This window comes from Hemitrygon akajei, unplaced genomic scaffold, assembly GCF_048418815.1.
Source record: "Hemitrygon akajei unplaced genomic scaffold, sHemAka1.3 Scf000046, whole genome shotgun sequence".
Classification (NCBI taxonomy): Eukaryota; Metazoa; Chordata; class Chondrichthyes; order Myliobatiformes; family Dasyatidae; genus Hemitrygon; species Hemitrygon akajei.
The window spans coordinates 1,579,241-1,651,329 of NW_027331932.1; the positions used below are offsets into that span (position 1 = coordinate 1,579,241).

Consider the following 72,089-nt stretch of genomic DNA (forward strand, 5'->3'; position numbering starts at 1 on the left):
TCAAGTTCCCTCTCATTGGTGAACACCGAAGAACAGTATTAATTGAGGACCTCTCTCACTTCCACAGCGTCCAGGCATACCTTCCTTCCTTTATCTCTAAGCAGCGTATGACAGTCCTGCCATTCCGGGAATTAACCTTGTGAACCTACGCTGCACTCCCTCAATAGCAAGAATGTCCTTCCTCAAATTTGGAGACCAAAACTGCACGCAATACTCCAGGTGGGGTCTCACCTGGACGCTGTACAGCTGCAGAAGGACCTCTTTACTCCTATACTCAATTCCTCTTGTTATAAAAGCTAGCATGCCATTAACTTTCTTCACTGCCTGCTGTATCTGCATGCTTGCTTTCATTCATTGATTTACAAGAACATCTAGATCTCGTTGTACTTCCCCTTTTCCTAACTTGACTCCATTTAGACAGTAATCTGCCTTCCTGTTCTTGGCACCAAAGTGGATAACCTCACATTTATCAACATTAAACTGCATCTGCCATACACGTGCCCACTCACCCAACCTCTCCAAGTCACCATGCATTCTCATAACATCCTCCTGACATTTCACACTGCCACCCAGTTTTATGTCATCAGCAAATTTGCTAATGTTACTTTTAATACCTTCATCTAAATCATTAATGTATATAGTAAACAGCTGCGGTCCCAGCACCGAAACTTGCGGTACCCCAATGGTCAGAGCCTGCCATTCGGCAAGGGACCTGTTAACCACTACTATGTGTTTCCTGTCAGCCGGCCAATTTTTAATCCATGTCAGTACGCTGCCCCCAATACAATGTGCCCTAATTTTGCCAACTAATCTCCTATGTGGGACTTTATCAAATGCCTTCTGGCTCTCCCTTGTTCATTTTCATAGTTACATCCTTAAAAAACTCCAGAAGATTAGTCAAGCATGATTTTCCTTTCGGAAATCCATGCTGACTCGGACTGATCCTTCTACTGCTATCCAAATGTGTCGTAATTTCCTCTTTTATAATTGACTCCAGCATCTTTCCCACCACTGACCTCAGGCTAACCGGTCTATAATTCCCTGTTTTCTTTCTCCCACCTTTCTTGAAAAGTGGGACAACATTAGCCACCCTCCAATCAGCAGGAACCTTTCCTGAATCTATAAAACATTGGAAAATGATTACCAATGCGACCACGATTTCTAGACCCACTACTTTAAGTACCCTGGGATGCAGACCATCAGGTCTCGGGGACTTATCAGGCTTCAGACATAATATAAATTTCCTTCAGTTCATCCTTTACCCTAGTACCTTTGGTCACTATTACAGCTGGGAGATTGTTTGTTTCTTCCCTAGTGAAGACAGATCCAAAGTACCTGTTCAACTCATCTGCAATTTCCTTGTTCGCCATAATAAATTCACCTGTTTCTGTCTTCAATGGCCCAATGTTGGTCTTAACTATTTTTTTGCTATTCACATACCTAAAGAAGCTTATACTATCCTCCTTTATATTCATGGCTGTTTTACCTTCGTACCTCATTTTTTCTTGTCGTATTGCCTTTTTTGTTATCTTCTGTTGCTCTTTAAAAGCTTCCCAGTCCTCCGACTTCCCTCTCATGATTGCTATGTTATACTTCTACTCTTTTATTTTTATACTGCACTTTACTTCCCTCGTCAGCCACGGCCGCCCCTTACTCCCCTTAGGATCTTTCTTCCTCTTTGGAATGAACCGATCCTGCACCTTCTGCATTATTCCCAGAAATACCTGCCATTGCTGTTCCACTGTCTTCCCTGCTAGTGTATTGTTCCATTGAACTTTGGCCAGCTCCTCCCTCATAGCTCCATAGTTCCCTTTGTTCAACTGTAATACTGATAACAATTGTGACAAATCAATATTGACAAGTCAACAATTGTTCCTTCACCTACCATTTTTTTTATCTTCCTCAGAGGAACAAATGTATCTCTAACATCCTGCAAGAGATCAGTTAAAATCGACCACTTGTCCATAGTACATTTCCCTGCAAAAACATCATCACAATTCACACCCGCAAATTCTAGTCTCATAGTCCTTTAATTCGCCCTTCCACAGTTAAAAATGTTCCTATCCTCTCTGATTCTATCCTTTACCATGACAATGCCAAATGCAAGGGAGCGGTGGTCACTGTCCCTCAATTGCTTACCCTCTGAGCGATCTGACCCGAATCGTTACCTAATACTTGATCTACTACGGCATTCCTCCCTAGTTGGCCTGTCAACGTAATGTGACAGGAATCCGTCCTGGATACACGTAACAAACTCTGGCCCGCCTAATCCATTGGATCTAACTATGTACCAATCAATATTAGGAAAGTTAAAGTCACCCATGATAAAAACCCGTTATTTTTACACCTTTCCAAATCTGCATTCCAGTCTACTCAATGGGATCTCTAATGCTACCAGGATGCCCATAGAATACTCCCAATAGAGTAACTGCTCCCTTCCAGTTCCTGACTTCCACCCATACTGACATAAAAGAGGATCCTGCGACATTACCCACCTTCTGTAGCTGTACTAGTATCCCAGATCAGTAATGCCACCCCTCCTCCCCTTGCCCCCCTATCCCTTTTAAGCACTGAAATCCAGGAATATTCAGAATCCATTCCTGCCCTGGTGCCGGCCAAGTCTCTGTTATGGCATCTACATCATAATTCCATGTATGTACCGAAGCTGTCACTTCATCACCTTTGTTGCTGATGCTTTTTACATTGAAGTACACGCACTTTAGTCCTTCTACCTTACTACCTTTATAGCATTTATTCTGCTACTCTTTTCTCAAACACTCTCGATATGTTACATCTGACTTTACTCCATGCACTTCTTTCACTGATCTATCGCTCCGGATCCCATTCCCTTTGCAATTTAGTTTAAAACCTCCCGGAACATGCTAGCTAACCTACCTGCAAAGGATACTGTTCCCCCTCGAGTTCAGGTGCAACCCATCCAATTGGTACAGGCCCCACCTTCACCAGAAGAGATCCAAAGGGACAAAAAATCTAAAACCCTGTCCCTGGCACCAACTCCTCAGCAACGCATTCAACTGCAATCTCCTCAAATTTTTACTATCAATATCATGTCGCACTGGCCACAATACTGAGAACGCCACTCTGAGGTCCTGGTCTTCCTGATAGATCGTTGGTACCAACATGTTTGACGACTTCTGTTTGCTTTCCGTTTCGTACCAGAATGTCGTGCACCCGGTCAGAGACATCCCGGAACCTGGCACCCGGGAATCAACAAAGCATGCGGGTGTTCTTCTCACGTCCACAAAATATCCTGCCTGCTCCCCTGAGTATAGAGGCTCCAATGACGACAGCTGTCCTCTTCTCCGTCACACAGTTCTTCACCATAGGTTAAGAGTCAGTGTCGGAGGTCCTGCCACCATTGCTCACGATTGTTTGGGCGTCCTCGCCAACAGTATCCAGGACGGTGCATTTTTCCTCAGGGGAATGCCTACAGGGGTGGTCTGCACCAGCTGTCTACCCACCGTCGCTTTCGCTCCTCTGACGGTCACACAACGACCTGCTCCGCAGTCTAGGTATGACTACCTCCCTGTAGCTCTCATCTATGTCTGCCTCATTCTCCATCATGAGTCGAAGGTCATCCAGCTATTGCTAAGATTCCTTCCACTGTCTGACATATCGGCCAGCCGCTAGCACTTCTGGCAGATGTGACTGCGGGAGAGGGGAGATCCCCCAGTACTGACACATCTCATATGAGAGGCACATCACCGTCTCAGGAAGCATTATCAAGCTTAACTTGGAGCAAGCTCGTCTTCAGCTCGCCACAACCTCTGGTGTCAGTGAGTCAAACCTCCACTCATTCACTGGCTTACTGACTTACTGGCCGCTCCGTTTGAGCAATCCCTCTATTCATTCAGCACCATAGAACCATAGGACATTACAGCACAGAAACAGGCCTTTTGGCCCTTCTTGGCTACGCCGAAACAGTTTTCTGCCTAGTCCCACTGACCTGTACCTGGACCGAATTCCTCCATACACCTCTCATCCATGTACCAGACCGAATGTTTTGTTAAATATTAAAAGCGAACCCACATTTACCACTTCATCTGGAGGCTCATTCCACACTCACACCACTTTCCGTGTGAAAAGGCCCTCCCCTCCCAATGTTCCCTTTAAAATTTCCCCCCATCAATCTTAACCTCTGTCTTCTGTTTGTATTTTTTTTCTGACCTAGGCTCAGTGGAAAACGCCTGCTTTCATTCACTTTACCTGCACCTATCGTAATTGTACATAACTCTATCAAATATCCCCTCAGTCCTCTACGCTCCAGAGAATAAAGTCCTAACCTACTCAACTTTTCACTGTAACTCAGTTTCTCAAGTCCCGGCAACATCCTATTAAACGTTCTCTGCAACTTTTTCAACCTTATTATTATCCTTCCTGTAATTCCGTGACCAAATCTGAAAACGATACTCCAAAATCGGCCTCACCAGTGCCTTATGCAACCTCATCATAACATTCCAACTTTTACACTCAATACTTTGATTTATAAAAGCTCTCTTTACGAGCCTGCGTTCCTATGAAGCCACGTTAACGGATCTTTTTTTTTTATTCCCTGATCCCTCTGTTCTACTGCTCAGTGCCATACCATTTACCTTATATGTTCTACCTTGATTTTTCCTTCCAAAGAGCAATAATTCACACTTGCCTGTATTAAACTCCAACTGCCAACTTTCAGCCCATTTCATCAGCTTGTTCAAATCCCCCTGCGAGCTTTGAAAAACTTCCTCACTGTCCACTACACATCCAATCTTTATATCATCAGCAAATTTGCTGATCCAATTTACCACATTATCATCCAGATCATTGATAGAGATGACAAATAACGATGGACCCAGCACTGATCCCTGTGGCACACAACTAGTCACAGGCCTCCACTCAGCGAAGCAATCCTCCACTACCACTCTCTGGCTTCTTCCACTGAGCCAATGTCTAATCCAATTTACTACCACACCATGTATACCTAGCGACTGAATCTTCCTAACTAACCTCACATGTGGGACGTTGTTAAAGGCCTTACTGAAGTTCATGTAGACAACATCAACCGCCATCCCTTCATGCACTTTCTTGTAACCTCCCCGAGAAAACTCGAATAGATTTGTTACACATGACGTACCCCGCACAAAGACGTGTTGACCCTCCCTAATAAGTCCCTGTCTATCTAAATACCTATAGATCCTATCTCTTAGTACTCCTTCCAATAATTTACATACTACCGACGTCGAACTTACCGACCTATAATTTCCCGGATTACTTTTAGTGCCTTCTTTAAACAATGGAACAACAAGAGTTATCCACCAATCTTCCGGCACCTCAGCCGTAGATACCGATATTTTCAATATATCTGCCAGAGCCCTTGCAATTTCAACACAAATCTCCTTCAACGTCCGAGGAAATGCCCTGTCAGGTCCTGGGGTTTTATCTACTCTGATTTGCCTCAACATAGCAAGCAGCTCCACCTCTTCAATCTTCATAGGTTCCATGACCACCTTACTTGTTTGTCTTATTTCCATTGACTCCATTCCAGTTTCATTAGTAAATACAGATGCAAAAAAAAAACCATTTAATATCACTCCCATTTCTTTTGTTTCCATACACAGCCGACCACTCTGATCTTCAAAAGGACAAATTTTATCCCTCACTATCCTTTTGCTCTTAATATACCTGTAGAATCTCTTTGGATTGTTCTTCACCTTGACTGCCAAAGCTACCTCATGTCTTCTTTTAGCCCTCCTGTATTCTTTCTTAAGTTGTTTTCTTTTTCACTTTTATAGTCCTCAAGTAACTTCCTCCGTTTCCTATACTTGTCATACATCTTTCTCATCTTTATGAGTTCCAATATCCCTAAAGAACCAAGTTTCCATATTCTAATTCATTTTCCCTTTAATCCTGGCTCGAACATGCAAGTCTGTTCTCTCAAAATTTCTCCTTGGAAGGCCTCCCACCTACAAACATTCTTGCCAGAGAACAATCTGTCCCAATCCACCCTGTTTAGTTTTTTTGTTTCCCTCATGTCTTCAAGTTAGCCCTTTTTCCAGTTTAGTACCTCAACCCGAAGACCTGATCTATCTTTATTCATGACCGTTGAAAATAATGGTGTTATGATCACTAGACCCAAAGTGTTCCCCTACACACACTCCCGTCACTTGTCATAACTCGTTTCCTGATAGGTGATCTAATATTCCTTAATCTCCAGTCGATACTTCTACATATTGATGTAGAAAACTTTCTTGAACATATTTTACAAATTCAGACCTGTCTACACATTTAACAGTATGGGAGCCCCAATCAATATGTGGAAAATTAAATCCCCTGCGATCACAACTTTATGTTTCCTGCAATTGTTTGCTATCTCTCTTCAGATTTGCTCCTCCAATGCTCGCTGACTGTTGTTTGGTCTATAATACAACCCTATTGAGAGAGAGAGTGAGTGTTGCAGACGAAAGTAGGAGGGAGAGGGCAAAAAGAAATGAGGAACGATGTGCTGCAAGGGAAGGTGGAGGGTTCGGTGGAATAGTAAGGAAGGGAGGGATGGATAGAGGGCGACAATGGGGGAGGGCGGGTAAACGGAAGAAGGGAGAGATTCTGACAGACGGCTAGAAGTCCCGGGCTGAACGCTACCAAATTCCCAAAAACCAACTCCACTCCCCGAAAATGCGGAATGGAGGGGGATAATGCAAGGGTGCTCGGGGGGCAAACTGTGGATGGGCGGGTAGGGGTATCTCCAGTTTGGGGTGACACGGGTGTTGGTGGTGGAGAGGAGAAAGAGAGCGCGGCAGGCAAATGAGGGAGTGGGTTGAGATAATGGGGAAGAGTTGAGAGTGGGGGAAGGTGGGAGAGAAGCGAAGAATGGTTGAGGCAAAGTGGGTGAGAGAGAAGGGACGGAGAGGCAGAAAGAGAGACAGAGAGGAGATAGAGAGTGTGGGCATGCATGTGTGCGTGCGTGTGTGTGTGAGAGAGAGAGAGAGAGAGAGAGAGAGAGAGAGAGAGAGAGAGAGAGAGAGAGAGGGAGAGCGAGAGGGAGCGCGCGCCATTGAATAAATAGTGGAATTTGAGTGTGCAACTGGAAGAGAGAGACGAGGAAACAATGTGAAGGACACGAGTGGAAGGGAGCTGTTCACGTTAATCCGTGGGAGGGGTAGCTCACTAACCTCGGTGGTGTTTGGGTGTTTGTCCTGGGGCCGTGGTTTCTCGCAGACAGAGCGTCTGAAGCCCCGGCCATGAGCAGGTGTAGTGGGAACGTCCTTCGCGCAAACCAGGTACAAACTGGGGGATGAAAATCTCCAGAACAACAGGGACTCTGTTTGAGGGAAACAAATCACTCAGGCATTCCTTCCACCCGCCCTCCTTCTCTACCTCCATCCTTCCATTCCTTTTGTCTCTATCCCCATTCGACTACTCTCTCTCATCGTCGACATTCCATTTTCCTCATCCCTCACTTTCCTGAACACTTTCATCTCTGTAACACCCTCTTTCTCCTTCCTATCCTCCTCCCCACTCCTCTCATTCCATCTCTCTCCTTCTCTCCCTCCCGTTTACACGCCCCACATTTCTCCCCCTCTCTCCCAAACGCCTCCCTCTATTTCTCTCCCCATCTACTTCCGTTTTCTCATGTCCATCGCTCTTATCTTCCCTTCACTCCCACCTCTGTCCCATCACTTCGCTCTACTGCTCCATCCACTCAATACACTGTCACCCACATTTCTCTCCGCCGGCACCCTATCTCACTCTCCCCTTTCTCCTCACTCTCACTAATCTGTGCACTTAATCTCTTATCTCTGTGGGCCACCCTCTTGCACACTCTCAGTCCCTCTACACGGCAGCCCCCCGCCCACCCCCTGCTCTTGATTCCTCTTTAACAGCCGCTCATCTCGTTTTTCCCGGTGTCGGTCTAACTCCCTTGTCAAAACAGGCTTCCTCTGACTACGGTCGCTTCTCCTTCCTGAGCTCAGAGACGCAGAGGATCCTCGACAGGATGGACGACAGCGAGATTTACGTGAATGTCAAATTCACAAAAACGGGCTCCGAGACTCCTTCCCGAGGTGAGTGGGGCACAGAAATGGAGGGAAGGATTTTCACTCTGTGTCTGACCCCAGGAGTGTGTGATGGGACGATGCGGAGGGAGCCCACTAAAATATATTTCTAATCCTCTCTCGCCCTTTCGCTCTCCTCTCCCTACTCTCACTCTGCAAAAGCCTTATCACTTCTCCCTTCTCTCTCCCTTTCCCTCTCACGCTCATTCGTCTGTTTCCCCTCTGTTCTCCCCTCTATCCCTCTTTTCTTATCTCATCCACTCTCCCCTCTCTTGTCCTCACTCTGCCCCTGGTCACTCATCACCCTCTTTCTTTTCCTTCTCCCCATGCTGTTCTCTTTTCTCGCTCCCCTCTCACGCCCCCTCCTCTCTCTCCCTCCTTCAACCACAGACTCCTCCCTACACCCTCTCCCCCTGCCGTCTCTCACGCTATCTTTCCCTCTACTCACTCTCTCCCACACTCTCTCCCTTTCCCTCCCACTTTTCCTCCTCACTTTCCTCCCTCTCGCGCGCCCAATCTGCCCGCTAGCTAACTATCATCCAGCCTCTCTCTGCATCTTCTACACCGAGCTGAACATTAGGAACAAATCGATAGATTCTGGCATTGCACCGGATGACAGGAAAATTGCAAATGATATTCCGCTATTTAGGAAGGGTGAACGCAGCAGAAAGGAAACCACAGACCAGCAGAGGTTGGTAAGTTGTTAGAATCCATTGTTATAGATGGTATTAGGGAATACCTGGAGGCAAATGATAAGATAGGCGAAAGCCAGCATGGTTTCCTGAAAGGAAAATCCTGCCTGAACTACCTACTGCAATGTTTTGAGGAAACTACAAGCAGGGTAGTCTAACAGGGTGCAGTAGAGATGGTGAACTTATATTTTCAGAAGGCCTTTGGCAAAGTGCCGCACGTGAGGTTGCTTTGGAAGATAAGAGACCATAAAAGTATTCGGGGGGAGGATACTAGAGTGTGTGGAGCATTGACTGATCGGCCGGAAAGGGAGACTGGGAATAAAGGGATCCTATTCTGTCTGGCTACCGGTTACCAGTGGAGTTCCACAGTGTTCGGTGCTGGAATCGCTGCTTGTTGCGATGGATGCCAATGATTTCCTGATGACACAAATATAGGTGGAGTTGCGAGTCGTGTTGAGGAAACAGAGTTCCTGCAGAAAGTCTTAGATAGTTTAAGGGAATGGACAACGAAGTGGCAAATGCTGACATTCATTTCTAGAGATATTGATTATAAGAGCAGATATGTGATGTTGAGGCGCAATAAGACACTCGCCAGACTACACCAGGAGTATAGTGTGCAGTTTTGGGCTTCGTATTATAGAAAATATATACCGACATTGGAGATGTTTCAGAGAAGATTCACGAGAATGATTCCAGGAATGAAAAGGGTACCGTACGAGGAACTTCCGGCAACTCTTGGACTATATTCCCTGGAATTCAGGAAATAAGGGTGAATCTCATGGAAACAATCCGAATGCAAAAAGGCCTGAGAGAATTTCATATGGCAAAGTTATTTCCCATGGTAGGGGAGTCTAGGACAAGAGTGCACTTTTCAGGATTGAAGGACGGACTTTTAGTACTGAGATATGGAGTGATTACTTTAGTCAAGAGGTTGGATAATCTGTGGGATTTTTTGCCATCAACGGCTGCGGAGGCCAAGTCATTGGGGGCATTTAAGGCAGTAACAGAGAGGTTCTTGTTTAGCCAAGTTATCAAAGGGTATGGGGAGAAGAAGGGGACTGGGGATTGCTGGAGAATTGGATCACCCCATGATTTAATGGCGAAGCAGACTCGATGAGACAAATGGCCTACTTCTGTTCCTATATCTTATGGTCTTATGATTTTAGCAGCCACCAATCTCCATCTTCATTCAGATCAATCATTCACATCACAAAAAAACGAACACCGGCTTTTTATATGTAAATGATAATCATCTTTTTAAAAAATATTGAGATTTGTTTAACTCGGGTTTCCAGTGCTATGAACCACCACGTTACCTACAGCTCTTCCTCTTGAAAGGAGCACAGTGGACCGCGAAAAGCCCCACAACATGTTAATCCCAACAGGCCCGTCATATTTCCAATGTGTGAAAAAAGAACAGCGGTTGCAAACAATAATACAACTACGAATAAAATAATAAAACCTTACCCCTCTCTTTTCACCCTCTCTCACCAATTGCCTCTCTCTTTCTGTCCCTCTCTCTCCATCTGCCAGTTTTTTCTCCCCTCACTCTACCCCTCTCTCCCTGACTCTTTCGATAAAGCTCTCACACTTCTCACTCCCACTTCACTCACAACCTCGATCCCTCTTCTCCATTCCCACTGTCTGTCGAATTTCACTCTTCGTTTTGTCTCCCATTCTCTCCAATTTTCCCGGCCATCTCCTTCATCTCTCACCCTATTTCACCTCTCCATTCATCCCGCTATCTGCTGCTCAATCTACACGTCACTCTCCACTCACTTCCTCATCTCCCTCATATTGTATCCCTGACTCTCACTCTGCCCGCCCCACCATTATCTACCCTTCCCTTGCCCTTCAATTTGTCTCTCTCTCACATTCTCCTCCATTCTCTCCCAGATGGTCTGGACCCCATATACTCACAGGTGAACCTTCGCCGAAATGAACTTCTCATCTCATCTATTGCGTCGGGACCAGTAGACCAGTAGAAATGCCAGTGACTGCACGGGCAGGTCAAAGTTCACATTGATGATGGCATTATGAATAAGTCACGTGACATACGCTCACGTGTACAAGTGTTAATTCATCAGCATCGACCATTTCCTCTGTCAGTTTGTTCCATAGGCGGAGCACCGTCTGCTTAAAAAATTGTCATTTTGGTCCTCAGTTAGATCTCTTACTGCCGTCACCTCAGAACTGTGCGCTCTGATCCTCGATTCTCAAAGTCTATAGAAAATGACTCTGCGCATTCACCTTGCCTTGCCCCACGTGGTTTTATAAACCTCTGTCAGTCACCCATGAACTCCAAGGTATAAAATCCTAACCTGCCAGACTTACCTCCATAACTCAGTCGCTCGGCTCTCGGCAGTATCCCTGTAAAGCTCCCTGTGCAATATTTGCTGCTCAGTGGCACTTCTCCTAGAGCAGGTGGACAAAAACTGTACACTATACTCCAGGGTCGGCCTACCCTACGTCCTGTCCAAATCCTGTCGACTCCTGTACTCAGAGCCTTGATTGATGAAGATGCAATCTTCACTGCACTATCTACCCTTAGCCAGAGGTTCCGGGAAACGTTTTCCTGTAGCCCTGAGTCCATCATTGCTCCACTACCAGAAAGTGATCGGTATCTCTGGATGTAACTGACACCTTTCCTGTCTGTAATGTATGTTAATTACCCGGATGACAGTTTAGATGAGTGGTTTGGTAGGTTTGCAGATGATACGGAGATGGGCGTTGTTGTGAATCGTGTAGAAAGCTGTGAAGAATCCAGTGGGATATGGATCAGTTACAGATATGGGTTGGAGAAATGTCAGATGGAGTTTCATACGGACAAACGTGACATGTTGCACCTTGTTAGGTCAAATGTCAAGGGACAGCGCACCCTTAAAACCAAGACCCGAAAGAGTATTGATTTGCAGAGGAAGATTGGGGTCCAATGTCATTATCCGTGGTTAAGCAGTCATATACACACTTGACTTTATCACTAGGGGCACTGGCTTCAAACGCCAGGAAGTTGTGTTGCAACTTAATAAAAAATTCTGATTAGGCTGCATCCGGCTTATTGTATACAATTCTGGTCACCACATCTTAGGAAGGATTAGAAGGCCTTGGAACGCCTCCGGAGATGTTGAACGCCAGATCCGACAGAGGTTTCTCAGATCACAACAGACATTGACTGAGCAGAGAGACAGCACTTTTTTTAATCAAAGTTAAAATGTCTAATACCAGAGGGATTGCATTCGGGACAACATTGTAGGCCTGTTTCTGTACTCCGCTGGGTGGTCACTGTTCCTCAGGGTCCCTCTCTTCTGCAACACTCTCCACCGTTCCTGACTACCCGTGACTTCAGTTTCAGGGAACCGTGTGCCTGTAGCCCTGGTTCCCTCCGTTATTTAACATATCCCAAGTTTCCTCCCGTTGACCGTGTAAGTCCTACCCGATTGTTTGTCTTCCTGAAATACGATAGTTCAAACTAAATTGCATCTGCTCCTGTTCGGCCGACTTCCCCGGCAAAACGAGATCCCACTGTAAGAGATAACTGTCTTCACTGTTTAAAACGCCATCAACGTTAATGTCATCTGCAAGCTTAACTTCTGCGTATTGTATATTCTCCATGAAATGGTAGATATAGTTGACAAAGATCACTGGTCCCAGCACCAACCACCCGTGAACACCTCTAGTGACGGGCTTCCGGTCTGAGAAATGATCTGCAATCCTAAACCTTGTCTCCTATCGCCGAGCCGCACACCATCTCGCAGGGTGGTATACAATCTTGGGCCTTGTTAAATACTATGTACATTACATTCAGCACATCTACCTAATCGGTCCTCCGCAGTCAAATTGGTCAGACAGTTCTCCTCGGATTCCGCACCATTTCCAGACCAGTCTACTATCTGAACCCTAGTTTATAGCCTTGCTCAAGCCTCTGTCTGGTGCATCTACTACCAATTCCTGGTCTGTCCTACACAGTCAAATCCGCCCGACAAATCTCATTGGGTCTCAAACCATCTGTCAAATTCTTCCCCCTTCTCTTTTCTACTCTTCCTATCTTTCCCTCTCCCGCCCAGTCTCACCGCTCCATTCCTTCTCGGTCTCTCTCTACATTCCTCTCTCCCATCTTCCAGAGTGATCTACCATCTGGGATCTTGATACGGGACTTGTGCATTATAGCTATCAATCCGGACATATCAGTCAGTCAAATTCCCCTGGGTCCCATACCATCACACAGAGTAGTCTACCAAGGAAAGAAAAATACATGTTTTATCGCCTTCCCTGTTCAGCATATCTACTACCCTGTTCGCATGAAACGTCCTGGTTCCTAACTAAAAATATAATCATTGCTTCGCAAGAAACTGCAGAGCGTTGTGGTAAGAGCTGGGCCCAGCGCCGAAACCAGCCTCCCCTCCATTAACTCTTTCTACATGTACTGCTGCTCCGATAATGCACTCGGTGTCATCAAATAAGATGTACTGTTGACCTCAATTCATCCTCTTCGTGGCTCTTCAAACTTATAGTCTCCCTGCACTGTAATTTCTCTATAATTTTGATACTTCATTCTGCATTCTGTGATTGAATATCCTTGTCTACTCCAATGAAGTGACCTGCATCTGTGGATGTGGGTGGGGTCTCTCCTGTCTGTGATGTATATCTGGAGTACATCTAATTATCTGGATAGACAGGGTCTGATTAGGAACAGTCAACATGGATTTGTGCGTGGAATTTTTTGAAGAGGTTACTTGGAAAGTTGACAAGGGAAAAGCAGTGGATGTTGTCTATATCGACTTCAGTAAGCCTTGACAAGGTTCCACAGGGAAGGTTAGTTAGGAAGGTTCAATCTTTAGGTATTAATATTGAAGTAGTAAAATGGATTCAACAGTGTCTAGATGGAAGATGCCAAAGAGTAATGGTGCATAACTGTTTGTCAGGTTGGAGGCCGGTGACTAGTGCTGTGCCTCAGGGATCGGAACTGGGTCCAATGTTGTTTGTCATATACATTAATGATCGGGATGATCTGGTGGTAAATTGGATTAGTAAGTATGCAAATGATACCAAGATAGGTGGCGTTGTGGGTAATGAAGTAGGTTTTCAAAGATTGCAGAGAAACATATGCCAGTCAGAAGAGAGGGCTGCAAGTTGGCAGATGGAGTTTAATGCTGATAAGTGTGAGGTGCTACATTTTGGTAGGAATAATCAAAATAGGACATACATGGTAAATGGTAAGACATTCAGGAATGCAGTAGAACAGAGTGATCTAGGAATAATGGTTTTTAGTTCCCTGAAGGTGCAATCTCATGTGGATAGGGTGGTGAAGAAAGCTTTTAGTATGCTGTCCTTTATAAATTAGAGCATTGAGTAAAGGAGTTGGGATGCAATGTTAAATTTACACAAGGCATTGGTGAGTCCAATTTGGTGAATTGTGTGCAGTTGTCAAGGCCATTGCTGGCATCCGCAGTGGTTTAACAGAATGCTGCCTGAGTTAATGGTATGGACACGTGGGCTTTTTCCCCTGGTGCTGTTGAAGATGAGGATCCTAAGATCATAAGAGTTATAGACAGTATCATCCCCAAATGTGAAATGTCTAACACCAGAGGGAATGCATCCTGTACAGCATTGTCGTCAGAAGGTTCTTGTCCTGTACTGATATGGCTGGTCTACGATGCGGGATCTTCGAAACATACAAAGCCTTGTTAAAACTCCAGGTTCGCACAAGTCTTGGCCGCAGACAGCAGAATTCCCAGTGCGGATCCGTGGGTAATACCACCAGTCACAGACGTCTGCCACCCTCTGGGTTCTGTGGACAAGCCAGTACGGAAACTCATTTCCGAATTCACAATGAATCCCAGTCATCACAATCTTGTGAATGGATCTCCCATGAGAGAGACTTTGTCAAAGGCCCGTCTACAGTCAACTCTTTAACTCTCCATTGAACCGCGTGATCAACCCGAGATCCCTTTCCCTGTCGACATTAAGGGTTCTGCCGTTAACTGTCTCCTGTCCCTTCACATTCAACGCCCCAAAGGAAAAAACCTCACACTTACCTGAGCTACTTTTCCGTTTGTCATTTTCCACCCAGATCTACAATTGGTGCATACCCTGCCGAAACTATTGGCGATCTTCCGCACTGTCCACAACACCTCCAATCTTTGTGTTTTCTGTGATTTTACAACCATCCATCTCTATTTTCATCCAGGTCCATCATACCCATCACAAACACCGGATGGTCCGGTTGTATATGTATACCATTTCCCACGAACTTTTTCCATTTTTCTCAAAATATATTTTGTTTTATTTTTCATTGAAAAACAGTTCGGAATATACTCTTCCGGCCATTCAGGTCGCGCTGCCCAACAATTCTCCGATTTATTCATTTTTCTAATGACTGTTCAATTTACAATAACCAATTAACCAACCTACCCGTATTTCTTTGGACTGTGGGAGGAAACTAGAGCGCCAGGAGGAAATTCACTCGCTTGTGGAGAGAAATTGGAAACTCCTTGCAGGCAGAGGTGGGAATTGAACCCGGTTCGCTGGTACTGTAAAGCGCTGCGCTAACCATCAGGTGCCCGTGCCGCCCTTCTCCTTGCCAGCAGCCACAAAACAAAGAAACACAATGGAGTCCGCGAAGATCCCCACAGCACGATAATCCACACAAGACCGTCATTTATCCCATGTGTGAAAAAGGAACAAAGCGGGCAAACAACAATACAGCTACGGAAGATAATAAACCCGTGACACTCTCTCATTCCGCTCTTTCGCACCACCCGCTCGAGCTTATTTTGTCTCTTTCCACTCTCTCTCCTGCTTTTTCTCCCCTCACTCCCCCTCTCTTTCCCACTCTTTCGCTGTCTCTCTCACACATCCCACTCAACATTTACTCAAAACTTCGCTTCCTCTCATCACGCGGCCTCTCTCTCTCCCCTTTTTCTTCTCATTTTCTCTTCCTCATTCTCTCACATTTTCCCACCATTCGCCCCCCTTCCACCATCTCCTTTCTTCTCCTTCTGTTTATTTGAATGGTCTCGTCACAGGTCCGCATAAACAGGAGCCGAACGAGAACATCGGAAATAGACCGGACCGTAAGATCTGGCTGCTCTGCCTAGTTACGCTCATCCTCTTCGTGACAGTGGTCGGGCTGTCGATCCATGGTGAGTCGAACGGACTCCGGTTGGAGTCAGACCGTGAACTAACAGTGTGGAATGAAACGTGAGTGTAAAACCTCACAATGACACGTACCTCAACATGGCACTGACACGTACCACGCCGTGACACTGTCACGCCCTTCACAGTGAAACTGACAATACCCTCACCTTGACAGAGACACAACTCCCACCGTGACGCCGCTCGCATATCACTGTAACGCAGAAAAATAATAAACTCTGAATACAGACAGCCAATTCCCCATGAATCCCATTTATCATAATCCTCCGGATAAGCTTCCCCTGAGGGACCTAGTCAAAAGCCCACGCCTCCAAATTAATCGATCACATTCGGGAGAGGTGACAACGTCTCTGGAATCAGAGAGACGCTGGTCAGCCCTGGAAAGACAAGGGATTTGGACTCTCAGCGATGAGGCTCAATTTAACTGAGATTGAGAGAGAGAGGGAGGGGTGATCGTAGTGGAAGGAGAGACCGCGGCTGGTGGGTGGAAGGGAGTCCCAGTGGGGGACACGGCTGAATTCACCCACACACTGAAAGAGAACATTGGAAATAGATCGAACAGTAGGATCTGCTAAGTCTGTCTCGTTACTTCCGCCGATATCGTAATTGTTTCCGGGCTGTCAACCAGTGGTGGGGCGAACGGGCTCCAAATGGAGGCAGGTTGTAAAAAGTTGTTACTGTAAAACACCACAGGGACACCGACACGCCCTGCACCGTGACACTGAGAGGCCACTCACTGTGACACCTACACGTGCCTCAACGTGTCCCGTCCAGCTCCGCACCGTGACGAAGACTCACGCGTCACTGTAACATGCTTTACTGAGACGGTATCGCCCCTCAACATAACGCCGATGCACCGCTCACTGAGGCAATTACCCTCACCTCACCCTGACACAGGTAAACCCTTCACCGCGATAGTGACTTCGAAATTGACAGCAAACCCTATGGAGTACACTCCGTGACGTCGACGCATACCTCAGCGTGACACTGTCACACCTACCGTCGCCATGATAGGCCTCTCACCGTGACATAGCCACACCCCTCTCTTTGAGAACAGCACATCCCAGACCATAACACAGATACTCAACCCACCGTGATGTCAACACGCCCCTCACTCAGATATTTCCCTCGCCGTGACATTGAGATACACTTCATTGTGACCCGGCACTACTCTCGGTGGGGCACGAAACATCTATCACAGTGACTCCGACTCGTCCCTCTCAGCAAATCGGAAATGCCCCGCGCTGAGACAGGGAATCAATCATCATCACTATAGTGACACAGATCCCACTCTAACAACAACGACGAAAAAAAAACATCACCGGGACATTAATATAACCTTCTACGTGATACAGACACGCCCCTCAAGGTGGCGCCGACGCCTCTCACTGTGAAAACCATCACCATGACACTGACACAACACTCTCTGTGACTCGTTCGGTAGCGTGACGCTGACTAACGTGTCACTGTAAACGCTAAACATCCTTCACCATCTCTCTCAGTATCACAGATTCCTCAGTCTATGTTCACCTCAGACCGAAACTGCCATGAGGTAAACTCAACCTGTCAATCCACGATATCCAAGAATTCCCACATGGATCTCTCCCAGAGAACCTGTCTCAATAATCTTTCTGCGCTCAACTCTAATCTGTCCAATGTTAAACGAATGCACAGCGATCTCCGTCACCAGTTCAGGGAGATGGAAACGAAGTACAGATCTGTCAACGAAACCAAGGCTCAAATCTGTGAATTGTTGACCAGCAGAAGAGGTGAGGCATCATCCCCTTCTTTCAGCCGCTCCTCATCACAGGGCAGGCATGGAGAGAGGAAGCGTCACTCTGTGCTTGACATCGGGACTGTGTGAAGAGATGGTATGGAGGGTGATTCATTCTGTGTTTGACACGGTGAGTGTGTGATCGGACAGTTTGGAGGGAGCTTCTTTCTGTTTCTGACAACAGGAATGTGTGATGGGACGGTGTAGATAGAGATTCACTCTGTGTCTGACTCCGGGAGTGTGTGATTGGATGGTGTGGAGGGAGCTACACTCTGTTTCTGACAACTGGATTGTGTGTTGAGATAGTCTGGTGGGAGCATCACTCGGTGTCCAAGCCCAGGAGTGTGTGATTGGACGATGTGGATGGAAATTCACTCTGTGTCCGACCTCGGGAGTGTGTGATGAGACGGTGTGGAGGGAGATTCACTCTGTGTCTGACCCCGGGATTGTGTGATGGGACGATGTGGAGTGATCCTCACTCTATGTCTGACCCCTGAAGTGTGTGATGGGACGGTGGGTAGGGATCCCTATTTTATGTCTGTGTTCCGGCGGATGTAGGGCATTCACTGTTACTTGTTCGGAGTTTTCAATGGACCAATGAGGAGGGTGTTTCATTCTGTTTTTGACCAGTTGTGTATAATGGGTCGGTGAGGAGCGATCCTCTTTCTGTGTCTGACACACCGCGGGTGTAATGGATAGTACGCAGAGAGATTCACTATTCCTTGTTCCTAATTTGCAGAGCAACCGTTTTCCCAGGAATGGATCAGAAATGAAGACGGGTGTTATTTTATATCCACTTTTAACTATTCCTACAATGAGGCGAAACAGTATTGTTTGAACTCTGATTCTAAACTTCTTGAAATAAGTTCAGCACAAGAGCAGGTACGTGTCAGGTCGACGGAAGATATATCGACACCGGAGTGAAGCTCCCTCCACACCGTTTGATCTCACTCTTCCGGGGTCAGACACAGAGTGAATCTCCCTCCTTTTAGTCCCAGCACGCACTCCCGGTGTCAGAAACGGAGTGAATCTCCTCCACACCGTCCCATCACACATTTCCTGGGTCAGACACAGAGTTAAGCTCCCTCCACGCCGTCACAGCATACACTCCTGTGGTCGTACGCAGAGAGCTTCCTCCATACCGTCTGAACACACACTCCCGGGTCTGACAAAGAGTGAGGCTCCGTCCACACCGTGCTTTCACATTCTCCTGTGGTGAGAGACAGAATTAAGCTCCTTCAACAACATCCCATCTCACTCTCCTGGGGTCAGACATAAAGGGACGCTCCTTAATTTTTGCTCGAATTCAATAATTAATGATAGCAATTTAATTTCACAGATTTTTTTTAGCAAAACTATCCGCGACCAAGGCATTTCATATTGGATTGGAAAATGCAAAGACGGGTGAGATTTGGGATCTTGCATGTTTCTGAGAAGAAAGTGGGTCGTCGGATTGATACAGGCTGCGAGAAGCGAGTGGGCAGTGGATTTATTTTGGGGACTGGCACAGGCTGCGGGAAGGTTGTGTGCAGTGGGATCAGTTTGTAGTCACACACGAGTTGCTAAAGAGAATGGGCGTTGGTAAGAGTTTGCGGACAAACAAGGGCTGTGGGGAGACATTGAGTAATGGGACATTTTTGAGACAGAGAAAGTTCTGCGGTGAGAGAATGGGCAATTGGATTGGTTTGGGGTTCGACACGGGCTGTTGGTAGAGAGCGTGCAGTAAAATTAATATAACCATATAACCATATAACAATTACAGCACGGAAACAGACCATCTCGACACTTCTAGTCCGTGCCGAAAGTTTACTCTCACCTAGTCACAGCTACCCGCACTCAGCCCATAACCATCCATTCCATTCCTGTCCAAATACCTATCAATTTTTAAAGTCAAAAACAAACCTGCATCTGCTGCTTGTACTGGAAACTCGATCCAGACAGCTACCACTCTCTGAGAAAAGAAGTTCCCCCTCCTGTTGCCCCTAAACTTTTGCCTATTAACTCTCAACTCATGTCGTCTTTTTTGAATCTCCCCTACTCTCAGTGGAAAAAAAAAAGCCTATCTGCTTCAAATCTATCTATTCCCCTCATCATCTTAAATAACTCTCTCAATTCCCCCCTCAAACTTCTACGCACCAAAGAATAAAGACCTAACTTGCTCACCCTTTCTCTGGAACATAGGCGCTGAAACCCAGATAACATTCTAATAAATCTCCTCTGTACTTTATTAATTTGCTGACATCTTCTCTATAATTCGGTGTCAGAACTGTAGACAAAACTCCAAATTTGGCCTCACAAATGCCTTGAACAATTTTGAAATTTCAACCCCACTCCCATACTCATTGCTCTGATTTATAAAGGCCTGCATAACTAAAGCTTTCTTCACCACCCTATCCACATGAGATTCCACCTTCAGGGAAATATGCACCATTATTCCTAGATCACTCTGTTCTACTGCATTCTTCAATGCCCTACCATTTACCATGTATGTCCTATTTGGATTATTCCTACCAAAATGTAGCACCTCACACATCAGCATTAAACTCCATCTGCCATCTTCCAGCACACTCATCCAGCTGGCCTAAATCAGTCTGCAAACTTTGAAAACCTTCATCATTATCCACAACGGCACCTATTTAAGCATCACCTGCATATTTACTAATCCAATTTACCACCCCAGCATCCCTGACGGACACCACTAGTCACCGGCCTCCAACCTGACAAACAGTTATCCACCACTGCTCTCTGGCATCTCCCATCCAACCACTGTTGAATCAATTTTACTACTTCAATTGAACCTTCCTAACTAACGTTCCATGCGGAACCTTGTCAAAGGCCTTACTGATGTTCATATAGACAATATCCACTGCTTTACCCTCGTCAATTTCGTAGTAACCTCTTCAAAAAACTCAATAAGAATTGTCAAACATGACCTTACACGCACAAATCCATGTTGACTGCTCTTAATCAGACCCTGTCTATCCAAATAATATATACCATCTCGAAGACTACTTTCCATTAGTTTACAAACTATCAACGTCAAACCTGCACGCTGATAATTGCTCGGTTTACTCTTAAGTTCCTTTTAAACAATAGAACCACATGAGTCTAACGCCAATCGCCCGGCACCATCCTCGTTTCTAATGACATTTGAAATATTTCTGTCAGAGCCCCTGCTATTTCTACACTAACTTCCCTCAAGGTCCGAGAGAAAATCTTATCAGGACTCGGAGAATTATCCACATTTCTATTCTTTCAAAGCGCTAGTCCTTCCGCTTCTTTAATCATCATAGTTTCCGTAACTACCCTACTTGTTTGCCTTAACTTAAACAATTCAATACCCTTCTCCTTAGTGAATACCGATGAAAGAAAATTGTTCAAATTCTCCCCCATCTCTTTTGGCTCCACAAATAGCTGTCCACTCTGATTCTGTAAGGGACCAATTTTATCCTTCACTATCCTTTTGCTATTAATATAACTGTAGAAACCCCTCGGATTTATTTTCAGCTTACTTGCCAAAGCAATCTCATATCTTCTTTTTGCTTTTCTAATTAGCTTACTAATTTCTTTCTTAAGATTCTTTTTACTTTATTTGTGCTCCTCGAGTACCTCATTTACTCTATCCTGCCTATATTTATTGTAGATCTCTCTCTTTTTCCGAACTAATTTTCCAAGATCCCTTGAAATCCACGGCTCTCTCAAATGTTTAACATTTCCTTTCAACATAACAGGAACATAAATCTTCTGTACCCTCAAATTTCAACTTCAAATGACCTCCAGTTCTCTATTACATCCTTCCAATAAAATAAATTGTCCCAATCTACTCCTAAATCCTTTCGCATCTCCTCAAAGTAAGCCTTTTCCAATCAAAAATCTCAACTCTGGGTCCAGTCCTATCCTTCTGCATAATTAAATTTAAACTCATGGTATTGTGATTTCTGTACCCGAAGTGATCCCCAAATCATAGATCCGTCACCTGACCTATCTGATCCCCAACAGCAGATCCAACACTGCCCCTTCTCTGGTTGGTACATCTAGGTATTGCTGCAAAAAAAAATATTCTGCATACATTCTACAACTCCAATCCACCCAACCCTTTTACAGAAAGGGCTTCCCAGTCTATGTGTGGAAAATTAAAAATCTCCTCCAAACACAACCTTGTGCTTACTACAAGTATCTGGTATCTCCTAACAAATTTGCTCCTCTAATTCTCGCTCCCCATTATGTGGACTATAATTGTTACTAACCCTTTCCTATTCCTCAGATTCACCCAGATAGTCTCCCTGGACGAGCCCTCTAATCTATCCTGCCTAACCACCACTGTAATATTTTCTCTGACAATCAATGCAACACCTCCGATTCAATCACACCTGAAGCAACGAAATCCACGATTATTTAGTTGCCAATCACACCCCTCCTGCAACAATGTTTCACTAATAGCTACAACATCATATTTACAGGTATCAATCCATGCTCTACGCTCATCCACCTTTCCTACAATGCTCCTAGCATTAAAATGGATGCATTTAAAAATCTCTTCACCTCTTCCTCTCTGTTTATCCCCAACGGTGCAAACAACATTATTATCTTTTTTTTCTTCTCCCCTACATCTTCGGTCTGAGCTCAACCTGTCTCTATCACCTGCCTATTGTCCCTCACACAGTGTCTACTAGCTTTCACTATTTGTGAAACTCCTCTCTCCTAGTCTCTTTAAATTGATTCGCACCCGCAACCATTCTAGTTTAAAAACTCACCAGTTACCTCAGCAAATCTCCACGCCAGGAATTTGCCCTCCGAAGATTCAAGTGTAACCCGTCCTTTTTGTACAGGTCACACCTGCGCCCAAAAAGTTCCCAATGATTCAGAATGCTCAATCCCTGCCCCCTGTTCCAATCCTTCAACCATACATTTATCCTCCACCTCATTCCATTCCTACTCTCACTGTCGCGTGGCACAGGCAGTAATCCCGAGATTACTACCTTTGCGGTCCATCTTCTCAAGTCCCTTCCTAGCTCCCTATATTCTCCGTGCAGGAACTCTTCCCTTTTCCTACCTATGTCATTGCTACTTATATGTACCACGACATCTGGCTCCTCACACTCCCAATTCTGCATATCATGGACGCGATCAGAAACATCCCCGACCCTGGCGTCAGGGAGGCAAACTAACATCCCGGTCTCTTGACTGCGTCCACAGAATCGCCTGTCTGAACCCTTAACCATCGAGGCCCCTATTACTGCTACCTTCCTCTTCCTTTCCCTAACCTTCAGAGCTACAGAGCCCTAATATTTGGGCAGGTGGCACTACAGAGCCGTACTCTTCGTGCCGTACTCTTTCCTCCAGGTAGGTTGCCCCCCCAACAGTACTCAAACTGGAGTACTTATTGTCAAGGGGTACAGCCACTGGGGTGCTCTCTAGTACCTGACTCCTCACCTTCTCTCTCCAAACCATGGCCCACCTGTCTGCCTCCCGTGGCTCTGGAGTGATCACCTGCCTGTAACTCCTCTCAATCATCTCCTCCCTCTCCCTGACCAGACGAAGGTTATGAAGCAGCGGTTCCAGTTCCCTAACACGGACCCTTAGGATCTCCAGCTCTGCGCACCTGCCGCAGATGTACACGTCAGCGAGGCTGGGAGACTCCAGGACCTCCCACATCAGACACCGAGAACAATGAGCTGTCCCACACTCATAATTCCTCCTTTCCTCATATAACAGGAAAAATTAAAAGTTAAACCTACCTTGCCCTGCCCTTTTCCACCTAGACCCGTTGAGCCAAAGCCCTTAAGCCTTCACTTTGCTCCCGCCTCACTCCGCTGCCCGCAAAACGACGCTGCCCGCTGTATAAAGCTGTGTTCCTTTCAAATCTTCCCCGCCTCACTGCCCAACGTCACACGCCTGCGCAGTCCCGCCTCTCTTAACTCCGATGAGAAGAAAAAAATCAAAATTGCTCCCGGTGCACTCCCGTTCTGATCCTCAGACTTCCTTCGCCAAATGTGGGAACTGACATGGGCTGTGGGAAGAGAGGGCGATGTGAGAGTCTTTTGGTGGTTGACACAGATCTTTAGGAAGAAGGCTAGGCATTGGGATTATTTTGGGGACTCGCACGGGAACTTGAGGTGAGAGTGGGAAGTGCAAGTATTTTGGGGACTAGCACGGGGCCGTGGGGAGAGAGTGGAGCTATGGAGCTCTTTTGGGACCTGACCCAGGTTGTGGGAGAGAGTGAGGCAGTGGGAGCACTTTGGGGCCTGGCACATTTCTGTGGGTAGAGAATGAGGGAGGGGTGTACTCTGGGGACAAACACAGACATGTGGGGAGAGAATGGTTCAGTGGGAGTACTCTGGGGACTGAGACACGTACGTGGGGAGAGCATGGGAAGCGGGAGATGTTTTGGTGATTGGCACAGGTCTCTAAGAAGAGGGATGAAAAGTGGGATTAATTCAGGGACCGGCACGGGTCTGTGGGGAGAGAGTCAGGCAGTGGATATAGTTTGGACTGACACTGATCTGTGGGGTGGGAGTGGTGAGTGTGAGTACTTAGGCAGAAAACACAGGACTGTGGGGAGACATTAAAGAAGTGGGAGCATTTTGAGGACTGACATGGGGCCTTGGGAGACACTGATGCTGTGGGAATATTTTGGGGCCTGACATTGACTTGTGAGGGGAAGGTTGGGTACTGTTATTATTCTGGACACTGACACCGATCTGTGGGTAGAGAGTGGGGCAAGAGATTACTTTTGTTACTGACACAGGGCTGCAGGGAGAGACTGGGCCAGTGGGAGTAATATGGAGACTGACACAGGGCTGTGCTGGGAAAGCGGGGTTGTGTGAGATGTTGGGGTGCCACAGGGCAATGCCGAGGGAGGATATCAGTGGTTTTGGGGACTGTCTGCTGGAGGTGCGTTGAAATGTTTTACCCCTCTTTGATAGGAAAGAGGCTTCGAATGTCTTGGGCCGGAATAACGGTGGAGACTTCGAATGCGGTGTGTGTGGACCGTATACTGAGAACAAACCTTGCGATGAGGTTCGTACGCGCTTCGTCTGTGAGAAGTCTGCAGCTTTGTGCCCAGATATTTCTGACAAGATCCAGGATCTCTGTGAACAACAAGTGGGACCGACTTGAATATAATGATAAAACCCTCTTTCTCCCCTATTTCTCTTAACCAGTCACAATACCACTTCCGCGCCGCTGCCCCTCACCATTACCCTATTCTCCTCTTTCCTTCTATCGCAGTCTTACTCACCATCTTGCCCTCTCTGTACCCTCGTCCCTTTAAAGTCTCTCTCATCCCTCTCCGCTCCCGCCTCTGTTTCATACCCATTTCCTTCATCCCGCTTTCTTACCTCCCTTTCCCCCAATTCCCCCTTCGGCTCCCGGTCTCTCCTTCGATTCCCTGCTCTGTCTCTACCCATTCTCCCCATCGCACTGTATCACTTTATTCCAACCCAACTCGCTCCCCTCTTCTGTCTTTAGCTACCGTCACCTCAATCATGTGAATTAATGTTCTCGATACCCCAGTCCTGGGGAAATAGAGTGAATGCATTCGCTTGATCTGTGTCACTCGTGGTTTTGTACACCTCTGTAAGGTCACCGAAAAAACTCTCAGAATTCCCAAGCTCGCTCCATAACTCAGTCCCTCCTGTCCCGGCAGCATCCTCGGAAATCACCCTCTGCAATCTTTCCAGTTCGTTGAGATTTCTCTTAGAGCAAGGCAAGCAGAACTGAACTCCATACTCCAAGTGCGGCCTGACCGACGTCATCTGCAACTGCAACGTGACCTCCGACCCCCGTACTCAGTGTCCTGACTGATGAAGGCCAGCGTGTCAAATGTCCTGTCCACCTGTATCACATCTTTTCTACCGGGTTCACGGTCTGTTTTATTATCTGTCACTTAGACCACCTGAGATTTGTTCTTTTGAAGAATCAGTAGGGCGCAAATATGTAAAATTAATGTCAAATGCAAAAAGCTAATAAATGCAGCAAAAATGTGGCGGTGGTGCTGATGCGTTCAAGAATATGCTGGCGGAGGGGTAGAGGGTGTTCCTGGTTCATTGAGTTTTCAGTCTTCTGTTCTTCGTCAACCCTCCTTCCCAGCCGACCATCCTCGTCATCGTCATCCACGACTTCCCCTACAGCCCTTCCCGTTTCCGCCACCGCCATCTTTTTCTGCATACCCTGTCTCGATTACCCCTCCTTCCCCTACACACCGTGCCCTCTCCGTTATCTCTTCCTTCCCCAACTCCTCTCCCCGTCTTCCTATACCGCTGCATCCCCTAAAGGTCCTCCCGGTACCATTAACCCTCTCCCTTATCTACACGCCTCCCTCTCTCTCTGTTTATATGGAAAGGGGGAGAGGTAATGTATGTTTTTACACCAGCCAGCCCCCTTCCACCGGATATCGATTTCTCGGTTGTGAGCCTCTGCCCTGTTCTGTGTGAACAGGCCGATCGTTTGTTTCGATAACACTTCAACCCTGTGACTAATATTTCACCACCAATTCCGTGCTCCCACCAAAACAAGCCCCTCTTCCAATTCTCTCCTGTTCACTGCACATCCACTGAACAGAAACACACGCACATTCTCCGAGCCGGCACACAATTCAAGACTTCAGGAACGGCGGAGTTTTGCGGATTCGTGAGAGGGAAGGAGCCTCGGAACATCGGAGTTTCTGAACGGACCCGGGGGAGTAAGCTTCAGTTTGTGTCTGAACCCGGGTGTGTGCGATAGGACGGTCCGGAGAAAGCGTCACCCAGTATCTAACTTCAGGAGTGCGTGACGGGACGGTGTGGAGAGATTTTCACTCAGTGTTTGAATGTGTGTGTGTGTGTGTGTGTGTGTGTGTGTGTGTGTGTGTGTGTGTGTGTTTGTGTGTGTGTGTGTGTGTGTGTGTGTGTGTGTGTGTGTGTGTGTGTGTGTGTGTGTGAGAGATGAGCCGGACTCGAGGGAAAGATTGGGGGAATTGGATTTGAGTGGAAATCAGAGAGTTTATCTTTTTGAATCTTCAAAGCGGAGAGTCTTGGATGAGAGAAGGCACATAAGTGTTGGTTGACTTGTTTTCAGTTTAATTATTGTTTTTTTATCTTTATAATCGCAAATTCAGAACAGTATCATTGTCTGGCAGGAGAGTTGAATACTCCTTTACGAGATGTGGGAAGGCATGGGGAACTCCAGAGTCCGCTTACCTCGGAGTAAAGCGGTGGGCAACCGCAGCAGAATTTATTAGAGTAAGCAGCATTTTAGTGAAAGGTAGAGGGCTTATCAATTTGATGCTGTAAGGAGGAGAGTCTTGGGTGAGAGAAGGCACAAAACTGTTGTAAGATTTGTTTTCATTTTATTTATTCCTTCGTTTATAATTGCAATTATAAAGAGCAGTAAGCATGCCTGGCAGGAGAGTTGACTGCTTGCTTTGCGGGTTGTGGGAAGGCAGGGAGACCTCCAGAGTTCCTGACAACTTCACCTGTAAGAAGGTCATCCAGGTGCACCTTCAAACACTCTGCGTTACAGAGTTGGAACTGGAACTGGATGAACTCGGGATCATTCGGTAATCCAAGGGAAGATAAGGAGGACATATAGAGAGGTATTTACATACAATGTACAGGACACAGGAAACTGGGTGACAGACAGGAAGGTGAAAGGTGTTAATCAGCCCGACCCAGTGCAAAGACCCCTTGTGGACAACCCGCTCAATAACAGGTAGACCACTTTGGATACTTCTGGATGGGAGGAGAGAGGTGCAAATGACCAAGCAGGGGAAAGTCTCACCGGTCAGGTCTCTGGCACTGACTATGGTTCTGTGGCTGCGCAGGAAATGGGGTAAAATGTGGCCAGCTGTATCGATAGGGTTCTCATTGTTAGTGGAACGGAAAAAAATGGTACTGTGGACGAGAACGAGATTCTTCGATGGTATGCAGTCGTTATCATCGCCAGTATTTAGGTAAGAAAAGGGAGCGGGTTCCTCAAACTTATGTACGTGTTGGTGTGGCCAAACTTAGAAAGAACATTCAGATTTAAATGTGGCTAAAGAGTTAGGGTTGGAACGAGGACTTCAGATATGTGCATCACTGGGCTCTCTTCCTCGGAAAGTGCGGCCTCTACAGACGAGACAGTTTTATTTCATTTCAAGGCAATTCAATTTAAGTTTAATTTCAATTCCACCACACCTGAATGCCCATGAATACAACCAGGACCAAGCTGCAAAATACAACACTAACTGTCACACGAGGCACAGAGCACACTCGTGTGTAAAATTTGAAGATAGCAAGCATATGTAGGATACCAGTAAAACAACGCATTATGTACACACGCGCGCGCGCACACACACACACACACACACACACACTCACACACACAGGGATACACGCGTGCACGCGTCAGCGCGTACGCGTATATATAAGCAGCTTGAGGTTCTAGGCACTATGAATGCAACCGAAAACTACGAACTACAACAACTGAGCTTGTCTTCTGCAGAGCGAACACCGGGGGCAGTACAGAGTCCGGCCGGGAGGCCGCGCCACACCGCCCCACGTTGTGCAGCTCCTTCATTTTCTCCGCCATCGAGCAACTCTCTCAGCTTGCACCTGAACCGAAGTGGAACTAATGCCCCAGCGAGAAGGCTTGCCATTAAAAAAGGAGTCGTTGTGGTTTTTTACGATAGAGTTGCAGGGGGATGATAACCAGAATGTTTGAACAGATAGTGGAGTCTTTGTTGGGGTAGATGTTGTCAAGACCTCAGACAAAGTCAGCAAGCAAACGATTGAGCCTGCTGGGACTCATGTTCTGAGTTGCGTACGTTTCAATGCAGGAAGTATTGTACGAAGGCCGGATGTGCTCAGGGCCGTGGCCAACGACCGGAAGCATGATAGTTTAGCCATTAGTAAGATTTGGTTGCAGGAGGGGCAGTTCTGTTAGCTCAACCTCCCAGTTTTCCGCTGTTTTATTCGTGCTAATGAATATATAATTTAGGCTGAGGAGAGACTTTAAAGGTGGAAGTGGGGAATAAGAAAGGTATGAACTCGTTCATGGGGCTACATTATCGACCACCGAACAGTCCTGGGGATTTAAAGGAACAGATCGGTGGAGGGTTCGGAGTCTGTTTTAAGAGACATCAGTTTGTGACATTGGGTGATTTTAACATTCTTGGTATTGACTGTGAGCCTCAGACTGTGAAAGGACCGCTAGGATAGTCTTCTTAATCAGTAAAGAAAGTTTCCTGAATGAATGTTAAAATCACCCAATGTCACAAACTGATGTCTCTTAAAACAGACACCGAACTCTCCACCGATCTGTTCCTATAAATCCACAGGACTGTTCGGTGGTCGATAATGTAGCCCCATGAACGAGTTCATACCTTTCTTATTCCCCACTTCCACCTTTAAAGCCTCTCCTCAGCCTAAATTGTATATGCATTAGCACGAATAAAACAGCGGAAAACTGGAAGGTTGAGCTAACAGAACATCCCCTCCTGCAACCAAATCTTACTAATGGCTAAACTATCATGCTTCCGGTCGTTGGCCACGACCCTGAGCACATCTGCCTTTCGTACAATACTTCCTGCATTGAAACGTACGCAACTCAGAACATGAATCCCAGCAGGCTCAAACTTTTGCTTGCTGACTTTGTCTGAGGTCTTGGCAACATCTGCCCCAACAAGGATTCCACTATCTGTTCAAACATTCTGGTTATCATTCCCCTGCAACTCTAGCTTAAACAACCACAACAATGGCAAGCCTTCCCGCTGGGGCATTAGTTCTGGTGTCAACTGAGAGAGTTGCTCGATGGCGGAGAAAATGAAGGAGCTGCACAACGTGGGGTGATGTGGCGCAGCCTCCCGGCAGGACTCTGTGCAATCCCCGGTTTTAGCCTGGCAGAAGACAAGCTCAGTGGTTGTAGTTTGTAGATTTCGGTTGCTTTTATAGTGCTAGGACCTCAAGCTGCTTATATTTACGCGTACCCGCGCGCGCGCGTGTGTACATAATGCTTTGAAGTGTTTTACTGGTATCCTACTATCTTTAAATTTTATACATATTATAAAAAATGTATAATATTGTCCGTATTTGTACATATTGTCCGTATATAATTTTTACATATTATAATATGTAAAAATGTCCCTGCCTCGTGTGACAGTTGGTGTTGTATTTTGCAGCTTGGTCCTGGCTGTATTCATGGGCATTCATGTGTGATGGAATTGAAATTAAACTTAAATTCAATTGCCTTGAAATGAAATAAAACCGTCTCGTCTGTAGAGGCCGCACTTTCCGAGGAAGAGAGCCCCGTGATACACTTATCTGAAGTCCTCGTTCCAACCCTAACTTTTTAGCCACATTTTAACTTGAATATTCTTTCTAAGTTTGGCCACACTTGCACATACATAAGTTTGAAGAACCTGCTCCCATTTCTTACCTAAATACTGGCGACGATAACGACCGCACACCATCGAGGAATCTCGTTCTCGTCCACAGTACCATTTTTTCCCGTTCCCCTAACAAAGAGAACCCTATCGATACAGCTGGCCACATTTTCTGCTCAGCCACAGAACCATAGTCTGTTCGAGAGACCTGACCGGTGAGACATTCCCCTGCTTGGTTATTTGCACCTCTCTCCTCCCATCCAGAAGTATCCAAAGTGGTCTACCTGTTATTCAGCGGGTTCGCCACAAGGGGTCTCTGCACTGGGTCGGGCTGATTAACACCTTTCACCTTCCTGTCTGTCACCCAGTTTCCTGTGTCCTGCACATTGCATGTAAATGCCTCTCTATATGTCCTCCTTATCTCCCCTTGGCTTCCCGAATGATCCGGAGTTCATCCATTCATTTCATAGGTGTGATAGAGTAGGAGGGGCCAGAGGAGGAGGTGTTGCATTGCTTGTCCGAGAAAATCTTATGGCGGTGCTTTGGAAGGATAGATTACAGAGCTCCTCTAGGGAGGCTATTTGGGTGGAATTGAGAGGAATGGGAAAGGTGTAGTAACACTGATAGGAGTGTATTATAGGCCACCTAATGGGGAGCGTGAGTTGGAAGAGCAAATGTGTAAGGAGATAGCAGATATTTGTAGTAAACACAAGGTGGTGATTGTGGGAGATTTTAATTTTCCACACATAGATTGGGAAGCTCATTCTGTAAAAGGGCTGGATGGTTTAGAGTTTGTGAAATGTGTGCAGGATAGTTTTTTGCAACAATACATAGAAGTACCGACTAGAGATGGGGCAGTGTTGGATCTCCTGTTAGGGAATGCGATAGGTCAGCTGACAGGTGGATGTGTTGGGGAGCACTTCGGGTCCAGTGATCACAATAGCATTAGCTTCAATATAATTATGGAGAAGGACAGGGCTGGACCTAAAGTTGAGATTTTTGATTGGAGAAAGGCTAACTTTGAGGAGATGCGCAGGGATTTAGAGAGAGTGGATTGGGTCAAGTTGTTTTATGGGAAGGATGTAATAGAGAAATGGAGGTCATTTAAGGGTGAAATTATGAGGGTACAGAATCTTTATGTTCCTGTTCGGATGAAAGGAAACGTTAAAGGTTTGAAAGCGCCATGGTTTTCAAGGGATATTAGAAACTTGGTTCGAAAAAAGAGGGATGTCTACAATAGATATAGGCAGCATGGAGTAAAGGAATTGCTCGAGGAATATAAAGAATGTAAAAGGAAAATTAAGAAAGAGATTAGAAAAGCTAAAAGAAGTTACGAGTTTGGTTTGGCAAATAAGGTGGAAGTAAATCCGAAAGGCTTCTACAGTTATATTAAAAGCAAGAGGATAGTGAGGGATAAAATTGGTCCCTTAGAGAATCAGGGTGGTCAGCTATGTGTGGAGCCGAGGGAGATGGGAGAGATTTTGAACGATTTCTTCTCTTCGGTATTCACTAAGGAGAAGGATATTGAATGGTGTAAAGTGTGGGAAACAAGTAAGGAAGTTATGGAACCTATGACAATTAAAGAGGAGGAAGTACTGGCGCTTTTAAGAAATTTAAAAGTGGATAAATCTCCGGGTCCTGACCGGATATTCCCCAGGACCTTCGGGGAAGTTTGTGTAGAGATAGCAGGAGCTCTGACGGAGATCTTTCAGATGTCATTAGAAACGGGGAGTGTGCCGGAGGATTGGGGTATTGCTCATGTGGTTCCATTGTTTAAAAAGGGTTCTAGAAGTAAGCCTGGCAATTATAGACCTGGCAGTTTGACATCAGTGGTGGGTAGATTAATGGAAAGTATTCTTAGAGATAGTATTTATAATTATCTGGATAGACAGGATCTGATTAGGAGTAGCCAGCATGGATTTGTGCGTGGAAGGTCATGTTTGACAAACCTTATTGAATGTTTTGAAGTAGTTACGAGGAATGTTGACGAGGGTAAGGCAGTGGATGTAGTCTATATGGACTTCAGCAAGGCCTTTGACAAAGTTCCACATGGAAGGTTAGTTAAGAAGGTTCAGTCGTTAGGTATTAATGCTGGAGTAATAAAATGGATTCAACTGTGGCTAGATGGGAGATGCCAGAGAGTAGTGGTGGATAATTGTTTATCGGGATGGAGGCCGGTGACTAGCGGGGTGCCTCAGGGATCTGTTTTGGGCCCAATGTGGTTTGTAATATACATAAATGATCTGGATGATGGGGTGGTAAATTGGATTAGTAAGTATGCTGATGATACTAAGGTAGGAGGTGTTGTGGATAATGAGGTGGGTTTTCAAAGCTTGCAGGGAGATTTATGCCGGTTAGAAGAATGGGCTGAACGTTGGCAGATGGAGTTTACTGCTGAGAAGTGTGAGGTTCTACATTTTGGCAGGAATAATCCAAATAGAACATACAGGGTAAATGGTAGGGCATTGAGGAATGCAGTGGAACAGAGAGATCTAGGAATAACAGTGCATAGTTCCCTGAAGGTGGAGTCTCATGTAGATAGGGTGGTGAAGAAGGCTTTTGGAACGCTGGCCTTTATAAATCAGAGCATTGAGTACAGAAGTTGGGATGTAATGTTAAAATTGTACAAGGCATTGGTAAGGCCAAATTTGGAATATTGTGTACAGTTCTGGTCACCGAATTATAGGAAAGATATCAATAAATTAGAGAGAGTGTAGAGACGATTTACTAGAATGTTACCTGGGTTTCAGCATTTAAGTTACAGAGAAAGGTTGAACAAGTTAGGTCTCTATTCATTTGGAGCGTAGAAGGTTGAGGGGGGATTTGATCGAGGTATTTAAAATGTTGAGAGGGATAGATAGAGTTGACGTGAATAGGCTGTTTCCATTGAGAGTAGGGGAGATTCAAACGAGAGGACATGATTTGAGAGTTAGGGGGCAAAAGTTTAAGGGAAACACAAGGGGGTATTTCTTTACTCAGAGAGTGATAGCTGTGTGGAATGAGCTTCCTGCAGAAGTAGTAGAGGCCAGTTCAGTTGTGTCATTTAAGGTAAAATTGGATAGGTATATGGACAGGAAAGGAGTGGAGGGTTATGCGCTGAGTGCGGGAAGGTGGGACTAGGTGAGATTAAGAGTTCGGCACGGACTAGGAGGGCCGGAATGGCCTGTTTCCGTGCTGTGATTGTTATATGGTTATATGGTTATTTCCAGTTCCAACTCTCTAACGCAGAGTGATAGAAGGTGCAGCTGGATGACCTTCTGACAGGTGAAGTTCTCAGCGGTTCTGGAGGTCCCCATGCCTTCACACATCTCGTAAAGGAGTATTTAACGCTCCTGCCAGACAATGCTACTGTTCTGACTTTGCGATTATAATGATAAAAAAAACCAATAATTAAACTGAAAACAAGTCAACCAACACTTATGTGCCTTCCCTCACCCAAGGGTCTCCTCTTTGAAGATTCAAAGACATAAACTCTCTGATTTCCACTCAAATCCAATTCCCGTCAATCTTTCCCTCGAGTCCGGCTCATCACAATGACACACACACGCACACACAGATTCAAACACTGAGTGAAAATCTCTCCACACCGTCCCGTCACGCACTGCTGAATTTAGACACTGGGTGACGCTTTCTCCGGACCGTCCTATCGCACACACCCGGGTTCAGACACAAACTGAAGCTTACTCCCCCGGGTCCGTTCAGAAACTCCGATGTTCCGAAGCTCGTTCCTTCTCACCAATCCCCAGAATTTCGCCTTTAGAGAAGTCTTGAATTGTGTGCCGGCTCGGAGAATGTGCGAGTGTTTCTGTTCAGGGGATGTGCAGGGAACAGGCGAGAATTGGAAGAGGGGCTTGTTTTGGTGGGAGCACGGAATTGGTGGTGAAATATTAGTCACTCGGATGAAGTGTTATCGAAACAAACGATCGGCCTGTTCACAGAGAACAAGGCAGAAGATCAGAACCGATAGATCGATATCCGGTGGAAGGAGGCTGGTTGGTGTAAAAACATACGTTACCTCTTGCCCTTTCCATATAAACAGAGAGAGAGGGAGACGTGTAGAGGAGGGAGAGGGTTAATGGTACCGTGGAGGACCTTTAGTGGATGGAGCGGTACAGGAAGACGGGGAGAGGAGTTGGGGAAGGACGAGATAACGGAGAAGGCACGGAGTGTAGGGGAAGGAGAGGTGATGGAGACAGGGTATGTAGAAGAAGATGACACTGGCGGAAACGGGAAGGGCTATAGGGGAAGTCATGGATGACGGTGACGAGGATGGTCGGCTGGGAAGTAGGGTTGATGACGAACAGGAGACTGAAAACTCAATGAACCAGGAACACCTACGTCCCCTCCGCCAGCATATTCTTGAACGCATCAGCAACACCGGCACATTTTTGCTGCATTTATTAACTTTTTGCATTTGACATTAATTTTACATATTTGCGCCCTACTGCTTCTTCAAAAGAACAAATATCCGGTGGTCTAAGTCACAGATAATGAAACAGACCGTGAATCCGGTAGAAAAGATGCGATACAGGTGGACAGGACATTTGACACGCTGGCCTTCATCAGTCAGGACACTGAGTACGGGAGTCGGAGGTCACGTTGCAGTTGCAGATGACGTCGGTCAGGCCGCACCTGGAGTATGGAGTTCAGTTCTGCTTGCCTTGCTCTAAGAGAAAACTCAACGAACTGGAAAGATTACAGAGGGAGATTTCCGAGGATGCTGCCGGGACAGGAGGGACTGAGTTATGGAGCGAGGTTGGGAATTCTGAGACTTTTTTCGGTGACCTTACAGAGGTGTACAAAACCACGAGGGACACAGATCAGGCGAATGCGTGCACTCTATTTCCCCAGGACTGGGGAATCGAGAACATTAACGCACATGATTGAGGTGAGAGTAGCTAAAGACAGAAGCGGGAAGCGAGTTGGGTTAGATAAAATGGAGACAGTGGAATGGAGAGAGTGGGTAGAAGCAGAGTAGAGAATCGAGGGAGAGACCGGGCACAGAAGGGGGAATTGGGGGAGAGGGAGGCAAGAAAGCGCGGTAAGAAAAATAGGCATGAAACAGAGGAGGTGGGAGTGGAGAGGGATGAGAGAGAGACTTTATAGGGACGAGGGTACAGAGAGGGCAAGATGGTGAGTAAGATTGTGATAGAAGGAAAGAGGAGAATAGGGTAAGAGTGAGGGGCAGCGGCGCGGAAGGGGTAGTGTGAGTGGTTAAGGGAAATATGGAGAAAGAGGGTTTTATCATTATATTCAGGTCGGTCCCACTGGTTGTTGACAGAGATCCTGGATCTTTTCAGAAATATCCGGGCACAAAGGTGCAGACTTCTCACAGATGAAGCGCGTACGAACATCATGGCAATGTTTAAGCTCACTGTAATATGTACATACAGCGCATTCGGGCTCCCCACCGCTCATCCGGTACAGGACATTCGAAGCCACTTTCCTATCAAAGAGGGGCAAACAATTTCAACGCACCTCTGGCAGTCAGTCTCCAAAGCCACTGATACCCTCCCTCGCCATTTACCTGTGGCACCCCAACATCTCCCACAACCCCACTTTCCCAGCACATCCCTGTGTCAGTCTCCAGAATACTCCCACTGACCCACTCTCTCCATGCAACCCTGTGTCAGTCACCAAAGTAATCCCTTGCCCCACCCTCTACCTGCAGATCGGTGTCAGAGACCAGAATAATAACAGTATCCAACCTTCTCCTCACAGGCCCGTGTCAGTCCCCAAAATATTCCCACAGCGCCAGTGTCTCCCAAAGCCCCATGTCAGTCCTCAAAATGCTCCCACTTCTTTTCTGTCTCCCCACAGGCCTGTGTTTTCTGCCTAAGTACTCACACTCACCACTCCCAACCCACAGATCAGTGTCAGTCCAAACTACACCCACTGCCTGACTCTCTCCCCACAGCCCCGTGCCGGTCGCCGAAATCATCCCACTGCCCAACCCTCTTCTTAGAGACCTGTGTCAATCACCAAAACATCTCCCGCTTCCCATGCTCTTCCCACGGACGTGTCTCAGTCCCCAGAGTACTCCCACTGAACCATTCTCTCCCCACAGATCTGTGTCTGTCACCAAAGTACACCCCTCCCTCATTCTCCGCTCACAGACATGTGCTAGGCCCCAAAGTGCTCCCACTGCCTCACTCTCTCCCACAAACTGGGTCAGTTCCCAAAAGAGCTTCGACTTCGCACTCTCTTCCCAGAGCCCATGTCAGTTCCCACATTTGCAGAAGGAAGTCTGAGGATCAGAACGTGAGTGCAGCGGGAGCCATTTTGATTTTATTTTCTTCTGGTCGGAGTCAAGAGAAGCAGGTGTGTGTCGTTGGGCAGTGAAGGGGGGAAGATTTAAAAGGATCACAGCCGTATACAGCGGGCAGCGTCGATTTGCAGACAGCGGAGTGAGCCAGGAGCAGAGTGACGGCTTAAGGGCTTTGCCTCAAAGGCCTTAGGTGGAAACGGGCGAGGCAAGGTAGGTTTAGCTTTTAATTTTTCCTGTTATTTGAGGAAAGGGGGAAATTACGAACGTGAATGCGGTTTGTTGTTCTCGGTGTCGGATATGGGAGGTCCTGGAGTCTCCTAGCCTCCCGGATGTGTACACTGCGCCATGTGCGCAGAGCTGCAGCTCCTAAGGGACCGTGTTAGGGAACTGGAGCTGCAGCTCGATGACCTCCGTCTGGTCAGGGAGAGGGAGAAGATGATAGAGATGAGTTACAGGCAGGAGGTCACATCAGGGCCACGGAGGCAGCCAGGTGGGTCACAGTTAGAGGAGGGAACGGAAAGAGTCTGGTAATAGAGAATACCCCAGTAGCTGTACCCCTTGACAATATGTACTCCTGTTTGAGTACTGTTGGGATGGGGGGGGGGTCAACCTACCTAGGGGAAACGACAGTGGCCGCGCCACCGGCACAAAGTCTGGCCCTGTAGCTCAGAAGTGTCGGGAAAGGAAGAGGAAGGCAGCAGTAATAGGGGACTGTAGTTACGGGGTTAGATAGGCGATTCTGGTTGACGCAGTTAGGAGAAACCCGGATGGTAGTTTGACTCCCTGGTGCCAGGGTCCGGGATGTTTCTGATCGTGACCAGGATATCCTGAAGTGGGAGTGTGAGGAGCCAGAGACCGTGGTATATATGGGTATCAATGACATAGGTAGGAAAAGGGAAGTGCTCCTGAAAGGAGATAATAGGGATTTAGGAAGGGGATTGAGATGAAGGACCTCAAATGTAGTAATTTCGGGATTCCTGTCTGTGCCACGTGACAGTGAGATTAGAAATGGAATGAGGTGGAGGATAAAAGCGTGGTTGAAGGATTGGAACAGGGGACAGTGATTCAAGTTCTGGATCACTGAGACCTCTTTTGCGGCAGGCGTGCCCTGTACAAAAAGGACAGGGTACATTTGAATCCTAGGCCGGCTAATATCCTGGCCGGGAGATTTGCTATGGCTCCTGGGGAGACTTTAAACTGGGATGGCTGGGGGTGGGATTCAGTTTGAAGAGACTAGGAGAGAGGAGGGTAGTTCACAAATAGAGAAAGCTTGTAGACAGTGTGTGAGGAAGGATAGGCAGGTAATAGAGAAGGGATGCACTCAGACCGAAGATGTAGGGGAGTAGGAAAAAAAGATAATAAAGTTGTTTGCATCTTTAGGGATAAACAGACCGGAAGAGCTGGAGAGTTTCTTAAGTGCATCTATTTTAATGTTAGAAGCATTGTAAGAAAGGTAGATGAGCTTAGAGCATGGATTAGTTCCTGGAAATATGATGTTGTAGCAATTACTGAAACATTGTTGCAGGAGGGGTGTGATTGGCAACTAAATATTCGGAGATGTCGTTGCTTCTGGTGTGAATGAATTGGAGGGGCAAGATTAGGAGGTGTGGCATTGCTTGCCAGAGAAAATTTTACAGCTGTGGTTAGGCAGGAAATATTAGAGGGTTCGTCTAGGGAGGCTATCTGGGTGGAATTGAAGAATGGAAAAGGTGTAGTAACAATTATAGACCACCTAATATGGAGCGAGAATTGGAGAAACAAATCTGTAAGGAGATAGCAGATATTTGTAGTAAGCACAAGGTTGTGATTTTGGGAGATTTTAATTATCTACACATAGACTGGGAAGCCGATCCTGTTAAAGGGCTGGATGGTATGGAGTGTGTAAAATGTATACATGATAGCTTTTTGCAGCAATACATAGAGGTACCAACTGGAGAACGGGCAGTGTTGGATCTGCTGTTAGGGAATGAGATGGGTCAGGTGCCGGAGGTATGATTTGGGGATCACTTCGGGTCCAGTGATCAAAAAACCATTACTTTCAATATAATTATGAAGAAAGATAGGACTGGACCCAGGGTTGAGATTTTTGATTGAAGAAAAGCTCTCTTTGAGGAGATGCGAATGGATTTAGAAAGAGCGGATTGGGAAAATTTGCTTTATAGGAAGGACATAATAGAGAAATGGAGGTCATTTAATGTTGAAAATTTGAGGGTACAGAATCTTTATGTTCCTGTTAGGTTGAAAGGAAAGGTTAAAAGGTTGAGAGAGCCATGTTATTTTAAGCGATATTGGAAACTTGGTTTGAAAAAGAGTGAGATCTACAACAAATATAGGCAGCATGGAGTAAATGAGGTGCTCGAGGAATATAAATAATGTAGAAAGAATCTTAAGAAAGAAATTAGTAAGCTAAAAAAAGATATGCGGTTGCTTTGGCAAGTAAGGTGAAAATACATCCAGTGGGTTTCTACAATTATATTAATAGCAAAAGGATAGTGAGGGATAAAATTGTTCCGTTAGAGAATCAGAGTGGACAGCCATGTGTGGATCCAAAAGAGATGCGGGAGATTTTAAACAATTTATTTTCATCGGTATTCATTAAGGAGAAGGATATTGTACTGTATAATGCAAACAAGTAGGGTAGTTATAGAAACTATGATGATTAAAGTAGAGGAAGTACTGGAGCTTTTAAAGAATAAAAATGTGGATAAGACTTCGGGTCCTGAAAAGATATCCCTAGGACTCTGAGGGAAGTTAGTGTAGCAATAGCAGGGGCTCTGACAGAAATATTTCAAATGTCATTAGAAACGGGGATGGTGCCGGAGGATTGGCGAATTGCTCATGTGGTTCCATTGTTTAAAAAGGAAACTAAGAGTAAACCTAACAATTATAGGCATGTCAGTTTGACGTCAGTGGTGGGTAAATTAATGGGAAGTATTCTTAGAGATGATATATAATTATCTGTGTATACAAGGTCTGATCAGGCGCAGTTAAAATAGATTTGTGCGTTGAAGGTCATGTTTGACAATTCTTAATGAGTTTTTTGAAGAGGTTACTAGGAAAGTTGACGAACGTAAAACAGTAGATATTGTCTATATAGACTTCATTAAGGCCTTTGACTAGGTTCCACACAGAAGGTTAGTTAGGAAGGATCAATCGTTCGGTATAAATATTGAAGTAGTAAAATGGATTCAACAGTGGCTGGATGGGAGATGCCAGAGAGTACTGGTGGATAACAGTTTGTCAGGTTGGAGGCCGGTGACTAGTGGTGTGCCTCAGGGATCTGTACTGGGTCTAATGTTGTGTGTCATATCCATTAATGATCTGGATGATTGGGTGGTAAATTGGATTAGTAAATATGCAGATGATACTAACATAGGTGCTGTTGTGGAGAATGAAGTAAGTTTTCAAAGCTTGCAGAGAGATTTAGGCCAGTTAGAAGAGTGGGCTGAGTGATGGCAGATGGAGTTCAATACTTATGTGTGAGGTGTTACATTTTGGTAGCACTCATCAAAGTAGGACATAGATGGAAATTGGTAGGGCATTGTGGAAATCTGTAGAACAGAGTGATCTTGAAATTATGGTGCATAGTTCCCTGAAGGTGGAATTTCATATGGATAGGGTGGTGAAGAAAGCTTTTAGTATGCTGGCCTTTATAAATCACAGCAATGTGTATTGGAGTTGTGATGTAATGTCAAAATTGTACTAGGCATTGGTGAGACCAAGTTTGGAGTTTTGTGTACAGTTCTGTCACCGAATTGTAGGAAAGATGTCAATAAAATAGATAGAGTGCAGACGAGATTTACTGGAACGTTTGCTGGGTTTCAGCACCTAAGTTACAGAGAAAGGTTGAACAAGTTAGGTCTTTATTCCTTGGAGCTTAGAAGGGTGAGAGGGGTATTGATAGAGGTATTCAAAATTATGAGTGCGTTAGATAGAGTTGATGTAGCCTTTTTCCATTGAGAGTCGGGAGATTCAAACAAGGGGACATGAGTAGGCAAAAGTTTTGGGGCAACACGAGGGGGTATTTCTTTACTCAGAGAGTGGTAGCAGTGTGGAACGAGCTTACAGTAGAAGTAGTAGACTCGTTTGATTTTGTCATTTAAAAAAAAAGTTAGGTTTTTGTACAGGATTTGAATGGAGGTTTATCGGCTGAGTGCAGGTAGGTGGGACTAGGTGTGAGTAAGCTTTCGGCATGGTCTAGAAGGGCCGGAATGGCCTGTTTCCGTGCTGTAATTGTTGTATAGTTATATGGTTATGGTAATTTTAATCCAATTGCCCATTCTCTCACCGCAGAACTTTCTCTGTCTCCAAAATGCCACGAATGCCCACTCTCTCCCCACAGCCCTGGTCAGTCAGCAAGCTCATACCAATGCCCACTCCCTTTAGCAACTCGTGTGTGACCACAAACTAATATCACTGCACACAACCTTCCCGCAGCCTGTGCCAGTCCCCAAAATAAATCCACTACCCACTCGCTTCTCGCAGCCTGTATCAATCCGACGACCCACTTTCATCTCAGAAACTTGCAAGATCCCAAATCTCACCCGTCTTTGCATTTTCCAATCCAGTATGAAATGCCTTGGTCGCGTACAGCTTTCACCACAAATTTCTGTGAAATTAAATCGCTATCATTAACGATTGAATTCGAGCTAAATTTAAGGAGCGTTCCTTAATGACTGACCCCAGGAGATTTGAAGGGATGGTGTTGTGGAAGCTTAATTCCATGCCTCACCACAGTAGAATAAGATGGCACGGAGTGGAGGGAGATTCACTCTGATTCTGACCCCGGGAGTGTGTGATGGGACGGTGTGAGGAGAGCCTCACTCTGCGTCTGACCTCAGGCGTGTGTGATGAGACCGTACGGAGGGAGCCTCACTCTGCGTCTGACCCCGGGAGAGTGTGATGAGACCGTATGGAGGGAGATTCACTCAGTTTCTGCACCGGGAGTGTGTGCTGGGATTAGAAGGAGGGAGCTTCACTCTGTGTCTGACCCCGGAAGTGAGCGATCAAACGGTGTGGAGGGAGCTTCCCTCTGGTGTAGATATATCTTCCATCGATCTGAGACGTACCTCTTCTTCTGCTGAATTTATTTCAAGAAGTTTAGAATAAGAGTTCGAACAATACTGCTTCGCTTCATCGAAGGAGGTGTTAAACGTGGATATAAAATAAGACCGGTTTTCATTTCTGATCCAATCCTGGTAACACCCTTGTTCTGGAAATGAGGAACAAGGAACAGTGAGTCTCCCTGCGTACCGTCCATTACATCCAACGGAAGACAGACATAGAAAAGGGATCCCTAGAGAGAGATGTGGGGGGATAGAGAGATAAAGCGCTTCGGCACCGGCACGTCCCAGCACACACTCCCGGGGTCAGACACAGAGTGAAACTCCCTCTACACCGTCCCATCACACACTCCCGGGGTCAGACAGAGTGAATCTCCCTCCACACCGTCCCGTCACACACTCCCGGGGTCAGACAGAGTGAATCTCCCTCCACACCGTCCCGTCACACACTCCCGGGGTCAGACAGAGTGATTCTCCCTCCACACCGTCCCATCACACACTCCCGGGGTCAGACACAGAGCGGAGCTTCACCACACCGTCACATCACACACTCCAGGGGTCAGACACAGAGTGAATCTCCCTCCACACCGTCCCATCACACACTCCCGGGGTCAGACACAGAGCGGAGCTTCACCACACCGTCACATCACACACTCCAGGGGTCAGACACAGAGTGAATCTCCCTCCACACCGTCCCATCACACACTCCAGGGGTCAGACACAGAGTGAATCACCCTCCACACCGTCCCATCACACACTCCAGGGGTCAGACACAGAGAGAATCTCCCTCCACACCGTCCCATCACACACTCCCGGGGTCAGACACAGAGTGAATCTCCCTCCACACCGTCCCATCACACACTCCCGGGGTCAGACACAGAGTGAATCTCCCTCTACACCGTCCCATCACACACTCCAGGGGTCAGACACAGAGTGAATCTCCCTCCACACCGTCCCATCACGCACTCCCGGGGTCAGACACAGAGAGAATCTCCCTCCACACCGTCCCATCACACACTCCCGGGGTCAGACACAGAGTGAATCTCCCTCCACACCGTCCCATCACACACTCCCGGGGTCAGACACAGAGTGAAACTCCCTCTACACCGTCCCATCACACACTCCCGGGGTCAGACACAGAGTGAATCTCCTACCATACCGTCCCATCACCCACTCCCGGGGTCAGGTACAGAGTGAATCTCCTTCCATACCGACCCATCACACACTCCCGGGGTCAGACACAGAGTGAGGCTCCCTCCACACCCTCCCCGTGTGAGACACAGAGCGAATCTCCCTCCACACCATCGCATCACACCCTCCCTGGATCAAAGTCGCACAGTCCCGGATTCAGAGTGAAACCCTGTCGCCACGGTTCCATAACACATATCAAGCGTCAGACATTGGGTGAATCTCTCTGGGCACTGTCCCATCACACAATCCCGCTATCAGACACAGAGTGAAGCTGAATCCATACTGTCCCACCAGACATTCCCGGTGTGAGACATACCGTGAAGCTGTAATGTTACGTCTCACAATCCCGTGTTCAGACACAGAGTGAATTCACATCCACAACGTCCCATCACACTCTCCTGTATTCAGTGACAGAGGGAAACTCCCTCCACGCAGCCCATCACACACTCACCGGGTTAAACACAGAGTGGATCACCCTCCATACCATCTCTTCACACTCTCCCGATGTCAATCACAGAGTGACGCTTCCTCTCTCCATGCCTGCCCTGTGATGAGGAGCGGGTGGAGGAGGGGGATGATGCCTCACCTCTTCTGCTGGTCAACAATTCACAAATTTGATTATTGGTTTCGTTGACAGATCTGTACTTCGTTTCCATCTCAGTGAACTGGTGACGGAGATCGTTGTGCAGTCGGTTAAGATCGGATAGATTAGAGTTGAACAGAGAAGCCTTGGATTCAACGGTTGAGTTTATCTCATGACAGCTTCGGTCGCAGGTGACCTTAGACTGACGAATCTGTGATACTGAGAGAGATGGTGAAGGATGTTTAGCGTTTGCAGTGACACGTGAGTCAGCGTCACGCTACCGAGCGGGTCACAGGGAACGTTGTGTCAGTGTCACGGTGAAGGGTGTCACAGTGAAGGTGGTGATAGTGGCACAGTGAGAGGCGTCGAATGTGTCAAGCTGAGGTTTTGTTGACGTTACAATAGAGGTCTGCGTCAGTATCGTTTGTGTCACAGCGACGGTCAGGTCAGTGTCGTGGTCTGGAGTGTATCTGTGTCTCGGTGAAGGTCGTGACCGTGCTACTGTAACAGCATTGTCGATGTTATGGTGAATGGCGTGTCTGTGTCAGCAAGAGTCTTGATTCTGTTACGATAAAGAATGTATTTTTTAATCACGGTTTGGGGTGCATCCGTGTTATAGAACATAGCATAGTACAGCACACTTATGGCCCTTCGGCCCAAAATTTTGTGCCGACCCCTTCAAAGCTGCCTCCCATGTAACCCACCACCTTAAACCCCTCCATATACCTGTCTAGTATGCTATTAAATATTAAATATCACTCGTGTATCTGCCTCCACCACTGACTCAGGAAGAGCACCAACCACTCTCTGAGTAAAATAACTTCCTCTAATATCCCCCTTGAACCTTACCATCCCTTACCTTAACCCCATGTCCTCTTGTATTGAGCAGTGGTGCCCTGGGGAAGAGGTGCTGGCTGTCCACTCTATTTCTCTTTATGTCTTGTATACATCTATCTTGTCTCTTCTCATCGTCCTTCTCTCCAACAAAGAGTAAAGCCCTAGCTCCCTTCATCTCTGATCATAATGCATACTCTCTAAACCAGGCAACAGCCTGGTAAATCTCCTCTGTACCCTTTCTAATGCTTCCACAACCTTCCTATAGTGAGGCGATCAGAACTGGACACAGTACTCCAGGTGTGGCCTCACCAGAGTTTTATGGAGCTCCATCATTACCTCGCGACTCTTAACTCTATTCCTCGACTTATGAAAGCAAACAACAATAAGCGTTCTTAACTGCACTATCTACCTGTGAGGCAACTTTCAGGGATCTGTGGACATGTACCCCCAGATCCCTCTGCTCCTCCACACTACCAAGTATCCAAGTATCCTGCCATTTACTTTGTACTCTGCCTTGGAGTTTGTCCTTCCAAAGTGTACCAACTCACACTTCTGCGGGTTGAATTCCATCTGCTACTTCTCAGCGCAATATTGCATCTTATCATTGTCTCTCTGCAATCTTCAACAATCCTTAACACTATTCAAAAGACCACCAACCTTTGTGCCGTCTCCACACTTTCCAACCCACCCTTCTACCCCCACATCCATGTCGTTAATAAAATCACGAAAAGCAGAGGTACTAGAACCGATCCTCGTGGTACATCACTAGTCACGGAACTCCAATCCGAATGTACTCCCTCCGCCACGGCACTCTGCTTTCTCCAGGCAAGCCACTTCTGAATCCATCTGGCCAAGCGTCCCTGCATCTCATGCCTTCTGACTTTCTAAATAAGCTCTACCGTGTCGAACCTTGTCCTATAGTGAGAAGATCAGAACTGGACACAGCACTCCAAGTGTGGCTTAACTAGAGTTTTATAGAGCTGCATCATTACATCGCGTCTCTTAAACTTTATCCATCGACTTTTGAAAGCTAACACCCCAAAAACTTTCCTAACTACTCTATCTACCTGTGAGGTAACTTTCAGGGATCTGGGGACATGTACCCCCAGATCCCTATGCTCCTCCGCACTGCCAAGTATCCTGCCATTTACTTTGTACTCTGCCGTGGAGTTTGTCCTTCCAAACTCACACTTCTCACACTTCTCCGGGTTGTACTCCATCTACCACTTTTCAGCCCACTTCTGCATCTTATCAATGTTTCTCTGCAATCTTCGATAATCCTCTACACTATCTACAATACCACCAATCTCTGTGGCGCCTTCAAACTTGCCAATGCACACTTCTCCCCCCACATCCAAGTCATTTATAAAAATCACGAAACGTAGAAGACCCAGAACAGATCCTTGTGGGACACCACTAGTCACAACCCTCCAATCTGAATGTACTCCCTACACCACAACCATATGTCTTCTGTAGGCAAGCCAATTCCTGAATCCACCTGGCCAAACCTCCCTGGATTCCATGCCTTCTGACTTTCTAAATAAGCCTACCGCGTGGAACCTTGCCAAATGCCTTACTAAATTCCATGTATATCACATCCACTGCACAATCCTCATCTATATGCCTGGTCACCTCCTCAAATAATCCAATCAGGCTTGTTAGACACGATCTGCCATTCACAAAGCCATGCTGACTGTTCCTGTTCAGACCATGATTCTCTAAATGCCCATAGATTCTATCTCTAAGAATCATTTCCAAAAGCTTTCCCAAAACAGACGTAAGGCTCAATGGGCTAAAATTACTCGGACTATCCCGACTAAATTATTTTAACAAGAGGAAAATAATCGCCTCTCTCCAATCCTCCCTTAACATTCCCGTAGACAACGAGGACATAACGATCCTAGCCAGAGGCTCAGCAATCTCTTCCCTCCCTTCGTGAAGCAGCCTGGGGATTATTCCGTCAGGCCCCGGGGATTGGTCCGTCGTAATGTATTTTAACAACTACAACAGCTTCTCTCCCCTAATATCAACATGCTCCAGAATGTCAAACTCCCTCATATTGTCCTCACCGTCATCAAGTTCCTTCTCATTGGTGAATACCGAAGAGATGTATTCTTTGAGGATCTAGCTAACTTCCACAATCTCCAGGCACATTTTCCCACTTTTATCTCTAATCGGTCCTGACTTTACTCCTGTCATCGCTTAGTTCTTCACAAAATTAACCATATAACAATCACAGCACGGAAACAGGCCATTCCGGCCCTCCTAGTCCGTGCCGAACTCTTAATCTCACCTAGTCCCACCTACCCGCACTCAGCCCATAACCCTCCACTCCTTTCCTGTCCATATACCTACCCAATTTTACCTTAAATGACACAACTGAACTGGCCTCTACTACTTCTACAGGAAGCTCATTCCACACAGCTATCACTCTCTGAGTAAAGAAATACCCCCTCGTGTTTCCCTTAAACTTTTGCCCCCTAACTCTCAAATCATGTCCTCTCGTTTGAATCTCCCCTACTCTCAATGGAAACAGCCTATTCACGTCAACTCTATCTACCCCTCTCAACATTTTAAATACCTCGATCAAATCCCCCCTCAACCTTCTACGCTCCAATGAATAGAGACCTAACTTGTTCAACCTTTCTCTGTAACTTAAGTGCTGAAACCCAGGTAACATCCTAGTAAATCGTCTCTGCACTCTTTCTAATTTATTGATATCTTTCCTATAATTCGGTGACCAGAACTGTACACAATATTCCAAATTTGGCCTTACCAATGCCTTGTACAATTTTAACATTACATCCCAACTTCTGCACTCAATGCTGTGATTTATAAAGGCCAGCATTCCAAAAGCCTTCTTTACCACCCTATCTACATGAGACTCCACCTTCAGGGAACTATGCACTGTTATTCCTAGATCTCTCTGTTCCACTGCATTCATCAATGCCCTACCATTTACCCTGTATGTTCTATTTGGATTATTCCTGCCAAAATGTAGAACCTCACACTTCTCAGCATTAAACTCCATCTGGCAATGTTCAGCCCATTCTTCTAACCGGCATAAATCTCCCTGCAAGCTTTGAAAACCCACCTCATTATCCACAACACCTCCTACCTTAGTATCATCAGCATACTTACTAATCCAATTTAACACCCCATCATCCAGATCATTTATGTATATTACAAACAACATTGGGCCCAATACAGATCCCTGAGGCACCCCGCTAGTCACCGGCCTCCATCCCGATAAACAATTATCCACCACTACTCTCTGGCATCTCCCATCTAGCCACTGTTGAATCCATTTTATTACTCCAGCATTAATACCTAACGACTGAACCTTCTTAACTAACCTTCCATGTGGAACTTTGTCAAAGGCCTTGCTGAAGTCCATATAGACTACATCCACTGCCTTACCCTCGTCAACATTCTTCGTAACTACTTCAAAAAATTCAATAAGGTTTGTCAAACATGACCTTCCACGCACAAATCCATGCTGGCTACTCCTAATCAGATCCTGTCTATCCAGATAATTATAAATACTATCTCTAAGAATACTTTCCATTAATTTATCCACCACTGATGTCAAACTGACAGGTCTATAATTGCCAGCCTTACTTCTAGAACCCTCTTTAAACAATGGAACCACATGAGCAATACGCCAATCCTCCGGCACAATCCCCGTTTCTAATGACATCTGAAAGATCTCCGTCAGAGCTCCTGCTATCTCTACACAAACTTCCCTCAAGGTCCTGGGGAATATCCGGTCAGGACCCGGAGATTTATCCACTTTTAAATTTCTTAAAAGCGCCAGTACTTCCACCTCTTTAATTGTCATAGGTTCCATAACTTCCTTACTTGTTTCCCACACCTTACACCATTCAATATCCTTCTCCTTAGTGAATACCGAAGAGAATAAATCGTTCAAAATCTCTCCCATCTCCCTCGGCTCCACACATAGCTCACCACCCTGATTCTCTAAGGGACCAATTTTATCCCTCACTATCCTCTTGCTTTTAATATAACTGTAGAAACCTTTCGGATTTACTTCCACCTTATTTGCCAAACCAAACTCGTAACTTCTTTTAGCTTTTCTAATCTCTTTCTTAAGTTTCCTTTTACATTCTTTATATTCCTCGAGCAATTCCTTTACTCCATGCTGCCTATATCTATTGTAGACATCCCTCTTTTTTCGAACCAAGTTTCTAATATCCCTTGAAAACCATGGCGCTTTCAAACCTTTAACCTTTCCTTTCAACCGAACAGGAACATAAAGATTCTGTACCCTCATAATTTCACCCTTAAATGACCTCCATTTCTCTATTACATCCTTCCCATAAAACAACTTGACCCAATCCACTCTCTCTAAATCCCTGCGCATCTCCTCAAAGTTAACCTTTCTCCAATCAAAAATCTCAACTCTAGGTCCAGTCTTGTCCTTCTCCATATTTATATTGAAGCTAATGCTATTGTGATCACTGAACCCGAAGTGCTCCCCAACACATACATCTGTCAGCTGACCTATCGCATTCCCTAACAGAAGATCCAACACTGCCCCATCTCTAGTCGGTACTTCTATGTATTGTTGCAAAAAACTATGCTGCACACATTTCACAAACTCTAAACCATCCAGCCCTTTTACAGAATGAGCTTCCCAATCTATGTGTGGAAAATTAAAATCTCCTACAATCACCACCTTGTGTTTACTACAAATATCTGCTATCTCCTTACACATTTGCTCTTCCAACTCACGCTCCCCATTATGAGGCCTATAATACACTCCTATCAGTGTTACTACACCTTTCCCATTCCTCAATTCCACCCAAATAACCTCCCTAGAGGAGCTCTGTAATCTATCCTTCCAAAGCACCGCCATAAGATTTTCTCGGACAAGCAATGCTACACCTCCTCCTCTGGCCCCTCCTACTCTATCACACCTGAAACAACTAAATCCAGGAATATTTAGTTGCCAATCACACCCTTCCTGCAACCATGTTTCACTAATAGCTACAACGTCATAATTCCAGGTATCAATCAACACTGTAAGCTCATCCACCTTTCTTACAATGCTCCTAGCATTACAATAGATACATTTAACATACTCTCCACCTCCTCCTCTCTTTTCGTCCCTAGCAATGCATTCAAATTTATTATCCTTTTCTTTCTTCTCCCCTACAACTTCGGGCTGAGCGCATCCCTTCTCCATCACCTGCCCTTCCTCCCTCACACACTGTCTACTTACTTGCTCTACTGGTGAACTAACCTCCTCTCCCATAGTTTCCTCAAATTGATTTCCGCCCCCCCCCATCTTACTGGTTTAAAGTCTGCCCTGTAGCCCTAGCAAACCTCCCAGCTAGGATATTGGTCCCCCCAGGATTCAAGTGTAACCCGTCCTTCTTGAACAGGTCACGCCTGCCCCAGAACAGGTCCAAATGATCCAGAAATTTGAATCCCTGCCCCCTGCTCCAATCCGTCAACCACGCATTCATCCTCCACCTAATTCCATTCCTACTCTCACTGTCGCGTGGCACAGGATGTAATCCCGAGATTACTACCTTTGCGGTCCTTCTTCTTAACTGCCTTCCTAACTCCCTATACTCTAGTTTCAGGACCTCTTCCCCTTTCCTACCTATGTCATTGGTACCTACATGTACACGACCTCTGGCTCCTCACCCTCCCACTTCAGGATATCTTGGACGCGATCAGAAACGTCCCGGACCCTGGCACCAGGGAGGCAAACTACCATCCGGGACTCCCGATCACCTCTACAGAACCGCCTGTCTGAACCCCTGACTATCGAGTCCCCTATTACTATGGTCCTCTTTCTTCTATCCCTACCCTTCTGAGCTACAGGGCCGTCCTCTGTGCCGGAAGCCCGGCCACTGTCACTTCCTCCAGGTAGGCTGTCCCTCCCAACAGTACTCAAACATGAGTACTTATTGTCAAAGGGTACAGCCACTGGGGTACTCTCTAGTACCTGCCCCTTCCCCTTCCTGACCGTGACCCACCTATCTGCCTCCCGTGGCCTCAGAGTGACCACCTGCCTGTAACTCCTCTCTATCACCTCCTCACTCTCCCTGACCAGGCGAAGGTCATCGAGCTGCAGCTCCAGTTCCCTAACTCGGCCCCTCAGGAGCTGCAGTTCGACACACCTGGCGCAGATGTGGACGTCCGGGAATTGAGGAATGCCTTGGGTATTTCCTTTACCCTCCTCACCAAGGCCTTCTCTTGCTCCATTCTTTCTGTCCACAGCTCCTTCTTCGTCTCTTTTCTTGCTACCCTATGTTTCTCAATAGACCCATCTGATCCTTGTTTCCTATACCTCATGTATGCTGCCTTCTTCCATCGGTGTTACGGTATGAGAAGTGTTGGTTTCACAGTTGCGTTTTACAATCTCAACATATTCCACTCTCTTTATTTACGGTCTGACTCCACCCGGAGACCGTTCCACTCACTATGGATCGAGAGACCGGCCACAATCACGATGAGGGCTGACGTAACTAGGCAGAGTAAGCAGATCAGACGGTACGGTCTATTTTCGATCTTCACTTTCGACTCCCGTTCTTGAACAGCTGTGGAGAGACCATACGACCATAAGATCACAATAAATATTTAATAAAACAATAGGAGTTACTTAATGAATACTATACTTCAGTATCTTAGTGATTGTAGTGATTACTTGCAGCAGGCTTAAAAGCCTGAGCATGTAGATGATACAAAAGATGATGTAATGGAGCTTTTGGAAAGCATCAAATCGGATAGGTCGCCGGTACCAGACGAAATATACCCCAGGATACTGTAGGAGGCGAGGGAAGAGATTGCAGTGGCTCTGGTGCTGATCTTTGCATTATCAATGAAGACGTGAGAGGTTCCGGAGGATTGGAGGGTTGTGGATGTTGTTCCTTTATTTAAGAAATGGAGAAGAGATAGCCCAGGAAATTATAGACCAGTGAGTCTCACCTCAGCGGTTAGTAAGTTGATGGAGAGGATCCTGAGAGTCAGGATTTATGCACATTTGGAGAGGTATGATATGGTTAGGAGTTGCCAGCATGGCTTTGTAAAGGGCAGATCGTGCCTTACGAGACTGATTGAATTTTTGTGGGGATGCGACTAAACACATTGACGAAGGAAGAGGAGTTGATGTGGTGTATATGGATTTCAGCAAAGCATTTTATAAGGTACCCCATGCAACGCTTACTGCGAAAGTAAGGAGGAATGGGATCCAAGGGGATATTGCTTTGTGGATCCATAACTGGCTTGCCCACAGAAGGCAAAGACTGGTTGTAGATGGGTCATATTCTGCATAGGAGTCGGTCACCAGTGGAGTCCATCAGCGATCTGTTCTGGGACCCTTATTCTTCGTGACTTTAATAAGTGAACTGGAGGAAGATGTGGAGGGATGGGTTAGCAGGTTTGCTGATGACACAATGTTTGGGTGTTGTGGATAGTTGGAGGGCTGTCAGACATAACAGCGGGGAATTGATATGATTCAAAACCGGGCTGAGAAGCGGCAGGTGGAGTTCAACCCAGTTAAGTGTGAGGTGGTTCATTTTGATAGGTCAAATACGATGACAGAATATCGTATTAATGGTAAGACCCTTGGCGATGTGGAGAATCAGAGGGATCTTGGGGTCCGAGCTCAAAGCAGCTGCGCAGGTTGACTCTGTGGTTAAGAAGGCGTATGGCTTATTGGCGCGAGGGATGCAAAGGAGCAGGGAAAGAGGGAAGGAAAGGGAGAGCGCGTGGGAGAGAGGGAATAGAGGGACGGAAAGCGTGAGAGAGGGCAGGGGAGAGGAGTAATGAAGATGTGTGTGGTTGAAGGAAGGAGAGAGTGGGAAGGGGCCGTTAGAGGGGAACAAGAGAAAGAGAACAGCATGGGAAGACGGGAGAGTGGGAAAGAGAGTGGGTGATGAGGGAGAAGGGGCAGAGTGAGGACAAGAGAGTGGAGTTTGGATGAGATGGGAAAAGAGGGATAGAAGGGAGAAGAGAGGAAAAAAAGAAGAATGACGTGAGAGGGAAAGGGAGAGAGAAGGGAGAAAGTGATAAGGCTTGTGCAGAGTGAAAGGATGGAGAGGAGAGCGAAGGGACAAGAGGGGATTAAAATATATATTTCTGAGGGCTCCCTCCACACCGTCCCATCACACACTCCCGGGGTCAGACACAGAGTGAATCTCCCTCCACACCGTCCCATCACACACTCCCGGGGTCAGACACAGAGTGAAACTCCCTCCACACCGTCCCATCACACAGTCCCGGGGTCAGACACAGAGTGAAACTCCCTCCCTCCATCTCTCTGCCCCACTTACCTCGGAAAGGAGTCTCTGTGTCCGTTTTTGTGAATTTCACATTCACGTAAGTCTCGCTGTCGTCCATTCTGTCGAGGATTCTCTGTGACTCTGAGCTCAGGAAGGTGAAGTAACCGTTGTCAAAGGAAGCCTGTTTTGACACGGGAGTCCGACAGACACCAAGAAAAACGAGCTGAGCGGCTGATAGAGAGTAATCGAGAGCACGTGGTGGGCAGGTGCCGTGGAGAGGGATTGAGAGTGTGCGAGATGGTGGCCCACAGAGATAAGAGTGGCAGTAGTAAGAGTGGGGAGAAAGAGGGGGAGGGAGAGAGGGGGAGATAGCGTGTCGACGGAGAGAGAATTGGGTAACAGTGGACTGAGTGGGTGGAACGGTAGAGGGAAATCATGGGAGAGAGGTAAGAGGGAAGGGAAAATAAGAGCGATGGTGATGAGAAAACTCAAGTAGATGGGTAGCGAAATAGAGGGAGAGGCGTTTGAGAGAGAGGGGGAGAAATGTGGGGGCCTGTAAACGGGAGGAAGAGAAGGAGAGAGATGGATGAGAGGAGCGGAGAGGAGGTTAGGAATAGAGAGAACGTTTTACAGAGAAGAAAGTGTTCAAGAATGGGAAGGATGAGGGAAAAGTTAGGTAGACGATGAGAGAGAGAGTAGTCGAATGGGAAGAGAGACGAAAGGAATGGAAGGAGGGAGGTAGAGAAGGAGGGTTGTGGAAAGAATGTCGGATTGATTTGTTTCCCTCTTACAGAGTCCCTGTTGTTCTGGAGATTTACATCCCCCGGCTTGTTCCTGGTTTGCGCGAAGGACGTTCCCACTACACCTGCTTATCGCCGGGGCTTCAGACTGCAGGAAACCACGGCCCCAGGACAAACAGCCAAACCCCACCGAGGTTAATGAGCTCCGCCTCCCACCGACTAACGTGAACTGCATCCCTCCACTCGTGCCCTTCACATTGTTTCCTCGTCCCTCCCTTCCAGTTGCGCACTCATTACTCGCTTCTTTATTCCATGGCGCTCTCTCTCTCTCTCTCTCTCTCTCTCTCTCTCTCTCTCTCTCTCTCTCTCTCTCTCTCTCTCTCTCTCTCTCTCACACACACAGTTTCCCTCTCTCTGTCTCTCGCTCTTTCTATCTCTCTGTCTAACTCCCTCACTCAGTCTGCCTCTCTGTCTCTTCTCTCTCACCCCATTGCCTCCACCACTCTTCTCTTCCCTTCTCTCCCACCTTCCCCCACTCGCAACTCTTCCCCACTATCTCTACTCACTCCCCCATTTGTCTGCCGCTCTCTCTTTCTCCTCTCCACCACCGACACCCGTATTACCCCAGACTGGAGATACCCCCCACCCGCCCATATACCGTTTGCCCACAGACCACAGTTCCCTGCATTATCCCCCTACATTTCGCTTTTTCGTGGTTTGCCGTGGGGGTGGAAGGTGGAGTTTGTGAAATTTGTAACATTCAGCCCGGGACTTCCAACCGTCTGTCAGAATCTCTCTCATTCCCATTAGCCGCCTTCCCCCTCCGTCGCCCTCTATCCATCCCTCTTTTCCTTCCTCCTCCACCCAACCCTCCCCCTTCTCTTGCGCCACATCGTTCCTCTTTTCCTTTTGCCCTCTCCCTCCTACTTTCGTCTGCTACACTCACTCCCTCTCTCAATAGGGTTGTATTATAGACCAACCAAGAGTCAGCGAGAATTCGAGGACAAATCTGTAGAGAGACAGCAGACAACGTCAGTAAACATAAAGTGGTGATAGCAGGGGATTTTAATTTTCTACATATTGTTTGTGACTCCCATACTGTTAAAAGTCTAGACAGGTTGGAATTTGTAAAAGATGTTCAGGAAAGTTTTCTGAATCAATATATAGAGGTATCGACTAGAGAGGTTGCAATATTAGATCTCCAATAAGGAAAAGAGTTATGACAGGTGACGGAAGTGGGTGTACGTGTACATTTTGGTTCTAATGATCATAACAATATTAGTTTCAACTTGATCATGGATAAAGATAGATCAGGCGCTCGGGTTGAGTTTCTAAAATTGAATAAAGCCTAATTTGAAGACAGGAGAAAATAATGTAAAAAGTGTGGATTGGGACAGGTTGCTCTCTGGAAGGAATGTCGTTTGTAGGTGGGAGGCCTTCCAAGGAGAATTATTGAGAATACAGAGCTTGTATGTTCGAGCCAGGATTAAAGGAAACATGAATAAGAATATGGACACTTGGTCCATTAGGGATATTGGAACTCATAAAGAAGAAGAGAAAGATGTTTGACAAGTATAGGAAACAGGGAGGAAGTTACCCGAGACTATAAAAGTGAGAAAAAAAATAAGTACGAATTTAGCAGAGCTAAAAGAAGACATGAGGTAGCTTTGGCAGTCAAGTTGAAGGATAATCCAAAGAGTTTCTACAAGTATATTAAGAGCAAAAGGATAGCAAGGGATAAAATTTGTCCTTTTGAAGATCAGAGTAGTCGGCTATGTATGGAAACAAAAGAAATAGGTGAGATATTAAATGTTTTTTTTTGCATCTGTATTTACTAAGGAAACTGGAATGGAGTCAATGGCAAAAAGGCAAACAAGTAATGTGGTTATTGAACCTTTACAGATTGAAGAGGTGGAGCTGCTTGTTATCGAGGCAAATCAGTGTAGATAAAGCCCCAGGACCTGGCAGGGTATTTCTCCGGACGTTGAAGGAGACTAGTGTTGAAATTGCAGGGGCCCTGCAAATATAATTAAAATGTCTGTGTCTGCGGGTGAGGTGCCGGATGATTGGAGGACAGCTCTTCTTGTTCCATTGTTTAAAGAAGGCCCTAAAAGTAACCAGGGAAATAATAGGCTGGTAAGTTTGACGTCGGTTGTCGGTAAAGTATTGGAAGGAGTACTAATTGGTAGGATCTACAAGTATCTAGATAGACAGGTACTTATTAGGGACAGTCAAACGTCTTAGTGCGTGGTACATCATGTTTAACAAATCTATTAGAGTTTTTCCAGGAGGTTATAAGAAAGTGGATGAACGAAAGGCAGTTGATGTTGTCAACATGGACTTCAGTAAGGCCTTCGACAGGGTCCAGCAGGGGAGGTTAGTTAGAACGATTCACTCGCGAGGTATACATGGTGAGGCAGTAAATTCGATTAGACATTGGCTCAATAGGAGAAGTCAGAGAGTGGTAGTGGAGGATTGATTCTCTGAGTGGAGGCCTGTGACAAGTGGTGTGCCACAGGGATCAGTGCTGGGTCCATTGTAATTTGCCATCTATATCAATGATCTGGATGATGATGCGGCAAATTGGATCAGCAAATTTGCTGATGATAGAAAGATTGGAGGTGCAGTGGACAGAGAGGAAGGGTTTTCTAAGCTTGCAGAGGGATTTGGATCAGCTGAAAAAATGGGCTGAAAGATGGCAGATTGAGTTTATTATAGACACGTGTGAGGTATGGCACTTTGGAAGGAAAAAAAAACAAGGTAGAACATACAAGGTAAATGATAGGGCACTGAGGAGTGTAGTAGAACAGAGGGATCTGGGAATACAGAAACTAAATTCCATAAAAGTGGCTTCACAGGTGCGCAGGGTCGTAAAGAGAGCTTTTGGTACATTGGCCTTTATAAATCAAAATACTGAGTGTAAGAGTTTGAATGTTATGGGGAGGTTGCATAGGGCACTGGTGAGGCCCGATTTGGAGTACTGTGTGCAGTTTTGGTCACCGAATTACAGGAAGAATATTAATAAAGTGGAGAAAGTGCGGAGAAGTTTTAATACGATGTTGCCAAGCCTTGAGAAACTGAGTTACAGTGAAAAGTTGAATAGGTTAGGACTTTATTCGCTGGAGCGTAGAAGAATGAGGGGAAATTTGATAGAGCTCTGTGCAATTATGATAGGTGTAGTTAAAGAGAATGCAAGCAGGTTGTTTCCACTGAGGCTAGGGGAGAACAAAAACAAACAGAAGACATGGGTTAAGGTTGAAGGGGGAAATGTTTAAAGGGAATATTAGGTGGGGGGGGCTTTTTCACACAGAGAGTGGTGGGAGTGTGGAATGAGCTGCCAGATGAAGTGGTAAATGCGGACAGACTTTTAACATTTAAGAAAAAACTTGGACAGGTCCATGGATGAGAGGGGTATGGAGGGATAGGGTATAGGTGCAGCTCAGTGGGACTAGACAGTAAAATGGTTCGGCACGGCCAAGAATGCCGAAAGGTCTTTTTCTGTGTTGTAATGTTCTATGGTTTGGAAATAAATAGAGGGGTTGCTTAAGCGGAGCGGCCAGTGAGTCAGTAGGGCAGTGAAGGAGTGGAGATTTGAGTCTCTGACCCGAGAAGTTTTACCGAGAAAAGATGAAGACGAGCTTGCTGCCAGTTAGGCTTTACAATGTCTCCTGAGACGGCGATGTGCCTCTCATATGAGATGTGTCAGTATTGGAGGATCTCCCCTCTCCCTCAGAGTCACATCTGCCGGAAGTACTTGCGGCTGGCCGATATGGAAGACCGCGTCAGGAATCTGGAGCAACAGCTGGATGACCTTCGACGCATGAGGGAGAATAAGGCAGTCATTGAGGAGAGCTACAGGGAGGTAGTCACACCTAGGTTGCGGGAAGCAGGTCGTTGAGTGGCAGTCAGAGGACAGAAAGCGACGGTGAGTAGACAAATAGTGCAGAGCACCCCTGTAGCCATTCCCCTGAGGAAAAATATACCCTCGTGGATACTGCTGGCGAGGGCGCCCGACCAGGGGTGAGACACAGTGGCAGGGCCTCCGGCACTAAGTCTGACCCTGTGGTGCAGAAGAGTGGAAGGAAGAAGAGGAGAGCTGTCGTCATTGGAGACTCTATAGTCAGGGGAGCAGACAGGAGATTTTGTGGAGGTGAGAAGGACACCGGCATGCTTTGCTGATTCTCGTGTGCCAGGGGCCGGGATGTCTCTGACCAGGTGCACGACATCCTGATACGAAAGGTAAAACAAATCGAAGACATGATACATGTTGGGACCAACGACCTAGGCAGGAAGAGGGATGAGATCTAGACGTGTTAGTTTCGGGAACTAGGCAAAAGGCTGAAGAACAGGACCTCAAGGGTGGCGTTCTCAGGATTGCTGCCAGTGCTTCGTGATAGTGGTGGTAAGAATAGGAGGAGATGGCAGATGAGTGTGTGGATTAGGAGTTGGGGCAAGGGGCAGGGTTTTAGATTTTTGGTTCCTTGGCATCTCTTCTGGGGAAGGTGGGACCTGTACAGATTGGATGGGTTGCACCTGAACTCGAATTGGAGCTATATCCTTGCAGATAGGTTTTCTGGCATGGTTCGGGAGGGTTTAAACTATATTGCAAGGTGAATGGGACACGGAGCGATGGAGCAGTGGAAAAAAACATGGAGTAAAGCCAGATCTAACATATCTGGAGGTTTTGAGAAAAGAGTAGCAGAATAAATAGTGTAAAGGTAGTAAGGTAGAAGGGTTAAAGTGCGTGTACTTCAATGCAAGAAGCATCAGGAACAAATGTGATGAACTGAGAGCTTGGATACATACATGGAATTATGATGTAGTGGCCATTACGGAGACTTGGCTGGCACCAGGGCATGAAAGGATTTTCAATATTCCTGGTTTTCAGTGATTAAAAGGGATAGAGAGGGGGGAAAAGGGGAGGAGGGTGAGATTACTGGTCAGGGATACTATTATAGCTACAGAAAGAGTGGGTAATGTCGCAGGATCCTCTTTTGAGTCAGTATTGGTGAAAGTCAGGAACAGGAAGGGAGCAGTTACTCTACTGGGGGGATTCTATAGGTCCCCTGGTAGCAGTAGAGATACCGAGGAGCAGAGTGGAGGCAGATTTTGGAAAGGTGTAAAAATAACAGCTTTGTTATCATGGGTGACTTTAACTTCCCTGATATTGATTGGCACCTGAGTAGTTGCAATGGATTAGGCGGGCCAGAGTTTGTTATCTGTGTCCAGGACGGATTCCTGTAACAGTACTTTGACAGGCCGACAAGGGGGGAATGCCGTACTAGATCTAGTATCACGTAACGAATCCGGTCAGGTCATAGATCTCTCAGAGGGTGAGCATCTGGGGGAAGCGATCATTGCTCGTAGCCTTTAACATTAAAACGGAGAAGCACAGAATCAGCGAGGACAGGAATAATTTTAATTGGGGTAGGGAAAATTATGAGGCTATAAGGCTAGAACTTGTGGGTGTGAATTGGGATGATGTTTTTACAGTGAAGTGTACTATGGACATGTGGTCGATGTTTAAGGATCTCTTGCAGGAAATTAGAGATAGATTTCTCCCGGTGAGGAAGATAAAGAATGGTCGGGTGAATTAACCATGGGTTACAGGTCAGGAGAGATATCTAGTCAGATCGAAGAAGACAACATACGTGAGGTTTATGAAGTCAGAATCAGATGAGTCTATTGAGGAATACAGGGTAGCAAGAAAGAAGCTTACGAAGGGGCAGAGGAGAGCAAGAAGGTGGAATGAGAAGGCCTTGGCGAGCAGAGTAAAGAAACTCCCCAAGACATTCTTCAATTATGTGAAGAAGAAAAGGATGACAGAAGTTAAAGTAGGGCCGATTAGAGATAAACGTGGGATGTAGTGCCTGGAGGCTGTGGAAGTGAGCGAGGTCCTTCTCTACGGTATTCACCAAAGGGAGGGGACTTGATGACGGTGAGGACAATATGAGTGAAGATGATGTTCTGGAGCATGTTGATATTAAGGGAGAAGATGTGTTGGAGTTGTTAAAATACGTTAGGACGGATAAGTCTCCGGGGCCTGACGGAATATTTCCCAGGCTTCACCACGAGGCGAGGGAAGAGATTGCTGAGCCTCGGGCTAGGATCTTTATGTCCTCGTTCTCTACCGGAATGCAACCGGAGGACTGGAGGGAGGCGAATGTTGTCCCTTTGTTCAGAAAGGTATTAGGGATAGACCGGGTAATTAAAGACCAGTGAGCCTTACGTCTGTGGTGGGAAAGCTGTTGGAAAAGATTCTTAGAGAATTAATCCATGGGCATTTAGAGAATCGTGGTCTGATCAGGAACAGTCAGCAAGCAAGCCGGACTTTTGAGGATATTTCAGCGGATGTTATCTACAAGGATTTTAGTAAGGCATTTAACACGGTACCACACGGTAGGCTTATTCAAAATTCAGAAGGTATGGAATCTAGGGAAGTTTGGCCAGTCGCATTCAGTAATGGCTTGCCTGCAGAAAGCAGAGGGTCGTGGTGGAGGGAGTACATTAGGACTGGACGGTTGTGACTAGAGGTGTCCCTCAAAGACCGGTTCTGTGACCTCTGCTTTTCGTGATGTTAATTAACGTCCTGGATTTGGGGGTAGAAGGGTTGGTTGGCAAGTTTGCAGACGACACAAAGGTTGGTGGTGTTATGGATAGTGTGGAGTATTGTGGAAGATTGCAGAGAGACATTGTTCGGATGCAGAAGTCGGCTGAGATGTGGCAGATGCAGTTCAACCCAGAGAAGTGTGATGTTGTACACTTTGAAAGGACAAACTCCAATGCAGAGAACAAAGTAAATGACAGGACACTTGCGAGTGTATACTTGGGAGTGAACAAGGGTCTCGCCCCAAAATCTTGACTGCTCGCATCAACAGATGCTGCCCGACCTGCTACGTTCATCCAGCTTGTTTGTACATCTCGAAGTGATGTATGTGCCTCTCAGAGATGGTATGTGTGCGTGTGACCGGATGCTGTGGAGAGAAGAGGCGAGCGGAAGGGTGTTAAGATTGCAGATACTGATGCAAGTGGTGTGAAGCCACACGACCGGCCTGTGCATACTGAGCTGTAAACAGACTCCGATCCTGCTGATAGATATCCAGTGAAAGGAGCGAAGTGTAATGTTGGACGTCATCTCTCCCTCATATTCCCCAGAATTGCCTATGACACAGATTCGAGGGAGAGTAGGGAGAGGCGGGGGGCGATGTAGATGGGATGCGTTTAGAGGATGGAGTCTATCACTGAAATGGAGAGGGGCGGCGGAAACTTAGAGAGGGGTTAGAGAGAGTGTGAGAAATAGAGGCAGCAGAGAAAAAGAGAGGAAACTCCGCGTAGAAAGGGAAAGAGGGAGCGGGAGCTAGAGACACAGAAAGTTGCGGGTAGACAGAGAGTGTGTGTGTGTGGACGTAGAGTGAGACAGAGAAACAGAACAATAACCCCTGGACCACCCGAACAAACACTGCAGATGTCAGACAAAGAGTGAAGTTCCCTCCACACCGTCCCATCACACACTACCCGGGTCAGACACAGAGTGAATCACCCTCCACACCGTCCCATCACACACTCCCGGGGTCAGGCACAGAGTGAATCTCCCTCCACACCGTCCTATCACACACTCCCGGGGTGAGACACAGAGTGAATCTCCCTCCGCACCGTCCCATCACAAAATCCCGCTGTCAGACAGGGAGTGAAGCTTCCTCCAAACCGTCCTACCAAACAGTTCCCGGGTCAGATAACCAGTGAAGCTCCCTAAATATTATCCCATTAAACTCCCGGGGTCAGACATGTGAAGTAACTCCCACAACATCGCAGCACACTCTAATGGAGTAAGAAAAAGTGCGCCACCCTCGCCCTCCTCCATTCTCTGCACTCACCAATGCTCAGCCTTTCAGCGTTCATGTAGTCTAGAAGTGAATGTGTGTGTGTGTGTGACCGGATGCTGTGTGCGAGAAGAGCAAGGAAGGGGAGGAGAGAAGAGGCGAGAGAAAGGGTGTTAAGATTGCAGATACTGAAGCAAGTGATGTGGACCCACACGACCGGCCTGTGCATACAGAGCTCTGCAGAGGCTCAGATCCTGGTGATAGATATCCAGTGGAAGGGCGAGGTGTAATACTAGACGTCATCTCTCCCTCATACTCCCCATAATTGCCTGTGACACAGAGTGGGGGGAAGGATCAAGTGGGGGCCGACGTAGATGGGGAACTTTTAGCGGATTGAGTGTATCTCGCAGACGGAGAGGGGCGTAGGGAATGTACAGAATGTGAGAGGGGGTAGAGAGATTGTGTGAAATAGAGGCGGCAGAGCAAAAGAGCAGATAGTTCGCGTAGAAAGCGAGAGAGGGAGAGGGATCAAGAGACATAGAGGGGGTTAGACAGAAAGTGTGTGTGGGCGTAGAGTGAACGAGAAAGAAAGCGAGATAGTCAGAACAATAACCCCTGAAACGTCCGAACAAACATGACCGGGGTCAGACACAGAGGGAATCTCCCTCCACACCGTCACATCATACTCTCCCGGGGTCAGACACAGAGTGAATCTCCATCCACACCGTCCCATCACACACTCCCGGGGTCAGACACAGCGTGAATCTCCCTCCACACCGTCCCATCACACACACCCGGGGTTAGACACAGAGTGAATCTCCCTCCACACCGTCCCATCACACAGTCCCGGGGTCAGACACAGAGTGAATCTCCCTCCACGCCGTCCCATCACACACTCCCGGGGACAGACACAGAGTGAATCTCCCTCCACACCGTCCCAGCACTCACTCCCGCGGTCAGACACAGAGTGAATCTCCCTCCACACCGTCCCAGCACTCACTCCCGGGGTCAGACACAGCGTGAGTCTCCCTCCACACCGTCCCATCACACACTCCCGGGGTGAGACAGAGTGAATCTCCCTCCACGCCGTCCCATCACACACTCCCGGGGTCAGACACAGAGTGAATCTCCCTCCACCCCGTCCCATCACACAGTCCCGGGGTCAGACACAGAGTGAATCTCCCTCCACACCGTCACATCACACACTCCCGGGGTCAGACACAGAGTGAATCTCCCTCCACACCGTCACATCACACACTCCCGGGGTCAGACACAGAGTGAATCTCCCTCCACGCCGTCCCATCACACTATCCCGGGGTCGGAGCACTTGACTCTCTCTCTCTCTCTCCTTCTCTCTCTCTCTCTCTTTCCAACCGCGATGGAGCGGTTTGCCTCTGGCAATGATCTTTTAATCATCTGTGAGGACGGGAGTAGAGGGTTACGGATGTTGTTCCTTTATTCAAGAAAGTGAGTAATGATAGCACAATAAATTTTAGACCGGTGAGCGAGGGAGAGTCTGCGAGAGAGATAGAGAGTTGAGGGCTGACAGAGAGTGTGGGTGAATGTGTAGAGTGAACGGGAAAAAGAGACAGAGACAGAGGCAGATAGACAGAACAATAACCCCTGGATCGTCCGAACAATCACTCCCGGGGTCAGACACAATGTGAAACTTCTTGCACACCGTCCCATCACACACTCTCAGGGTCCAACACAGATGGCAGCTCTCGCCACATCGTCCGATCACACACTCCCTTGGTCAGAAACAGAGCGAGGTTCCCTGCACACTGTCCTGTCACACAATCCCGGTGTAAGCCAGAGAGTGAAGCTTCCTCCAAACCGTCCCACCACACAGTTCCAGAGTCAGATAGCCAGCGAAGCTCCCTGCATATTATAACAACGCACTCACGGGGTCTGAGATGTAACGTCGCTCGCGCACCATCGCAGCACTCTCTGCTCGAGTCAGAAAAAGTGCGCAACACTCTCCATGCTCCGTTCCCCCCACTCACCAATGCCTAGTCTCGCGGCGTTCCCGTAGTCTCGAAGTGAATGTGCCTCTCAGAGATGGTCTCTGTGTGTGTGACCGGATGCTGTGTGCGAATAGAGCAAGGAAGAGGAGGAGAGAAGAGTGGAGGGAAAGGGTGTTAAGATTGCAGATACTGAAGCAAGTGGTGTGGAACCACACGACCGGCCTGTGCATACAGAGCTGTACAGAGGCTCAGATCCTGGTGATAGATATACAATGAAGGTGCGAGGTGTCATACTAGACATAATCTCTCCCGTATACTCCCCAAAATTGATACATCACAGCAGATGGGATTCTGTGATTGGACAGTGTAAACTCCGGGAGTGTGTGATGGGACGGTTGTGGAGGGAGATTCACTCTGTGGCTGACCCCGGGAGTGTGTGATGAGACGATGTATAGGGAGATTCACTCTGTGTTTGACCCCGGGAGTGTGTGATGGGACGGTGTGGAGGGAGCTACACTCTGTGTCTGACACCGGGAGTGTGTTATGGGACGGTGTGGACGGAGATTCACTTTGTGTCTGACCCCGGGAGTGTGTGATGGGACGGGTGTGGACGGAGATTCACTTTGTGTCTGACCCCGGGAGTGTGTGAAGGGAAGCTGTGAAGGGAGCTTCACTCTGTTTCTGACCACGGGAGTGTGTGATGGGACAGTATGGATGGGAGTTTCACACTGTTTCTGACCCCGGGATTGTGTGTTGGGACGAAATGGAGGGACATTCACTCTGTATCTGACCCCTGGAGTGTGCGATGGGACGGTGTATACGGAAATTCATTCTTTGTCTGACCCCGAGAGTGTGTGATGCGACTGTGTTGAGAGAGAATCACTCTGTGTCTGACCCGTGAGTGTGTGATCGGTCGGTGTGGAGGGAGTTTCACTCTGTGTCTGATCCCGTGAGTGTGTGATGGGACGGTGTGGACGGAGATTCACTCTGTGTCTGACCACGGGAGTATGTGACGGGACGGTGCGGATTGAGATTCACTCTTTGTCTAGCCCGGGAGTGTGTGATGGGACGTTGTGGAGTGTGATTATCTCTGTGTCTGACCCCGGGTGTGCGTGATGGGACGGTGTGGAGTGAGATTTACACTTTGTCTGACCCCGGGAGTGTGTGACGGGACGGTGTGGATGGAGTTTCAAATTGTTTCTTACACCGGGATTGTGTGATGGGACGGTTTCTAGGGAGATTCACACTGTGGCTGACCCCGGGAGAGTGTGAAGGGACTGTGTGGAGAGAGATTCACACTGTGTCTGACCCGTGACTGTGTGATGGGACGGTGCGGATGGAGATTCACGCTTTGTCTGACCCCGGGAGTGTGTGACGGGACGTTGTGGAGGGTGATTCTCTCTGTGCCTGACCCCGTGTGTGTGTGATGGGACGGTGTGGACGGAGATTCACTCTATGTCTGACCCCGGGAGTGTGTGATGGGACGTTGTGGAGTGTGATTATCTCTGTGTCTGACCCCGGGTGTGCGTGATGGGACGGTGTGGAGTGAGATTTACACTTTGTCTGACCCCGGAAGCGTGTGACGGGACGGTGTGGATGGAGTTTCAAATTGTTTCTTACACCGGGATTGTGTGATGGGACGGTTTGTAGGGAGATTCACACTGTGGCTGACCCCGGGAGAGTGTGAAGGGACTGTGTGGAGAGAGATTCACACTGTGTCTGACCCGTGACTGTGTGATGGGACGGTGCGGATGGAGATTCACGCTTTGTCTGACCCCGGGAGTGTGTGATGGGACGTTGTGGAGGGTGATTCTCTCTGTGTCTGACGCTGGGTGTGTGTGATGGGATGGTGTGGTGGAAGCTTCACTCTGTGTCTGATCCTGGGAGTCTGCGATCGGACGGTGTGGAGGGAAATTCACTCTGTATCTGCCCCGGGATTGTGTGATGGGACGGTGTGGACGGAGATTCACTCTATGTCTGACCCCGGGAGTGTGTGATGGGACGTTGTGGAAGGTTATTCTCTCTGTGTCCTGACCCCGTGTGTGTGTGATGGGTCTGTGTGGAGGGAGATTCACTCTGTGTCTGACGCCGGGAGTGTGTGATTGGATGGTGTGGTGGAAGCTTCACTCTGTGTCTGATCCTGCGAGTCTGCGATGGGACGGTGTGGAGGGAAATTCATTCTGAGAGAGTGTGTGATGGGTCGGTTTGGAGGGAGATATACTCTGTCCGTTTCTCTCTCTCTCTCTCTCTCTCTCTCTCTCTCTCTCTCTCTCCTCTCTCTCTCTCTCTCTCTCTCTCTCTCTCTCTCTCTCTCTCTCGGTTTGTCTCGTTGCCTCTAATTGTGTTGCGTGTGTAAGTATTCTTTAGACTGTTTATCTGGCAGAATGCAACTGAAAACTTTTAGTCGATACTGGCACCGGGTCCTCTTCATCTCTTCATATTGTTTCCAAAGTTTCTAGTAGTCTCGTTCTGAAATAATCAGAGTGGCGAAACTCTATGAAGAAGTGAAGTTTACAAACTTTTCAGAGAGCTGGTTAATTTCAGAGATCTAGTAGATTAACAGGATAGAGATTTAGAGGGAAATTAGAATAGCCAGAAGGGCCATGCGAATGCCTTTGGGGGCAAAACCCCAAGGCATTCCCAAAGCATTCATACGAAGAGCAAATGGATAAGACCAGAAAGAATAGGATGTATCAACTTAGACAGTGGGGAAATGTGTATGGAAACGCAGGAAATAACAGAGGTAGTTAATGAATACTTTGCTTCAGTATTCACCACGGAACAGGATACTGGTCACACTGGTGAGGACTTGCTGCAGACTGAGAAGCTTGAGCATGTAGATATTAAGAAAGCGGATGTGTTTGGGCTATTGGAAATCAGCAAGTTGGATAAGTCGCCGGGACCGGATAAGATGTACCCCAGGCTACAATGGAAGGCGAGAGGGTTTCAGCACCTAAGTTACAGGGAAAGGCTGATCAAGTTAGGTCTTTATTCTTTGGAGCGTAGAAGGTTAAGGGGGGAGTTGATATGTATTTAACATTATGAGAGGGATAGATAGAGTTGACGTGCATAGGCTTTTTTCCATTGAGAGTAGGGGAGATACAAACAAGAGGACATGAATTGTGACTTAGGGGGCAAAAGTTTAAGGGAAGCATGAGGAGGAATTTAATTACTCAGAGAGTGGTAGCTGTGTGGAATGAGCTTCCAGTAGAAGTGGAAGAAGCAGGTTCAGTATTGTCATTTGAAATAAAATTGGATAGGTATATGGACAGGAAAGGAATGGACGGTTATGGTCTGAGTGCGGGCCAGTGGGACTAGGTGAGAGTAAGTGTTCGGAACCGACTAGAATGGCCGAGATGGCTTGCTTCCGTGTTGTAATTTTTATATGGTTAATAATACTAACAAAGGCTGGATCCTGGAACATGCCCTGTAACGTGTACTGTGCTCGGTTCAGGTCCCATCACTCCATGAAGTATGTGGTAACTATAGAAAAAGTGCAGAGAAGATTACAAGGATGCTGCCTAGTTTAGGGAGCGTGCCTTACGAGAAAAAAAATGAGTGAATTTGGTTTTTTTCTCCTTAGAGCGACGGAGGACGAGAGGTGGCCTGATAGATGTGTGTAGGATAATTAGAGGCATTGATCTTGTGAATAAGCAGAGGCTTTTTTCCCCTCAGGGCTGAAATGGCTAGCACGGGAGGGCATATTTCTAAGGTGCTTGGAAGTAGGTACAGAGGAGTTTTCCGCGGTAAGTGTTTTACACAGAGAGTGGTGAGTGTGTGGAATGGGATGCCGACGACGGTGGTGAAGGCCGAATCGGTAGGGTCTTTTTATGAGACTTCTGGAAATGTACATGGTGCTCAGAAAAATAGAGGGCTATGTGTAATCCGATGTAATTTCTAAAGTAGGTACATGTTCCGGCAACTCTGATGGGTGTGAGGAGAAGTGGGAATGTTCGGGGTGGGTGGAGGTGGTTTTTTGATGATACTGGCTGCTTTACAGAATCAGCAGTGTGTGTAGAACGAGTTCATGGAGCGGAAGCTGGTTTCGGAACTGGGCTCCGCTCTCTCCACAACACACTGTTTATATTTTTAGTCAGGAACCAGGACGTTTCATGAGAGCAGGGTAGTAGACATGGTGAACAGAAAAGACAAGTTTGCTGATGATAGGAAGGTTGGAGGGGTTGTGGACAGTGTGGGAGGCTGTCAGTGGTTACAGCGGGATATTGATAGGATGCCAAACTGTGCTGAGAAGTGGCAGATGGATTTCAACCCTGATCAGTGTTCAGTGGTTCATTTTGGTAAGTCTGATATGATAGCAGTAAAGAGTATTAATGGTAAGACTGCTGGAATTATAGAGGATCAGAGGTATCTTGGGGTCCGATTCCTAACGACGCTCAAAGCAGATGCGCTGTTTGACTCTATGGTTACGAAGGCGTACGGTGTATTGGCCTTCATCTACCGTGAAATTGAATTCAGGAGCTGCGAGGTAATATTTCAGCTCCTTCCTATTAGCCTTATAATCCTCTAGATCTCTAACATTACATAGCTTTCTGAAACTTCAGTAAACTTTTATTTTCTTCTTGACTAGATTTATTACAGCCTTTGTAATCCACGTTTCCTGGACCCTACCATAACATCCTCGTCTAATTGGAACGGACCTAAGCAGAAATCCACACAGATATCACCTGAAAAATTTCCACATATCTTGCATTTCTCTGAGAACATCTGTTTCCAATTTCAGCACTGAGAGGCTCATCATAACACTTACTCCAATTAAAATGTTTTCTAACTCGCCTGTTTCTATCCCTCTCCAATGCTATTGTAAAGGAGATAGAATTATAGTCATCACCACCATAATGCTCTCCGTCTGCGAGATCTGACACCTGGACTCGTTCAATTCCCAATACCAGATCAACTACAGCCTCTCCTCTTCTAGACTTATCTCCATGTTGTGTCAAGAAACCTTCCTGAACACACCTAACAACCTGCACCCCATATAAACCCTTTGCTCTAAGGAGATGCCAATCGATGTTTGGGACATTAAAATCTCCCATCACTTAAACTCTGTTATTATTACATCTTTCCAGGATCTGTTTCCCTGTCTGCTCCACGATAATCCTAATACTATTGAGCGGCCTATAAAAAACACCAAGTAACGATATACTGTTCTCTCGGCGATAGGAGTCAAGGTTTAGTGTTGCATTTGTTTCTTAGACCGGAAGCCCGTCAGGACCGGTGATCACCGTGGGGTCGGTGGTGGGACCAGAGATTTTGTCAACTATACCGACCATTTATAGCAGAATATTTAAGATGCGGTTAAGCATGAAGACAACGCTAACTTCGGTGATGTGGTAAAGAGTGAAGGCAGTTTTATCTTAGAGTGGGAGCTCGATTAGCCCGAGAACTGCGCCGAACAGAAGCACATTGCAAATTAGTTTGAGCTATTGCATTTTAGGAAGACAAACGAGAGGGTAGAACTTACACGGTGAACGGTACGAAACTTGGGAACGTTATAGAACGTAGGGACTCAGGGCTAGAGGTAAACTATTCCCTGGAAGTGGAGTTGCAGGTAGACAGGGACCCTGGGCATTGTTGTAGACTAGAGGGAGACAGGGGCACATGGACACGGTTCTCTGAAAGTGGAGTCACAGGTAGACAATGACCCTGTGGAGTGTTGTATAACAAATGGACACAGCGATACAGGGACACAGTGCCCTGAAAGTGGAGTCAAAGTTAGACAGGGACCGTTGAGAGTGCTGTAGAGCAGAGTGTACCAGAGTTACAGGTCCACGGTTCCCTGAAAGTGAAGGAGATTTACGAGGATATTGCCTTGTACTGGGTTATGGAGATAAGTCAGGAACTTTGGGACATTAGACCTCGGAGAGCAGAGGTGACATTACAGGGTTGCATAAAACCGCACGGGGCACAGACAAGTTGATGCACAGAGTCATTTTTCTCTAGGCTTGAAGATTCAAGGACCAAAGCGCTCAGGGATGAGGTGATAGCAGTAGGTGATGTAACTGGGGACAAGAGTGACAACTTTTGTTTTTACCCTGACGGTAGACCGTCTGTGAAACGAGCCGCCAGAGGAAGTGGTCGATGCAGATGCATTAGAACTTGAACACTTGTGCGTAAAGCACGTGACCCCTTCAGAGTGATGTCATTATTGTGAACTCTGGCCTGCCTGTGCAATCACTGACGTTTCTGTGGGTCCCGAGGCAATGGAAGGATCTTCAGACTCTTCCATGAGACGTTCGTCTTTCGGAAGGTTCAGCACTGAGTAGGTGGAGTTCAGACCGTCTGAGAGGGAATGAGAAAGATAGAAACAAAAGATGGAGAGTCCAGTAGAGAATGTGCGTTGCCTATCGGCGGTGTCGACAGAGCTTTACGAAGTTGGAGTTCTCGCAGGTATGCTGCGGGTATTTAAAAAAGGGGGCTTCGTGAGGGTAAATCCTTTGTACTTGAGTTGGGTAGTAGGGAAGGTTCCGGCACAAAAGGGAGACACAGCCTAGAGGAGCGTTCCTCACAGGAGCGGTTATCAAAGGAGAGATCTGAGACAGAGCGGCAGGGCTTTGGTACATTCGGGCTTCGGCGATAACGAGTCGAGGCGAGGTGAGCTACCTGTGAGGAATAGAACAGGAAGTATGTCTGCGAGGCCGGCGTTCTCTACTGGGTGTCAGATGTGGGAAGTCCGGGAGACTCCCTGCCACTCGGTCGGCCACATCCGAACCAGGTGCGTGGAGCTGCAGCTGCTGTCGGGTAGGGGACGGTACACGAACCGTGTGTACAGAGGCTGCAATAATTCTAATCAACAAAAAAAGAGATCCTTCCAACTGGCTCAGTGAGGTAGGTAAATGTTAGAAATTTAGAAACTTAAAAGGCTAATGGGAAGGGACTTGTGATGAAAATTAGGGGAGCCAGAAGTGGTCCTGAGAATACCTTGCTGGGCAGGATTAAGAAAAATCATAAGGGATTCTGCAGGTATCTGAAGAACACGAGGACTCGTTGTGAAAGACTAGGCCTATCAAGTGTGATCGTGGGAAAGAGTGCCTGGATCCGGAACTAAATAGCAGAGGTACTTAATGAAAATTTAATTCAATATTCACTATGGGAAAGGAACTTGGCGATTTACGGGATGGCTTGCAGCGGACTGAAAAGCTTGAACATGTTGTTAAAAGAAAGATGACCTACTGGAACTTTAGGAAAGCTCAAGTTGGATACGTCGCCGGGACAGGATAAGATGTACACCATCCTCTGGCGATGATCTTTGCATTATCAATGGGGACTCGAGTGGTCCCATAGGATTGGAGGTTTGCGGATGCTGCTCCTTTAAATAACAAAGGGAATAGAGATAGGCCAGGAAATCAATGACTAGTGACTCTTACCTCAGTTGCTGGTAAGATGATGTAGAAGATCCTGACTTGCAGGATCATTTGCAGAGGTATAATCTGATTAGGAGTAGTGAGCATGACTTTGTTAAATGCAGGTCGTGCCTTACGAGCCTTACTGAATTTTTTGAGGATGTGTCCAAAACACATTGATGAAGGAAGAGCATTGGATGTAGTGTATATGGATTTCAGCAAGGCATTTGATAAGGTACTACATGCAAGGCTTATTGAGAAAGTAAGGAGATATGCATGCAAGGGGACATTACTTTGTGAATCCAGAACTGGCTTTCCCACAGAATGCAAAAAGTGGTTGTAGACTTGTCATATTCTGCATGGAGGTTGGTCACCAGTGGAGTGCCTCAGAGATCTGTTCTGAGTCCCTCATTCTTCGTGATATTTATAAATTACCGGGATGAGGAAGTGGAGGTAAGTTTGCTGGTAACACGACGGTTGGAGGGGTTGTAGATACTGTAGAAGGCTGTCAGTGGTTAACGCAGGACATTAATAGGATGCAAAACTGGGTAGAGAAGTGGCAATTGGAGTTCAACCCAGATAAATTTGAAGTGGTTCATTTTGGTAAGTCAGATATGATGACAGAAGAGAGTATTAATGGTAAGACTGTTGGCATTGTGGAGGAACAGAGGTATCTTTGGGTCCGAATCCTAACGACGCTCAAAGCATCTGCGCTATTTGACTTTGTGGTTAAGAAGGCATACGGTGTATTGGCCTTCATCAACAGTGGAATTGAATTTAGGAGCTGAGAGGTAATATTTCAGCTCCTTCCTATTAGCCTTATAATCCTCTAGATCTCTAACATTACATAGCTCTCTGAAACTTTTGTAAACTTTTATTTTCTTCTTGACTAGATTTATTACAGCCGTTGTACTCCACCTTTCCTGGACCCTACCATAACATCCTCGTCTATTTGGAACGGACCTATGCAGAACTCCACACAGGTATCTCCTGAACAATCTCCACATATCTTGCGTACCTTTATCTGAGAACATCTGTTTCCAATTTAAGCTTCCAATTTCCTCCCTGAGAGCCTCATAATACCCCTTACACCAATTAAAATGTTTTTTAATTTGCCTGTTTTCTATCCCTCTCCAGTGCTATTTTAAAGGAGATAGAATTATGATCATTACCTCCAAAATGCTCTCCCACGTAGAGATCCGAAACCTGAATTGGTTCAATTCCCAATACCAGATCAAGTACAGCCTCTTCTCTTCTGGACTTATATCCATGTTGTGACAAGAAACCTTCCTGAACACACCTAACAACCTGTACCCCATCTAAACCCTTTGCTCTAGGGATATGCCAATCTATACTTGGGAAATTAAAATCTCCTATCACTTAAACTCTGTAATTATTACAACTTTCCACGATCTGTTACCGTATCTGCTCCTCGATAATCCTGTTTACGATTGAGCGTCCTCTAAAAAACACCAAGTAAAGATATACTGTTCTCTCGGCGATTGGAGTCAAGGTTTTGTGCTGCATTTGTTTCACAGACCGGAAGCCCGTCAGGACCGGTGATCACCGTTGGGGTCGGTGGTGAGACCAGAGATTTTGTCAACTATACCGACCATTTATAGCAGAATATTTAAGATGCGGTTAAGCATGAAAACAACGCTAACTTCGGTGGTGTGGTAAACAGTGAAGGCAGTTTTATCTTAGAGTGGGAGCTCGATTAGCCGGAGAAGTGCGCCGAACAGAAGCACATTGCAATTAAGTTTGATCTATTGCATTTCAGGAATACAAACAACAGGGTAGAACTTACACGGTGAACGGGACTAAACTTGGGAACGTTTTAGAACATAGTGACTCAGGGCTAGAGGTAAATTGTTCCCTGAAAGTGGAGTCATAGGTAGACAGGGACCCTGGCGAGATTTGTAGACGAGAGGAACCCAGGGGTACATGGAAACGGTTCTCTGAATTGGATTCAGAGGTAGACAAGTA

General features: G+C 46.7%; 1 protein-coding gene across 1 annotated transcript; it reads left to right on the top strand.

Annotated features, from left to right (window-relative positions):
- Positions 1-3,141: 3,141 nt before the first annotated feature.
- On the top strand, positions 3,142-24,791 carry LOC140720724 (uncharacterized). Its single transcript, XM_073035555.1, has 7 exons — positions 3,142-3,412; positions 7,881-8,060; positions 15,769-15,885; positions 17,401-17,667; positions 18,412-18,554; positions 19,012-19,076; positions 24,599-24,791. Exons 1-7 carry the CDS (start codon positions 3,142-3,144, stop codon positions 24,789-24,791), a joined length of 1,236 nt encoding a protein of 411 aa, XP_072891656.1.
- The last annotated feature ends 47,298 nt before the right edge of the window (positions 24,792-72,089 follow it).

Bases quoted from the DNA above. Each gene is read 5' to 3' on its own strand.
- LOC140720724 (XM_073035555.1), top strand. From the start codon at position 3,142: ATGTTTGACGACTTCTGTTTGCTTTCCGTTTCGTACCAGAATGTCGTG. The intron at 15,886-17,400 runs GTGAGTCGAACG...CATCTCTCTCAG, and splicing joins GGTCGGGCTGTCGATCCATG to TATCACAGATTCCTCAGTCT. The intron at 19,077-24,598 runs GTGAGATTTGGG...CCTCTTTGATAG, and splicing joins ATTGGAAAATGCAAAGACGG to GAAAGAGGCTTCGAATGTCT.